General features: G+C 38.6%; 1 protein-coding gene and 1 pseudogene across 1 annotated transcript; one reads left to right on the forward strand and one right to left on the reverse strand.

The window, feature by feature from the left end:
• The first annotated feature begins 7,825 nt into the window (after nucleotides 1-7,825).
• On the forward strand, nucleotides 7,826-9,626 carry LOC110305228 (transcription and mRNA export factor ENY2-like; annotated as a pseudogene).
• Nucleotides 9,627-12,280: 2,654 nt separating this feature from the next.
• Trpa1 (transient receptor potential cation channel subfamily A member 1) lies at nucleotides 12,281-58,652 on the reverse strand. Its single transcript, XM_021167411.2, has 27 exons — nucleotides 58,542-58,652; nucleotides 52,372-52,531; nucleotides 50,789-50,964; nucleotides 45,825-45,932; nucleotides 44,342-44,450; nucleotides 44,036-44,181; nucleotides 43,049-43,185; nucleotides 41,426-41,474; nucleotides 39,649-39,748; nucleotides 38,974-39,074; nucleotides 37,991-38,160; nucleotides 37,744-37,908; nucleotides 36,254-36,368; nucleotides 32,902-33,068; nucleotides 31,036-31,129; nucleotides 30,116-30,175; nucleotides 29,102-29,200; nucleotides 27,305-27,375; nucleotides 26,590-26,755; nucleotides 25,462-25,551; nucleotides 23,958-24,127; nucleotides 21,888-22,017; nucleotides 21,373-21,555; nucleotides 19,798-19,866; nucleotides 15,437-15,547; nucleotides 13,936-14,033; nucleotides 12,281-13,307 (listed from the first exon to the last, which is right to left on the reverse strand). Exons 1-27 carry the CDS (start codon nucleotides 58,650-58,652, stop codon nucleotides 13,085-13,087), a joined length of 3,378 nt encoding a protein of 1,125 aa, XP_021023070.1. The 3' UTR covers nucleotides 12,281-13,084.
• Between the last annotated feature and the right edge of the window lie 13,437 nt (nucleotides 58,653-72,089).

The following is a 72,089-nucleotide window of genomic DNA, read 5'->3' on the forward strand; positions in this document are numbered from 1 at the left end:
TGCTTTGAGTGACAAAGCTCTTTGTTGGCAAAGCAACCACTCAAGAAATGCTCAATTTTAATTTCTGACGAATCTTCCTATTTTGACATGATGTTTAGTCATCTTTGTATTTTCAGGTGTCAGAGTGGTCAGACTTTCAGCAATACAAAGTATGGAGATAGTTTAAGAATTATCAGAGGAGAATTTGTTCTGGCCTGGAGAAATCTGCTGATGTGGTCAGCTACCACACATTCTGAGAGTGTCTTGCAATATGAGTAAGGCAGGCCTGTGCACCATGGCAGGAGATAAACAGGTCAGATTGGGTTGAAAGTCTAGTTACCAATTAACTGATGACCTTTCACAGTTTCTATTTCTGTGATCCAGTTATTACCCTTGCATGGTATCACATACTCCCATCAGTTCCAAAGGCTGTCTCTCTCTTCTCCAGTTGTGTCAACTTTGGAGCTATTGGCATCATTGCTGAGCCACAAATACAGTTGGATGTTTAGCACCAGGCTTCTTAGATGCAAGTAGAATTTCCTTAATGCCTTTGTTACAATCCACTTTTAACTCTTGACTGAGAAAGTGCTGCTTTTTCCAAGTGGATCAAGGAGCTCCACATAAAACCAGATACACTGAATCTAATAGAAGAGAAAGTGGAGAAAAGCTGTGAACACATGGGCACAGGGGAAATTTTCCTGAGCAATGGCTTATGCTCTAAGATCAAGAATCGACAGATGGAACCTCATAAAACTGCAAAACTTCTGTAAGGCAAAGGACACTGTCAATAAGAGAAAACAGCAACCAATGGATTGGGAAAAGATCTTTACCAATCCTACATCAGATAGAGTGCTAAAATCCAATATATACAAAGAACTCAAGAAATTAGACTACCAAATAACCCTATTAAAAATGGGGAACAGAGCTAAACAGAGAATCCTCAACTGAGGAAACTCAAATGGCCAGAAAGCACCTAAAGAAATGATCAACATCCTTAGTCACCAGGGAAATGCAATCAAGACGAACCTGAGATTCTACCTCACACCAGCCACAACTGCTAAGTTCAAAATTTCAGGTGACAGCAGATGCTGGCAGGGATGTGGAGAAAGAGGAACACTCCTCCACTGCTGGTGGGATTGCAAGCTGGTACAACCACTTTGGAAATCAGTGATTTCTGGTGATTCCTCAGAAAATTGGACCAGCTATACCACTCCTGGGCATATACCCAGAAGATGCTCCAGCAAGTAATAAGGACACATGTTCATAGCAGCCATATTTATAATAGCCAGAAGCTGGAAAGAACCCAAATGTCCCTTAACAGAGGAATGGATACAGAAAATGAGGTACATTGACACAATAGAGCACTACTCAACAAATACAAACAATGAATTCATGAAATTCGCAGGCAAATTGAAATTATCATCCTGAGTGAGGTAACCAAGTCACAAAAGAACACATGCTATGTACTCACTGATAAGTAAATATTAGCCCCAAATCTGGGAATACCCAAGGTATAATCCACAGACCATATAAAGCTTAAGAAGAAGGAAGACCAAAGTGTGGATGCTTCAGTGCTTCTTAGAAGGTAGGACAAAATACTCACAGGAAGAAATATGGAGACAAAGTGTGCAGCAGAGACTGAGGAAAAGGCCATTCAGAGATTGCCCCACCTGGGAATCAATCCCATAAACAGTCGCCAAACCCAGATGCTATTGCAGATGCTGAAGTGCTTGCTGACAGGAGCCTTTCTCCTGAGAGGCTCTGCCAGGGCCTGAAAAATACAGAGGCAGATGCTCACACCCAACCATTGGACTGAGCATGGGGTCCCTGATGGAGGAGTTGGAGAAGGGACTGAAGAAGCTAAGGGAGTTTGCAGCCCCGTGTGGGGAACAACAGTGTCAACTGGCCAGACTCCTCAGAACTCCAGGGGACTGGGTCACCAACCAAAGAGAACACATAGAGGAACCCATGGCTCAGGCCGCATATGTGGCAAAGGATGGCCTTGTTGGAGATCAGTGGGAGAAGCAGCCCTTGGGCCTGAGGGGGTTTGATGCCCCAGTATAAGGGATTGCCAAGGCGGGAAGGTGGGAGTGAGTGGGTAGGTAGGGGAGAACCCTCATAGAGGCAGGGGAGGGGGATGGATATAGGTGTTTCTGGATGGGAGACCTGGAAATGGGATAACATTTGAAATGTAAATAAAGAAAATGCTGCTTTCAAATAGACTTCTGAAGTCCTAAAGGGCAGAGTATAGAGCAGGCAGGTATAATCACAGGTGGAACCAAGGACATATATTCTATGGGCCACACATGGATGTTACAGAAAAGAGTCAGACACTTCCATCCTGCAAAGTTCCCTCCCAAGAAGACTTCTATCAAGTCTTGGAACAACCAACACAAACATCAGCTTGGATATAGAATGTTGAATTTAAAAACTGGTCAGCAGCAGAGATGGTCCATACTAGGAACCTCCTCTTTTCCTCCCCCTCCTTCTCCTCCTTTTCCTCCTCCTTCTCTTCCTCTAGGATCTCTAGCTCAGACTATCTATTTAACTATCCAATTCTCTTGTCTCCATCTCTTAGATAGGAGGATTACGGTGTTGGTATTTGAACTGAGGCCCTCACACATGCTAGACAACCCTATCAATTCAGCTATTCCAAGCCCTTGTGTGTTGTTTCTTTTGATTCCTGTGTGCTATATTCCATCTTGATGAAACAAATGACTGCTCACTCTTGTCTCTGGATTTTTTTAGGTACAACATTTTTACATTGCTGCTTTCAAGTCTTTCAAAAGCCATTTATACACAGAGCTATATCACAGGATGATAACCTAAGTTTGGAGAATTCTATATAGAAGATGTCATTTAGAAATGGGAGGAAATATGAATGTTTATATAGAGAAGGAGGAATGAAATAATTCTACAAGACAGTGTCTTCTTTAAAAAAGAGGACAGGAAGTAGAGGGGAGTAGGAAAAATTGGTATGTTTCAGAGGACTTGGCAGGGTGGTGGAAGGGAGAGATGATCAAAATATGGTGTACAAAATTCTATCTATCTATCTATCTATCTATCTATCTATCTATCTATGATATGAAGACCAATTTGGAGCTTCCTGAGATTTTGTGTATGAAATTGACTACAGATCTTTGTTAGTTGCTTCTCTGTTGCTTGAGATAAGAGCTTATCTTGGCTAATAGCTTCAGAGACTCCAGTCCATGACCAGCTGGCCCTGTTGCTTCACGGCTGCAACAGAAGGAACAGAGCACCTGAAGAGTGCTTGGCAGAGGAGCCCTTGCTTCCTGGTGGTCAAAACAAAGAGGAGTAAGAGAAGGGAGCCGGGGCCTAGGATCCCTATAAGAGCAACTTCCTCCCACTAGACCTTTCCTTGAGTGGGTGAGGTTATTCCTGAAGGAGCCACAGGATAGAATCCAATTTGACCGTTGGTGACACTCAGAATTTAAACTGCAAAATAGACACTTGATAGGAAAATGCTAAAAAACTGTCTTAAGTTGGGTGAAAGAAATAATATAGATATCATTATCATAGTCATATTTGAGGTTTATGAGACAGTGGATCTGAGACAGCTGTCATGACTCAGTCTAAGACATCAGCTAAATCAACACACACACACAAAAAACCCCCAGCAAAAATGAATTGGTAACATTTTTTCTGTATCTAGAATAACAATATTACATATGCATCTGTGATAAGGTTAAAAATGCCATCCAGCACTCATATCCTAATAATTATTATCAACCACTGCCATCTAGTGGCAACCAAATGAAAGGAGTTTTCTAAATTGTTTCATCTTTCAACTCATTTTCCAGACCCGCACATCTGGATTAAAATGGAACCTATGACCCACCTTTCTGGAATGTTGAGTGGTATATTGTGAAGTTTGCACTCTTGAAGTACATGATTTATACTAAATCAGGCACAATTTGTAGCTCAGGCCCTTCAGTTATTCTCCTTTTGTGTTCTCTGGCTGTTGTCACCAGGTCCAGCCTAGTTCATGACCTTCGCCTTCAGATACCACAGTCTCATAGGACTGAGCACATGAGCTGCCGATCAATAGGTTTATAATTCACAAACAAATTAAAGAAATAATTAAGAAAATACTGCTTCACTTTTTTTGTAACTGAAAATTAAACATTTGCTTAAATAAGATTCCAAACTAAGAACAATTTTTGTAATATATTAAAAATGTTGGACCTTCTTTCAGAGAGGTAAATGGCTCAGTAGGTAGAGTATTCGCTGCGAAAGTACAGGAACCTGAGTCCAGTTCTTCAGAGCCCACATGAGCCTACAACAGAATGCAATGTAATTCCAGCAGCCAGCATGCCTACAGCAAGATGGGAGGCAGAGGTGGAAATGTCCCTACAAGCTGCTGGCCAGTGAGCCTGGTACACAGTATGTACCAGACAACAAGGGATCCTGTCTCAAACAAGACTGACAACTGAGGCTTTCCTCTGGTTTCCACATGCTCCATGGTGCTATAACACACACACACACACACACACACACACACACACACACACACACAGAGAGACAGAGACAGAGACAGAGACAGAGGCAGAGACAGACACAGAGAGACACAGAGAGACACAGAGAGACACAGAGAGAGACACACACAGAGACACAGACTGAGACAGAAAGATAGAGACAGAGACTGAGACAGAGACAAACAGAAAGGGATATTTTAAAAGTATATTTGAGTTCTGAAGGAGCTTAGAAAGCTTACTTAATTCTATTTTTTATCTGCCTAAATGGTACTGAACTATTCATCTCAAATCATTAAGAAATGAGCTATGTTTCAAACTTTTCTATTACTGAATTCCTCATATTCTATTACGGTTGTATTGGTGAACATATTGGACATAAATATCAATAGAATGTTATGTTGAAAGTTTCCAGAAATGAATAAAAGAAAATAATTTTCTCATAACAATTAATATAAGTAATCTACATTGAAATCCAGTTTCTGATCTTCTGATTCTCTCTCACTCTCTCTCTCTCTATATATGTGTGTATATATATATATATATATATTATATATCTATATATATGCACACACACACATGTTGAGAACTGCATGATAACCCCACAGAAGTGAAACTAAGGTATGAGACATTCAATCATCCAATACCTTGTTGGAGAAAAGAGAGATGTACTTGTTACCATACTTCTGGATCTTTGCAGGGCTGAAGATTGAATCCTCTTCTATTTTTTGGATACAAAAGGAGAAAATCCATCACTTGGCAGAAAGACCTTTTCTATTGTTAACAGATTTATTCGATCAGGAAAATCTCTTGTTCTGTTCAATTAACCTCCTCAGACTTCCTCGATGTTTTAGCTCGTTAGAAATCAGTCTTCCTCTTCCTAAAGATAACATTTGCATTTACTTTGATATGAGTGTTTTCTCCCTCTAAAATGCATGTTGAAATTTAGTTTTCATTGTAATATCACTAAGAGGTAGAATATTAAGGAGAAGATTAAACGATGGGTGCTTCAGAGAGGGATCATTGATGCTGTAAAAAGATGTGCTTGGCACCTTCCAGGCCTCTTGCTCACAGCAGTACATAATAAAGACACCACAGATAGGATACTTCTGAGTATACAAAGCTATGTGTCTGGGGTTCTAATTACAAGTTCATTGCCAAGATGCCAAGGCTTAAGAAGGTTCTGCTTACTACATCATGGCACAGTGAGAGGGTCGAAGGTGAGCAAGAGGAACCCAATATTTTCTTCCTAGATTAGGGTTCTTCAGGAAAACATAACCAAGAGCAGTGCAGAGATCCATAGAACAAATCACAGCATAGCGTGAGGTATTGGCTCATGTGATTGCAGAGACTAAAACCTCAGATCTGCTGTTCATAGAGTCCTGACAGAACTAGGAAAGTGGTTCCCCTCCAGAACAAAGGACTGAGAACAAGGAAGAATGCTTGTAAGTATGCTGTGGTTTGAGTCTGAAGCCCCACGTACAGGGGGCCAATGTTTCAGGACAGGAAATGGATGTTCTTGCTCAAATGGAGAGCCAACTCACTCTGCACCACCCTTGTGCTCTAGCCAGGTCTTTGATAGACTAGATAATAGATGCCCAATCACCATGAGCAGGTGATCTTTATTAGTCCACTGATTGAAAGGTGGACGTGCTCAGGAAACAGCTCTATGGAGTTTTGTCTGTGGTGCTGGGACTGGAATTTACATGTGAAGCAAGTGTTCTACTTCTGAGGTATAACCATCCTTTGCCATCCCTTTTATGTTTTATGAGTCTTTGTTGAGTCAGCATGCAGTGTCTGTGAACCTTGAGGCTGTAAGGAAAAGAAACAGAAATAGAAGTAGGGGAAGGTGGGTGTGGGGAGTGTAGGGGGATGACGCAGTCTAGGGGATTCAGTGACCTCAGGTGGGAGAGCAGTGAAGGCAGTGAAAAGGAGGCAGCTTTAGTGAGACAGCTCATTTTAATAGAGGAAACAAAGGCCATTTAAACATTTCAGGGGTGAATAAAGGCATTGGTGGCAGCCAGAGTGCTGTGGATGCCTCGTAAGTGTAAGGAGGAATTCTAGGTGCTGATGGAATGACCTCATAAGGGAAGAAGAAGTTTAGCCTGGATAAACTTGACTTCTTCCAGGCTACATGTGCCCTACAGCGACAGGTAGGCCCAGGGCAGAGGGAATTGATCTATTCCTGCTGATCTAAGGATCAGGGTTTGGATATGCCCTGACTCCACTCTTGACCCAAGTCTGCTCCCCCAGTCCCATGGCTCTCCTATCCCACACCCCCCACCCCTTACCCTATCCACCCTGAACCCCCTGAACCCCCCCACAATAACAGTACTTCTTAGACTGCAGTACCCATACAGTTTTGCGTGTGGAACTTATTAAACTGCACAGTCTGCTCAAAGTGAGGTCTGAAGTTCTACATGTCAAACAAGCTACCACTGTTAGTCCCCCCACACAGTAGAAGAACATAATGAAGACAGGAAGAAATATCTGATACTGGGGAAACTTTATGATGCCATGAGCCTTTCCTCCTTCTCCTCAGGGTCAATAGGTTAAACAAGTGTGCCCTTGATCATGAAGTGAGGGAACAGGGAAAGAGTAACAAGATGACATTTAAATAGCTAAGCAGGCAAGATCTCATGCAGCTGACATCAGTCCAGGACATGACTCAGGTCACAAAGGACGCAGGGCTGGTATCACAGCCCTTCATGGCCATTTGGGCCAAGGTTATGGCTAAAAAGGTAAACTCTCATTAGCCATTCTGAATGGTTTGTAAGTGATAAAAACTGGAAGATACAAGTGTAGACAGAGATAAAGAGACGCAGCTGGGTCAGGGGAGCAGGTGACATTTACATAGGAAATACAACAATCTACTGATGGGTGCCATAAGTCCTGCTAGTCCAGAGATGAGCTTCCTGGCCAGGCCCTGGTCTAGTTTGAACACCTGTATCTGTCCAGCAGCTGACATCCTCTGCTGACTGCCTCATCTTAGCAGACACTCCTGGCTACTTGGCAACTGTGTTTTAATAACCTTTGCAGATCTCATGGTGTGTAAGCATAGAGCTGGGTTTACACTAATACACAGTGTGATAAGAGTTTTCATGTGTTTCTACATATGACTCATCTCTACCAGCACTAAGTTGTCATATTTTGATGATTTACTGAAAGCTACAGGCTGATAACACCAATTTTTGTCATCAATGCTTTCATTAGTATACATAGTAATTTTATCTGAATTCATGCTTTCCCTTGAGTTCTTTGCAACAGTTCCCTTTTGCTACTTCTGCTGTGTGTATTTCTTTGTTTAGACACCTTTCTTTAATAGAGTCTGGAAACTGTATTTCTTAATCCAAATGGAGAATATTTTGTCTTCTATTTTGTATTCTTTCCATTTATTGTCATAAATGATCGTTTAGGTTATATAGTCTTGATAATGTTTTTGAACTTTTGTGGACCCTAGTTTATTTAGGAATTTCAATTTTTTATAGTGTGTGTTTATATGTGTATTAGTAGGCGTTTATGTAAATTATAGTCTTGATTGTCTAATACTTTAAAAGTACTTCTGTATATTTATTTATGTACTTAACTTTGCTTTCAGTAGAATTGATTTTTTAATGCAAAGTGAGGTGGCTTAGTATGCTCAGTGTCCCCTGTTCAGCACCTGTAACTGTGAAGTGCAAACAGCCCGAGTCTTTGAAAAGCTGTCAGTGATCAACACAGCAGAGATAATTTTCGGGTAGGAGGGGTGCCTTGGTCTTTAGAGCTTGAGCTTCACTGTGATAGTTTGTGAATGTGTGAATCATTTTCCATGAGATCTTGAATCTTATGTTATTCTACACTCAATGATAACTGCATTTCTGGACCAACAGGCATCCACATTCATGCATACACACTCACGAACACACACAAATACAATTAAGATGTTTCAGGCTGTAGTTGCCTGATAAGACACAGTGATGTTTAGTCCATTGTGAAAGTACACAGTGAACTGAATGGTAAGCGTCATGGAGTTAGAAACACATCCTCTACCATTTGATTCTGATATTCTAGGTAGGGGCATCATTTCTGTATAAAACACTAAAATAGGATTTGATCACTGAACTTTTAAGATAGATTTGCAAAGATCTTATTTTTCTTAATCTGAAACAAAAATGAAAAAAAAAATCTTCAAATAAACGAGTAATCTTTCAGATCTTTGCAAATAAAATATCTTCCACACTGGCTAGTATTTACTGAGAGCAATGTGCCTAGTCACTTTTGAAATGCTGTACTGGTGTTAACTCATTTAATCTTTCAGGCAACTCTGAGAGACATGTGCTTTAATCTAACAGCAAGCTATAGCATAGAAGGGACTAGCAAGTCTCTGCTTAGGGAAGCCTGCACTCTGGCTTTCACTGTCTGCATGCCCTGTTTCCTAGCCTTCCAATACTCACATTTATAGTAAATGCTTCCCTGCACGAGTCCAATCAGTTACCTAAGCATGAAGCCATTGGTGAAGTAGTGTTCATTTGTTCATTTCTTAGGAGAGAATTTAGATGCACGATGAGAACACAAAATCTGGAAAGGTAGAGCTGTGCTCCTCCCATTAACATGATTTCAAGCCTGGGATTCAGCCTGGAGGTATCATGATTTTCTTTCATTAAGCAGGAGTGGTCATCATAGCTCATACATGTGGCTTTGAAAATCTGAATAGGTAAGACATAAGTTTTCTAGCAGTGTCTCATACATAGAAATCTTCACAAGCCTTTCTTTTGCTACCATTATTTAATCTGGTCATATCGAAGTGTCTCAGGTGGTTGAAAACACTCAGTGGGTTTTTCTGTGTGCTTAGGTGCCTGTGCTACTGAGGGGCTCAGTCTGGACAGCTGAAGAGTGTGGTTAGCAGTATGAACAAGATTGTGCAGATAAGAGCGACAAACAACCAAGTTAATAGAATCTAGAGAAAGAGAACACCTTGAAGAGTTGCTGAGAGCTAAATTAATTAAGTGTGGCTTGAAGGCTTAGTTGAAGGCACACTGTAAAGGTGATTAAAGAAAAAGGGCTAGAATACATTACTGTTGATGACTTGCTGGCAGAGCCCTGGTACCTGACAGTGTAAAGAAGGAACTCCTACAGAGATTAAGAGCATTCCTTGCTCAGCATGCCAGTCTTTAAGGGTGAATTAGAATGCATTAGTCTGTGGATTTATTTTTGAAAGTAAAACTTGCCACAATTAGAAATTCATTTCCCAAAATAAAGTCCTTTTTTGTTGATGCTATACAGTATTCAGTAATGATGTATACGTTGTATTGATTTTTCCCCCTAAATGTGTTATTTTCATAAATATCTCATGAATGAGTTTCAAAAACCACTTAGTGGTGATCTGTGGTGAGTAGCAAAGGTAGTGTCCAGCAGTGTTTGTTCATTTGAATCTGAGACAAAAGTAAGGCTAAAAGCACTGAAATGTCTTATTTTAATGAAGATGTCCATGAAATGTGAGATATATTATAGCCTCGATAATAGACTTTAGGAGTATCTCTGAGAGTTTCCATTTATAGCAAAATGCTAATTAATGTTCAAGGAAATTTAAAGAGTAATTAATGTCTGCTTCTATCTACTGCACAAGTTTTCTTAAATGAGACTTATTCAGCTAGGTAACCTATGCATGCATTGTCTAATCTTGCCAGTTCTCCATTGTAACATACTGTCATCATTGACAAGATGAGGCAATCATAGAGCTAATGAACTAATAGGGACTGAGTCCAAGCAAAAGCCCATGCTGTCCTATTCTGAAGTACAAACTCTCTCTGTTGTTCATTCCCACCATAGTTAAAAGTAATAAAAATAACCCCGACTGATGCAGTGAGAAGAGAAAGCATGGCTGTGTGGCTCCCGTGACACTGCCTCTCCTCGGGAAGAAGTCTGCTAAGCAGGACAGACCCAGTAGTACCAGGTCACAAATGACATTTGAGACAGTTTCCTTACCTTCTTTTTCTAGCCTGTACTTGTTATGTTCACTGATTTTGATTGACATTTGTGTTTGTTGTGTATCTATTGCGTACGAGGTGTTATCCTAGAGCCCACACAGGCTATGGGGAAGAAAAGCAAAGAAGACTCTCATGCTTTGTATCACCTAAGACTGAAGATGGAAGTGAACATGAACAACACTGTGTCGTGCTTAGGTCAGAGTCAGGTCATCATCACCGTTATAGTCGGGAGTAGAAGAGACATCTCTATGAGTCCACAAGAAACCAGGGGCATAACTCAAGAGGACTTCGATGTCAAGATACCACATAAACGAAGCTTTGAAAGACTTGGAGAGAGAATAGACTGTAGAGAAGCCAGGAGAAGGAGAGGGATGGGAATTGTGAATTTTGTGGACCAAGAGTGATTACCCACCAGAAGAAGAGGCTAAATTAGGCCTAGAATGTTGTTTTACTTCAGTAGAGGAAGAAAATCTTTATGACCTCTGTTCTTTAGTTATAAATACTGGGAAAGAACTCGGAGCTACATAGATACTAAGAAAGTATTTTTACTGTGTAGATACTGTTCCAGTGAAGTTATAAAGTCTTAGAGCTCTTCTTTAGGAAGTACATCTTAACATATCTTGATGCATGTCAATTTCAGATATAGACCTTGAGAGAATGTTGGTGTTTTTGGTTGATAACAGGAAGTCAAGATCTGGTCTGAATTCAATGTTGTGTGTGTTTAATTTGAAAAACCATAGAGATATAAGTCTGTGTTTTGGTTGAAGAGAAGACAGACTTGATTATGAAGAACAATGATGATATTGCCATTGGAAAAAGAAAGATGTGTGAGAGATCAGAGTCAAAACAAAGCTCAGAGATGGAAATGCCAGGGAGCAAGTAGAGAAGAAGATGCAGTCATGGAGATAAGTGGGCAGAAGACACAGTGTTGAAGACAATGGCAGGGAAGAATCTCAGGAGGATTCATTCCGTGGTAAGTTTTAGGAGTTTGCAACATGTTTATGAGGTAGTAACATGTCAACCTGCATACTTCAGTGTTCCCCACAATGTGAGGCATGGTGCTTCTTCCACATGGTGCTCAGAAGCCCTGAATACTTGTACTGTGCAGAGATTTGAAGGCAATGAAGGACTTCATAGTACAATCAATACGTGCTTGCTTATTGTTCCCTCACTGGGAAATTCTGGCTTTCAGACTTTATGGGAAAGCAGAGGACTTCATACCAAAGACGAAGTCACATAGAACACTGCCTCTTTTGTGTGTGTTTTGTTGGACCATGAATGTAGACATGTCTGGGTTTATAATATGACAAGTTGCTATGCAACACTGGGTGTTGAACTTGCACTGAATGTATGTGGCAGGAAGAAGGTGGAAACTGTTAAGATACCCATCTCTTAGACCAGTTAAATATAAGAGTCTACAAAATAAGATGGACTGTCAGACGCCCTACACTAGATGGGCACATGGTGCAATTTATCTTGTAAATTAAGCATAACATCCATTGGAAAAGAATAGCTAATAGAAAAAGAGACATTAAATACTCAAAACAACACTACCTACATAACATAAGGACATGCATAGTCAAAGTCATGTTCATAGGGTAGAGATACTCTGGAGCTGGTGAGGGAATGAGCATGAGAATCACTTTATGAAGCTCAGAGCTGGGCTATCTGATACATTCACACTTTGTATTATACAAGAAAAAAGTAAAGATGATGATCTAATGAAGGCACATTTCCAATTCCAAAAGGCTCAATGCAATAAAATGCATACTGCTGTCCCCAAGGAATGACTGTACAGGCTTTATTCTTTATTAAGACCATTGGTACATAGGTTACTTTCTGTTGTTATGATATAATACCATGACCAAAAGAAATTTGAGGAAGGAACAGTGAATTTCTGCTTGCAGTTTCAGACGAAGTCCATAATGGAGGAAAGAGCATGGCAGCAGGAGCAGGAGTCTGACTGATCACATTTCTCTCCACACTCAGAAAGGAGAGAGCAAGCAAGGCTGTGTGGCCTCCCTAAGCAGCAGCAACAACTGGGACTAAGGGTTTAAATGAATGAGTCTGTGGGCAACGTTTCTCATTTAAACCATCACAACTGATGAATACTAAGGGAACACATTTCTATTGTAACATTCATACTTATCACAGTCAACTAACTAGGACTTCTGTCATATGCCTCAAAATGATGTCATATGTGATGGGACGAGGAGGGTGAGACTATGATCTAATCATAGTAGGAACAGAGATTATAGTGTCCCAGCCAGGTTATAACACAGGAAGGTTTTACATGGTAGGAGATTAAATATAATACTTGGAATTATATGCATCTTGTATTATGTAGTTGTGTTCTGCCTTAATAGTTACATTAATTCTTATTCTTCATAATATGCATTCCAACAACCCTGGTTTTTATTCACTCGAAAGAAATTATCCTTCATGTTCAAATTGAACATGTCAGAAAAGATCTTCTCAATACATAGTAATTGACAGGAAATATGAGTATATGTATGGGTGAGGTTGCAGGAACTAGGATCTCCATGCAGCAACGTTAGTCAACTTTCTGTTTCTTTGCCCTTTTCCAAACTGAAATTCACTGAAATAAGTACGTAAAGCAGTCTCCCGCTCCTATAAGACACAGAACTAAAAATCTGGGTGGCTAATAGAACAATGTGTTTTAGTCTTAACTGCGTTTAAGACAAAATTCCACTTGCTATGCATCTGCTCCAGCCTCTCCTTCTTGAACCTGTCTTGGAAAGAGCAATGGTTATCTTCATCTTCTGTCTCTGAGATGATCTCCATTTTCTGGATGATGAGTTTGATGAGCTCATGCTGCTTTTCCAAGAGAGAAGTGAGGTCCTTCAGCCTGGAAGAACCACATGCATCATGAACTTACTTTCAATCATTTTTAAGCCCTTCTGACTGCAGCAAGGACTAGGGACTAGAAATGTTCTGCACCAGGTAACTGTGCTCAGCTTTAGCCTCATAGTAGCCAGCAGGTCCTGAAAGTTCAGGTGATTCCCACTAAGTTAGAATACTCGTTTGTGACTAGCTCTTGTTTACAGTTACTGATATGAAACATGCATAGAATGGTTAAGCAGTCTTCCCATGGACATAGTTAATAAACAGTTGATTGGCAATTGAAATTCAGGTAACTGTAGAGCCTTCTTGCATATCTTCTGCCCACTAGGCAGCTATTCCAAGAATTCTTCAAGTCTTTTAGGGTCCTGTTACATGAACCTAGATGGCTCATGAAGAATACAGTTTATGATAATGAACTCAGGAGTAAGGAAATTGGCACTTAGGTCTCTTTCACTTTCTCCTGGGAGAGCAAACTGGTTGCTGAATGACCACAAGTAAAGTGAGTGCGAAACAACATCTCTTGGTTTTGAGTGCATGTGCAACTAAGTAAAACCTAAGTTCATATACAACATAAAGACTTAATGTACTTGTACCCAATTTCTCACATGAAGACAGATGAAAAAAATGCATACCGATATTTCTGTTTCAATATTTCCATTTCTAAGCATGTGTCAATGTTTGGTACTTCTTGTCGTGTTTCTTGCATATTAAGAAAATAATGAAAAAACCGCTGTGGGTAAAACACAGTAGTTAGTAAGGGTGTATTAAGTTCAGGAACTATTTCATGTGCATGCATTAGAGTTTAGCCCCCAAGTCAGGCTCAATAGGATATTTTTTCTGTCTACCTGGGAAATCATCAGACCAAAGGCTACAGTGAAGTCATTGGTAAAAGAACAATTTAAAAATGCAAATAATACAGAAGGCATAAATGTGGCAGAGGGCTGTTGAGGAGGATTTTATTGTACCATTTACAAAACCTCATGAAAGAAGCCCATTCTGCATCATGTCAGACCTGTTCCAAATACAGTGTTAATTATTTAAGACTGCTCTGCCTCTTTATGCATCATGACTCAACTAATGAACAACAGTCCATACATAGATGTTTCTGAAGTCAAATTTTAATAATTTTTAGACTTAGTCTCCACCTTTTCTCTGGTACCAGGGACAGACCACAAGAGCTTGCACATGTTGGGGTGCTCTTTAACACTGAGACATACCAGAGTTTAACTGAGTGCCCTTTAAATCATAGGTGATGAGAGAAGGTCAAGGGTAGGTGTGAAATGGCCAAGCATGAGACAATTCTGGGATTCCAGGCCAACTAGCAGTCAAGAGGAACAAGTATAGAAACAACGTGAATGAGAGGGCAGAGCAAGAGGAAATGGTCTGGACCTTACAAATATAACGAGGATCGTCTGGACCTTAAAAGTAAGCTCTCAGCTAGAGACATGAGGTACAGGATATTTTTAGGCTTTGCTGGTGATTGCAACCATATACAAGGGTGAGGGATAGCACAGAGTTAAAATAAAACTTAAAGTGATATGCAGACATGATTTTGTGACTATACAGGTAAAAGTAACCTACAAAGAATTCAGGAAGAGGACTCATAAACTCATGGCAGAGTTTTAGCATCTGAAACTTCTGACTTTCAGTACATCAGTTTTCTCCTACAGAACATGGTCCTAGCCTTCCCTATGAATTTTTCACATGTCTTTAAATAGTCATTTCCCAGTATGTGTTCTTTATTTCACATTCTATATTTTCATTTAGATGCATACATCTGAACATGAACCTACACATAAGTGTACATGGCAAGTGATCAGAAAAAGCAAATGAGGTACTGAACACCTGCCCTGAAATACAGCTACTGAAATGGTAAAGCAGCCTCATCTACCTGGGCTTGCTGTGGGTGCACAGATAGATGTGCACATCTCATGTGCTGCTGTGCATGAACAGCTGTCTCCCTCCCAGCATCTGATACTTTCATATAATGTGTTGTGCACTTACAAAATTACAACCACTTCTTTCCCACAGCCAGAGTATATTGAAAGGCTTCTCGGGGACTGCTGAGAACAGCGCAATGAATGGATGTCACACAGCATTACTTATATGCTTTTCCATAAGAGTGTTACTTACTAGCATCCGGCCGTGCCTGGGTCTATTTGGATACACGATGGTGGACCTCTGATCCACTTTGCGTAAGTACCAGAGTGGCAGCTTTTTTTCTAAGTTGGTATGAAGTTCCACCTAAAATGCATGTTGTAGTTATTGATAGAATCATTAATTTCTATCTAAAACAATCAGACCTCGAACAAAGTTAAAAAATGGATTCCCGTGTCCCAATTTATAAACAGTGAGCGAGCTGACTAGGTTGTCTTCTCTTGCCACCTTTCTTAGCTCAGTGACTGAGTTGCCCCTCCCTTCCTTAATCCATTACTCATGAGACCAGAAAGCAGCCCCCAAGTGGTATGAGACAAACGGTTGAAGAATTTAATGTAAGCAAGCTGGAGTTAAGTGTTTAGGAGTGGGAGTCCACAAAGAAGAATGAGAGCCTGCACTCTCTTGGGCTATTACAATCCCAAGAGTCTAGTGCTTCTGGGAAGTCTGAGTAGCATGATGTACTCAGGACACGTGAGCAAGGATTGCTTAGCTGGGGAGACACAAAGTAAATATGCAAATGTGGTTAAGTGAACAAATCACAAGAAAAACAAACAAAAAATGGAACTAGCATGCTCCTTTTTTGGGTTTGTCCTTGTTGCTACTTCTGTTGTTATATTAGCAGGTGCAGACATTTCCATGATATATATTGACTATAACTTCTATTTGTGGATACCATATTTCATCTCTTTAAAGTGTCTGTTTTGAGCTTGTGTTGATTTTAATTGTCACATTGTTTATTATTTTGGGGACAGTCCTGGGTATCCAACTCAGGGCCTTACATATGCTCAGCCAAGAACTCACATAGTCTTCCACTGAGCCTTCCAAGGTTCATTCTGCCTGTATTCACCAAGTGTGTCTTCTACTCTCTGCTAGCTCCGGGTGGCTCTTTTGAATGGGTTAGTTGTGATAACCACATGGCATCAATCTCTTTCTAATCTAAGACTACACTGCTCTTCAATGTCTATGATTTCGATTATGACTTTGATTGATTCAATGATTCAGGGAGTTCAGATATAAAGACCTCCCTAAGTACACAGCCTCAATTTGTGGCCCCAGTAAAACAGATTCACTATCTCACTTCCTGTTTATTTTTATGGTATGCACCACCCTTTATATACAGTAAATTAGTTTCATTTATAAAAATGCTGTACTGTCTTGCACTTCGACTATAATTCTGGTTATAAACTTGTTTTGATTATTGTGATAATGTGCTGAGTCCACTTCTTCCTTAGGTCTTCTGGGTAATGTTCCCTTTTCCTAATATACTTGTCAGAGGTCACATTTTATTGTTAGTTAAAGTCAACTGAAAATTATTTAGTGAAGCCCAGTATTGGACAACAGATGACGGCCATGGCATCTTAACACTCTTCATTGTCTACAAAGGAACTGCCAAATTTCCTCCTTCAAATGTAGTCTTTGGAGCCTGGAAGGGAGAGCCAAAAGATGCTTGTGGATCTGGCCCATGAGCATACATGACTCTGCTAGGCTGTAGCAGCACCTTCTCCTTTGCTCACTGGTGGGTTTCCACAGTGAAGGGTCATGTGTGCTCTACACATCTCTTTTCCTAATTTGAGCAGAAATATAAATATCTATGGAGTGAATAAAGTCCTTAGCACAATGCAGAAAACTGGATCCATAGAGAACCTATCACACTGGCCCCCCACAGTGCTCCCATCCCCAAGTCACTGGAAGCCCTGAACAGAGCACATCTGCCAGTACATGCTTGCCCAGGGCCCTTTGTGTACAATTGGGTTTGAGGTGACTTGGAGAAAGACCTGAGTGATATTGGACAACATTCCATACTTATGCTCCTGCTTAGTTATAGATGTAGAGAACTAATTTAAAAGTAGCTTAATGAAGAAGAGAATAAATTTCTGGTTTGCTGGTCAATGCTGTTCTTCATCTAAAAGAAGGAGCAGTGTTATGCTGTCCTTAGATACTGTCTGGTTACAGGGAGCAGAGTAAACACAACATAGAATGGGGCTTTCCAACTCCATCCACTGGCAAATAGGCTAGCAGCTTTCTCAAGATATTTATCACTTTTGCTTACATTATTACCTTTTCTTATTTCTACTGCTGTTTAGAAAATACCATTTGGATGGTTATAGAGAGATATGTCTGCCAAAGGTCATTGATCATTCTTCATATCTCCCTGGACATCCGAACTCAACCTATCTTAGAGTGATAGATCATCACTCTCCTTTCTTTCCTCTAATTTTTTCCCATGGAAAAAAAGATAAGTATCATATCAGCTTAAATGCTACTCTCCTCCAGTCTGGACTGAGAAAAACTCTACAGACGAATATGACAACTTGAAGCATTTCATTTGCTGCCCATTTTTTAAAGTGCTAAGGCTTCTTCTCTTTGATTTTTGCAAGAGATCCATCCATTATCTGGGCAACAATGTCACCTGCTTGCCCTAGCAATTCTTCCAGGCCAAGGGTCCTACATCAGCACCTTAGGAATTTCATGTGCTTCCTCTAGATCCATGCTGTTGAGAAGAGTCTCACTGATGCCTCGCCACCTGTGTGCATGTGTGTGAGTGTGCATGTGTGCATGTGTGTTTTATATACCTATTGGGGCCCTTCATCTTGAAATAGTAGCCAAAGCCTTTACCATTGAGTGACATCCCCAGGCCCTTACTACCCACAGTCCACCATATTTCAACTTCCACTTACTCCATTCTTCTAGGCAATGCAATCACCCTTGCAGGACAGAAGATATTTTAAACACTCTCTTTACCCAGTCCTCTTTGGCTACCAGACTGCGCAAACATTAGAGTCAACTTCCATTCTGAGGAAAGGAAGAGGTTGAAGCCCTGGTGGCAGCCAGGAGAGCAGCATGTATGCTAGGAAGAGATTTCACTTGGTTTTAACAGCTAGAGAGACAAGTTTACAGGGCAGTGTGGAGCCAAGACAAAGATAGGCCAGTGGTGGACAGGATTGCACCTTAACCATGGGTATATTTGTGCTTCTAGCTAGCTACGATATATTTTTTTCACTCTTTCCTTTTCCTTGTTATAGTTCATTTGTTGTTGTGTGTATACTTATTCACAGAACAGTTTTCTAATACACAGCATGTGCACAATGTGACAAGGGAGAAAAAGAAATGATACCATGGCATGGGTTTCTCTTTCTCTTGAGTCTGCTTAAGGTTTTTAACTGCATCTATCCAACTGACCACCAAGTGCTCTTAAAGTGCCACCCAGTCCATCCAAAGTTTCAATATAAAGACAATGCTATCCAGAGCATAGAAAAACTACCTCAAGATACAGTAGCTAAAGACTCATCCACAATCCTTTGACTCTAGGGAACTTTATATTAAAATGCGTAACAAAATAAGACAAGAACACACAAGAACAAAGCTTCATAAGCCTAGTTAAAGCTTCAATATAAAATGTGTAGGGACCATGTGGTCACATGTCAAAATATCAGGAGAGCTTCTGAACTGAATAGTTTGGCTGAAATAAGACAAAATGCCTCATATCAGTAGCACATATCATGGTAGCACAGGCCTGGAATTCCAGCACTCCACCCACCGGCAAATATGGACTCTATGGAGTGACTAGAGTCCTTAGCACTAGGGCAGGAGAATCGTGAGTTCAAGGCCAAACTGAATGGCAATGTGAGTTCAAGGTTAGCCTGGCAGAGCAAACCTACACACGCACACACACACACACACATACAAATACACACACACACACACAGAAAGAGAGAGAGAGAGAGAGAGAGAGAGAGAGAAAGAGTGAAACAAAGAGAGAAACAGAGACAGAGACAGAAAGATAGAGAGAGATATATAGAGAAACACACACAGATATACTAATACATATATACATACACACATGAAAACATACATGCACACATACACACAAACACATATATCAACACACATACACATAAACACACAAACCTACATGGACATATATACATACACACACCACACCTACAATACACGCACATGCATACAGATACATTCACATACACCTACACATATGCATACACAATCATCTACTTGATTACACAGACATATACACACCTATACATAACTCACATACATATACCTGCACATATCTATACATACCTATACACACACACACACTCAAACCACTGTTGCTTTTGGTTAGCAGGTGGTTAGTCATCCATGAGTTAACCTGATACAAGTAGTAGACAATTTCTCAATTTTTCTGAATATATTACTCCAGGGTGGTTTTTGATTATAATGAGAATTCACAGTTGGAAATACGTAAGAACCATGTTCTTAGAAAATCATCTATCCTTATAAACACATAATTAGAGGAGTGTTGATTTTGGTATGTTTTTAATAATTATAATGCATACCTGCATAGCAATCCTCTTCAATGACGCATGCTTCTGGACCTCAGCAATGTCCCCAACCGCCAAGCCAATCTGTGGGGTTACAGAAGATCAATGATAGCATAACTATCACGCACTTAAGGCTGGTCTTACTTTCCACTCCAGCTTCAATGACTAAACACCATAAGCTAAATGGCACATAAGCAACTGCACATCATGGACCAAATGGTATCTGTGCAATGAGACTTTGTTCTTTACATTTCTGGGGCCAGCTGGTCTAACTGTAGCTTTCTATGGTGCATTTGCTTGATGTCCCTGGGATGCCTGCTCTTTTCTGAAGGAGATGGAGGAGAGGTTGAGAAGGGAGGGGAGGAAAGAGACTGGGAGAGCAGAGGGAAGGGAACAGCAGTCAGGATGTGAGATACAAAAGAAAAGTTTTTAAAAAGGAAAGAAAAAGCCGGGCGTGGTGGCGCACGCCTTTAATCCCAGCACTCGGGAGGCAGAGGCAGGCGGATTTCTGAGTTCGAGGCCAGCCTGGTCTACAGAGTGAGTGCCAGGACAGCCAGGGCTACACAGAGAAACCCTGTCTCGAAAAACCAATAAAAACAAACAAACAAAAAGGAAAGAAAAAACATCAGAGTCTGCAAATCGAAAATGATGGTAGAAGATTCGATACTGTATCTTCTGTATATTCTCAAGAAATAGCAGGCACAAAACAATAACAAGTTCCTACATACCTTCTCATAAAGGTATGAATCCTGCTCATGTGTCCTTATGGTAGAGTTACTATTTAGTATCTTGCCAATTAAACATTTAAATGGTGGCAAGATTTCTCTGCCAAAGTGGAATCATAGCATAAGGTGAGGTGACAGTGCCAGCTGCACACTGAAGTGATGTGGATGGAGCCATTTATTGGGGAATGAAATCAGCCCAGAAGAGTCAACATGTGTAATGAATTTTGAAAGATCAGAAAGAGTTGGCCCATGGTGGGAGAAGGTTCTAGGAAAAAGGAAAAGCCTGTACATGAGTTCCTGAGGCAGGAAGGGAAGGCAAAATGGTTCCATAGAAGATGGAAGCTAAGATCAAGATGGCAGTGACCAAAGATAATGATAGAGATTAAAGCCTGCAATACAGATGGTTCTGGATGTCTAAAGGCTTCTTTCTAAATAGTCATGAGAATGAATTTAACAGGTCCACTTTCAAAGCGATTAGCTTTTAATTAGCTATTATGTGGTTCATTGTAGCTAATTTGTGTTCTCAATTTGGCAGAGAAATGAGATAGCACACTCCTCCATTTACTGATGTGATAAAGATCAAGTCTTGAGATGTAGGCCAGTTAGAGGAAGAGGTGAGGGTAAGAAGGGGCGAAGGCAGGGAGGCAGTAACTAAGAAACCCTCCATAACTTGGATGCCATGCCTCTGGACAAGGAAATCGGAAGCTATTAAACCTTATCTTTGTAAGCTTGTTGCCTTCTGTCCTTTCTTTCAGTAACAGAAAGCCAACTAACACCCCACAAATAGAGAATGAAGGGGTTTAGAATCCTTATCATTACTAAATGTTCAAGTAATTAATGGAATAAGTCAAGATGCATCACTTACCAGTAAGTTCATGAGAACAATTGGGACAAACATTGTGAAGGCAATAAGCTGCCCAAAGGTCAGGATTGGGTATGCCAACTCATCTCTAAACAATGGTTCTAGGAAGGCATCTCGATAATTGATGTCTCCTAGCATCATACTGAACGTCTGGATTAAGGAAAGCAATGGGGTGCTGAAGGCATCCTGAAAAAAGAAGGAAACAACAACAGGAAATGAAAATTGCATGGCATGAAAAGGGACTTCCTGGTGGTCAAATGATGTTAAGAATTTAATTCACATATGCCGCTACTGAGGTGCAGTCATGAGAAATATTAATGAACTACTATCATCAAAAGTAAACAAGAAAAATTTCATACTTAAAATATAAACATTTGATAGAGAAATATCTAATAGATTTATAAGATAAAAGTTATTCAAATACAGTTATCAATTTACTAGGCCATTAAGATTTAAGTATAAATATGTATTTTCAATATTATTAGCAATAAAATAAATTAGAGATGCAAATATCTCACTTGGAAATTCAGGAGGACATAAAAGCTGAGGCCAAAAGCCAATAGGAGGAAGATAAACACTCCGGTCGATCTCAGCAATGTTTTAAAAATCACCTCCAACATAACAATGAAAATTCCACAGTTCTCAAACCTGCAAAAGTAAACATTTTTAAAACAGTTGCTTGGTGTATGGAGTAAGTCAGATGGGGGGGTTAGTAGATGAGATCACTGAAGCCAGTCATTCTGAAATAAGAAACAGATGCAAATTTGTGCATAACCAGGGGTTTTATTTAATCTGTTTGTTCTCCTCCTCCTCCTCCTCCTCCTCCTCCTCCTCTTCCTCCTCCTCCTCCTCCTCCTCCTCTTCTTCTTCTTCTTCTTCTTCTTCTTCTTCTTCTTCTTCTTCTTCTTCTTCTTCTTCTTCTTCTTCTTCTTCTTCTTCTTCTTCTTCTTCTTCTTCTTCTTGTGTTTTTTTCTTCTTCTTCCTCTTCCTTTCCTCCTCTTCCTTTTCTTTTTCTTCTTCCTCTCTCCTTCCTCTTCTTCCTCTCCTCCTCTTCCTCCTCATCCTCTCCTCCTCTTCTTCCCCTTCTATTTTAAGACAGGGTCTCTCTGGGTAACCCTGAATAGAGTGTTTCTTCTGTACTAATACCATCCCTCACTGTTTTATCAGTTGACCAAGGGAATATAAGTTTACTATAAGTGGTAAAGAGAAACCATCACAACCCCAACTTTTAAAACAATGATACCAGTTATTTAATAAAGAGATTAGGGACAGAAATTCTCTGATGGATCAAGTAGAGATCGAATAAAGGAGCTTACATTTGCAGAAGCCCAGAGGACAGGACACAATCTATACTCATCCCTCCTTGTGACCCACCTGTAGCATAATACACTGTGCAATGTTTGGATAGACAAGTGCTACCTCTTTCCTCTAGCTTGTACTTTGCTTTTGTATAGGGGACTTTTGGGATAGCATTTGAAATGTAAATGAAGAAAATAACTAATAAATAAAAAAAGAAGAAATCACAACATGTAAAACAATATCCACTACCTAATATACACATGAATCAAAACATTGGCTTGTAACTTGTAAATATATGTGTCAATAAAAATTATAAAATTTTGAAAATTTGAAAAAAAATTTAGCAATGTTTCCAAAGGGAACAGAAAAATAGAAAGCTCACTGCTAGAGCCTGGCATGAATCTGTATTCCTCCTGGTCACTGCTCTTCACACACTTATACCCTCTCTCTCCAAGGGTCCACATCTCCATCAGCAAGACTGTACTATTAACAGTAATGCAGATTAAAGTGGGGTAAGCATCTCCCTCCAGCCCAACCTATTTCTCAACTTCTTAGCTGAAACCATCAGTACATTCCCAGTGTTCTCAGTACTGAAGTTTCTTCTTTAATGCAAGGCAGATCATGCCATTTACTTCTTGTTATTATAAACACAGGTAAAGAGGACATTTAACTCAACACCAGCAACTGTTAGGATGTGAACTTAGCCCATTTTTCCCTCTCTTGAATTATTTACTATTTTTTAAAAAAATGCCCTGCATTTCTATGACTTTTATTCACTTAATATGAGTGTTTTAACCCAAAGTAAATGCTCATTAAACAGTGTCAGGTGAAACAAGAGTAGTTGATGCTTTTATTGCCATTCCTACACACATTTGGTCTGGGTTTGTTGATGAAGGCAGATTTGGCATGGAGGCCACCATGGCCATGGCTGGAAACTCTTTTATGGTTATACTGATGATGGTGATCTGCAGCTGGTGCCTAGTGGGTAGAAATTAAAGATGCTGCTAACTACACAACATGTTGTTGCATCTGCAAACTGTGCCCTCTGTACACTTACACACACCACAAATAATTAAAGGTTCCCCAATTGGGGAGTTAAAGCTTCAATCTACAAATTGAATTTCAGAGCCCCCTACCCTTCAGGATTAAGATATTAAAATATATTTAAAACAATTGGAAACAGAGAGAAACACGTTAGAAATTTGTTACAAATTGTCCTCACCTATAATAGTTCTTTCTTTGATATTAAAAGGCTTAAAAAATGTAAACATCATCCAAACTGGTCTTACCTTTGAAGATACAGTAGGAAGTTCATCCAGTAGAAGAATATCGCTATTGCTCCACATTGCCACTGCATATACGCTGGGATGTTGAGGAACAAGGGCAACACGAAGATGATACTGGTTGTATAGATAACCCATTCCAGAGCATTGTTGTAATCCAGGAAGTAATTCCTTTTCTGGATAGAGAAGGAAGGAGAACGACCACATGGAGAAATCTGGCATCTATGGAATGTAAAATGCTACCTGGTTTTGTTGTTGGTTTGTTTAATTGTTTGGTCAGTTGGTTGGTTGATTAGTTATATAACCAGGTTAGCTGGTTTTCCATATGCGGGGTACATTTCCTCTTTAGGAAACTTCTAAAGAGCTGTGTGCTGCTTTCATAATTTCTGAGCTCTTTCTGCCTCTAAGGACTCACATTTTTGGTATGGCATTGAGAGCAAGTCCCTAGATAAAAATGGTAGAGACCTGTGCTGAGAGTTAACTGGGGAGCTCAAGGCTGTGATTTGTAGAATGTTCTAGAAAGTAAATGTTCCATCTTTAGACCATTTAAATATAAACCAGATGAAGTGCAATCAACTCCAACAGAAGATTTATATAGTGTTATAATTTTTTTGTAATCTATAATAGTAAATGAATACCGTTTTTTATTAATACTATTAGTCTCTAATACAAATATCCATGTGCTTACATTATATAATAATGCAAAAGTTTTAAATAGTAATGCTATAAGAGATATTATTTATTAAAAATTAAAAATGTACAAAAAGAATAAATTTAAATTCTAAACTATAACACAGAAATAATGGATTTTTCTTATTTGCCAATAAAAATTTTTGGATACTTTATAAATTCTGAGATTTAATCTGCACCTAACTCACTATCTTAAAAATAAGAATAAAGTAAAAAAAAAGTCATGAAAAATTTCCAAGGCATGTGTGTGGCACATACAGATAATCCCAGCATTCCTGAGGTGATGGCAAAAAGATCATGAGTTCAAGACCAGATTTAGCCAGAGTAAGACTCCTCCCATCTCAAACAACATTTCCAAATTTTATAACAATTTGACTTTTCCTCAATAAAAAGAAAGGCCATTCATCTCATGGCAACAATTCAAAGACAGACCCATTTTAAAGGGGACTTAAATATACTCTGTAAAAATGTTTGTATTTCAAAATTGAAATTGAATTTATAGTATTACAATGAAAATTGATGATAAGCAAAATATCTTAAACATTGTAAGAGCATACACAGTGAAGGCATTCATAAGAATCACTGTGGACAGACAAACAGACAAAACTCCCTGGAAGTAGTAATGGTGGGCAACACTTTCTCACATGCTTCAACTAGGCAGGGATCTTACCAAAAATTATGTGACTTTTACATTTTGAAGTTTCTATATTAGTCAAGCTGTATGAATTTAGCATGAGAAAACCATTTCAAATAATCATTTGCTAATTAATGCTCTCATATTAAAATAGTTATAACTTAAAATACAAATGGAATTGTATACCTGTTGGAAAATTTGGATTACTTCTTTGCAATATCCAAATATGCTTGATAAAAAAACTAGAATCATACATATTTTTATTGGAAATGAGTTCTGCAACAAAATGTATGAGACAGAGGGGTTATGAGGGTTTTAAATGTAGACAACAATTATTTGCATCATAATTTCCTACTAGTAAATTTTGTTTTGCTCTCATTTCATTTCTATCCATTGTCTACAGTTATATTAAAGTGAAAGTTATTGTCATGGAAACACCCATCTCTTTTAGTAGAAATGACATTCTAATTTCTTAACACTTCAATCATTGTATGGTCAAACAACACAAAGTGGGCTATAAAGGAACACAGATCTGAACACCTACACACATTTTTTTAAAATGTGATTAATAGGTCATAAAAGTGACTGCTCTATGGTTTTCATTGCATGTACTTCTTGTGTATGTACATCATGTGTATTTGTGTATGCGTACACATGAATGTGGTATGTACTTACATATTTAGTGTGTATTTGGGTGTGTGCACACATAAATGTATGCACTCATGTCTCCTCATTAGGGTGGAATTTGAAGGACACCTTGAAGAAGCAGGTTCTCACTATTATTTGGGCTCTAGGTATTGAACTTAGGTCATCAGGTTTAGTGATGCATGTGTTTTACCCACTAATTCATCTCACAGCCTCCCACCCCCATTTGCTATTTTAAAAACTCTACATCTTAAATACCCTTTACATTATGAAGTGTATGATTCTTATCATTAAACACATTCACATCTTTACATCTCCATCAATACTATTTCCAAAATTTCCCCATTATTTCATTTTTTAAAAGCCTGAACTCATGAAATACCTCTTCCTATTTCCCTTTCTTGCATTCCTCACAATGAAAAACTGATACAATTCCAGAAAAGCTATAAAATCTCACATTAGAATATTAGCTAGATGTCATTCTTTTGCAAACTCTCTTATTGACCATTTGTTAATATTTTTTCTCATCCCAAGGCAGATTTTAGAAGAAATGTGTACATATATAAGATCTATTCATAATAATCAAAGTTCTGTTTTTATAAGCTTGTTATTTCTGAGGAGAAATAATTTTTACAATTCTTAATTTTAAAGACTGAAGTTTTAAAATACCAGAGTGTCTATTCTTTCCTCATGAGTACTACTAGTTCCATTGATTATTCCAGTAGAATTGAAGGCCATTCCAGGCTGTATTTTGACAACAAGAAGGGTCATGGGTATGAGACCAAGACAATAAGATCCTAGGTTCATCATATGGGCTCTGAATCCATAGGCACACCTACAAAGAAATGAGAAAAAATCACAACTGAACCATATCAAATAAAAATATTTAAAAGACATCTATGGAAAAGTAGCAACAATATATTTCCAGACGTCTATTCTATAATTTCCTGCATTTTACAACCAAAGTTCTTGTACTTCACTTTCTTTTTCAGAGATGGGAACTCAGTTGCTGAGCAAACAATAATGTAAGTGTCAGCAACTCATGGACAGTCTTCCATCCACGTGCCCTAGCTACAAGTTGAGGTTATCCATACTACATGCCTGTTAATTACCTCACTGCTCACTAAACTTCATGACCCAGGATGTTGTTTTGCATCTCAGACAACAATTCCTTCCTACCCCTCACACATTTCAAATCTATTCGTGTCAAAATAACCTCAATGACTTTTAATGACAAAATTTGCCTTTGATGCTTATTCTTCTTAAACTATAAAACATAATAAGAAAATCTAAAATAACAAACTACCACTGTAATAAAATTATGTAAAAGGCTTTTGGTAGAGTTTATGGTAATGTCAAATTAAAGAGAAGGGCTGGTACTCACCATTTCATGAGTAAGTACTCCCTACACACAGGGTGGTTGAGGAGTTCTATGCGGTTATGTTGGACCATGACCTGAAAATGAATAAAACACCATGAAAACAAAATGATGTCAAACAACTGAGGATGGACGTAGTCTTTTGTTTTGAATTTACAACATTATTATGATATTATGAATGCACCATTTACTTATTTTAGAAATTTTGACATGTGACTGTAGGGTGGCAACCCCATCACTTACTTGATGTCTTGTCTTCCTGCTGGAAATAGGTAGAGTCTATAAGTTCCCTTTCCTTACTTTCATCTAAGGTCCCTCGCTTTGGTCCTGGGAATCTCCTACGTCCCCAGTCTCTGATGCATTCTGGGTCCCTCAGTCACATCTCTGATCTATAATTGTTCCTATCTAAAAGAATTACAAGGATGGAAATGGAGAGGAGCCTGAGGAAAAGAAGGTCCAGTGACAGGCCCAAGGTGGGATCTAGCTCAAGGGGAGGTCCCAAGGCCTGACACTATTACTGAGGCTATGGAGCACTAACAAAAAGGGACCTATCATGACTGCCCTCCGAAAGACCCAGCAAGCAGCTGAAAGAGTCAGATGCAGATATTTGCACCCAACCAATGGAGAGAAACAGCTGACCCCTAGTTGAATTAGGGAAAAGCTGTGAGAAGCTGAGGAGAAGTGTGATCCTGTAGGAGGCCCAGTAGTCTCAATCTGGACCCCCTGAGATCTCTCAAACACTGGAACACCAAACAGACAGCATACACCAGCTGATATGAGGCCCCCAAAACACATACATTAGAGGAATTCCGGGTCTGTGTTCATTCAGAGATGATGTACCTAACCCTCAAGAGACTAGAGACCCCAGAGAGTTTAGAGGTAAGGTGGGGTGGGGGATGGGGACATCCACATGGAGACCGGGTGGGGTGGGGAAGAAATGTGGGGTGTGGAACAGATGGAGGGTGGAGGGGGCGGGGAATAGAATATGGAGTATAAAGATAAATTAAAAATAAAATTAAAAAAAAAGAAATTTTGAGACTTTTTAAATATAAAACAAGAAGTTATATTTTTACAAAAATAAAAACTAAAAAACAGCAGGGAAGGAAGGAAGGAAGCAAAGATAGAAAGAGACAGACTAAATTAAATGGTTGCATCTATACAAAAATGATTCCTTTTCTGTCTACCTCTCCATCTTTCCATCTCTGCCCCAATAATATGGCTTAATCTTGTTGATCTTATACAGGGCTATAGAACAAATAGACACTCTAGGTCAATTGGCAAAGGTTTACCTTCATTCTGCCACAGAAGAAATTCAGCCTTATCTTTCTAGAGGAATTTCTTCAGTAGGGCATATACAAGGCAGTTATAATAATGTGGACATTATAAGCTTTCTAGGTTGTTATTAATAATATTAGTATCTATTTTTAAATTACATTTTAATTATCACAGAAATATGTAATGAGAAATTACTGAGATTAAGGGGACAGAAGAGTTCCCCACATCCTCTTTCATTCACAAAAATCACGGCTACCATAATGCAGAGACCAAACTGCCTTGGTAAGCAATGGAGACCCCAGTGAGGAGGCTACTGCATAGATGAACATGTTAACCTAGAAAGACTATTCTCCAGAGAAGATGAATTCTAGAAAATCTAAAGTGAAAAATACAGGCTTGGGCAACATGGCAGATATGGAAACTGAGCTATAAAAATGTCTCCCCAGAACACTTCCATTTCCATCAAGCATTGTTATATCCAAGCAATTCAGAGCTCGACTGGAAACACATCTGTCAATGCAAACTTACATTGAGGATTGTAAGAGGCTCATATATCACATCCTGGGTAGGTGCTACTTTTTTGGTCATGGATAATGGGCATTGGAGATACTTGAAATTATACTCAATCTGTGGAAGACATAAATTTAAAGTATTAGTCTAATAAAGAATTCTTTGTAAAATTGTTCTTGAGATAGATTTATTTATTTATTTATTTATTTATTTATTTATTTATTTATTTATGATGCATGGATGTTTTGCCTGCATTTTTGTCTGCATACCAAATGTGTGCATGGTGCCCACAAATTTCAGAAGACTACACTGAATCCACTTGAACTGGAGTTACAGAAATTGTGAGCCACCATGACGGTACTGAGAATCAACTCTGTGTTTTCTGAAAGAGCAGCAGTGATTGTAAGCAATGAGCCATCTGTCTAATCCTCTGTCACTTCTTCATGATAAATCAAATGTGCAAGTTTAATTTTCTGCTGAAAGTTTACTGGCATAACTATGGGTAATTTCAAATGGAGAAAAGGGAATTAAGTTAGAACATGTAAATTACAAAAATAAAAATATTGGAAAGACATTCTTTCAATTTTTTTACAGTTCATAGCTATGAATAAAATTCAATTATTTGGTTTAGGCCCATGTCTATAAAAATCACCCTAAATCTAGTGGTCTAGTTTCATAATCCTGAGAAAAAAAATCATTGCTCATCATGCTGCCCTCTCTGATCCTGGAAGGACAGGATGTACATACAACAGGAGCTGGACAACTGAACATCATCTCCATAGGAAAGGAACTATTTTAGAGATTCATCTTTCACATAAAACACCTAAGTAAATGTAAACACTAGAAATAGCACTAAATATTGGTGTTAAAAGAAACTAAAGATTTAGGGGAAACTCTTACAAATTAATATTGCAATATGAAGCCAATACTCACTAACTACTGTAGATTGTAGAAATACAGTAGCACCATTTTCATATTTTCAAGGAATTTTTATAAAATAAACTTTAGGTTATCATAATAAAATAAGCTTACATGGTAGTCTTGACAGGACTTGTCTTCTGTGGAAGGTATCATGCAGAAATCTAAAAGAACCTTTGAGAAAGAAAACCCAGCTGAATAATGGGGTAGCAGACTGTATATGAGAAAGGGGTTTATTTCACATTTAAAATAATATACAAGCATTCCCCTGCTTTTCTTTGCTCCATGATCTTCTCCAGGAACAACAAGGAATTGGGCGTTTTCTTCTAACTGCTACCCTAGGAGAGGCCATGGTAAATTAGTACCATGAATTTTCTTCCTGTCAATAATATTGTTCATCTAGGTTGTATGTTCGTCTGGAGTGCAGGAGACTCACAATCAGGTTCTGCATTGCTCATCAAGCCATAAGCTGTTATCTTCATGTCTGAATAGACAGATATATTAAAAATATCTTCCTAGTACAAAGAAAGTAATCCCATAAGAATGGCAATATATGACAACTGCCACTTAACATTAGAGCTGAGTGTGCAAAAAGAAGAAATTGGGTGTGCCACATGGGATAGACACATAAAAGCAACTGGTATTCAACATGGTTATCCCTACTTTCTGAGGAGGCAGTCTAGGATTTTTGATTTATATAGAAATTCAAGCACCTGTATCCTTAAGGAAGGTATCTTGAGTATACATGTTAGGAAAAAATGTGAAGAGCATTCATTCAGCTATCAAATACCACTGTGTATCTGCCCTAAATTTGATTTGAAGCAGAAATTCTATTTACCAAATTTTATTATATGTATTACATGTAATAATTGTTAGGATTCTTTTGTCAAAGCAGGTCCTGATTGAACATTTGTTGGCTAATTTCCCTCATTTAGACACTATAAAGTTAGAAACTATTACTAAGAGGGTAAGTACACCAACAACACTCTATGCCAAGCACAAACCCATGGAGACTCGGGCTTTAGGGAGCTTACTTTCATGCACTCGGGGAGATATTCTACCATCTCCATGATTGGACATCGATTGCTTGGAGAATCATGAGTGAAAACTTGAAGACACTCATCCCATCTGTATAGAATATGTAAGAGAAGCACAATGATTAATCACTGCTTGGCATTGCTGGTCAAACTGGAGATTATACACATCTAGTGGAAGCCACGCTTCAATCCATCCTTAAAGCATCATGCTCTCATTATTGCAGTGGTGCCATCTGAACCAAGGTCAATTCATCCATATGACACAGGTCTACTAATGGTGATTAGGAATGTAAGTGAGCTCCGGAATGGCTGTTATATCCACTGCTCCACCTCTTTCTTTAACTGTCTTTTAAAGAAGGCAGTCCTTACACTTCTTTCTCACCTGAAATTATGATGTGGTAAGTACATTCAGAGGGGAACTGTGTTAGGTAGAAAAAGTTCTGTTCACATACAAGAGTTAGCAGCTTATGCTGCATCTATATTTAACACGTATATATGTAGTTATTGAGTTGAATTTAAAAGTAGCATGTGTTGAATACAGCAGTGAGTGCTGATCCTGCCATAACGTTTCAGTGAGTCTGTTTCTTCAACATTGGCTAAAGAGATGGAATTTGAAGGCACTCATGAGTCCAAAGAGAAATTAAATCTTTAATAAGAAGCATAAACAAAGATGAGCTCACTGATCTCTAATATAGCATCTGCAGGATAAGTCTGATGCCACTACCACCGATCCATACAATTTATGAGTAGAATTCATGTAGAATATCTGCATTATTGTCAGAAATGATGTCCAAGCACTTTGGTTCACTGGTAGTTCAAAGGAAATTAATTTCTTGAGACACTATATGCTTCAAATGTAGGCTAGAGTTACTTGAATATGAAAATTAGTCAACTTTGTGTCCCTCAGTGGGTGACACAGGGGTTGTCTAAATATGTATCTGTGGTGCTATTGAGAAGTTTTGTTTGATGGGTGGATAAACTCACTATCTAACCTCATCATCCAAACTTTTCAGTGGGGCTCAGAGCAGAGCCTGCTTTTCCAGAGGGTTTGGTTTTAATTTTCAGCACCCACGTGGTGGCTTCCTACCATCCACACCTCCAGTTTTCAGGGCTAGCAGTCTCTTTTGACCTCTTCAGGCAGCAGGCACACATGTGATACATATTCACACATGCAGAAAAAAACATTAAAATGAATAAATCTTTTTAAAAATAAGAGTAAATGCCATAGAAAATAGCTTACAAATATACGTTCATAAAAGGTCAGAGGTTGTTAAGGTGTCTTTCATTAAATGGTATTAGTAACCTTAGTTATACTTTCTATATTGTTATTATTTATATCTCTCCCATTCATTAACTTATTTATTATTTATGTGTTTGAGTGGAACAGGGTGCGCTACTCTGTGCATGTTAGATTAGAGGATAACTTGTGGGAGTCAGTCCTCTCCTTCTATTACATAAGTTCACAGGACCAACTCAGGCAGTCAGGCTTGGTACCTGATGAGCTAGCTCACTAGTCTTAGGCTATCTTCTACTATTGGAATTTGTGCTGGCAAGACCATGTCAGGCAAGTCCAGGAAAGCAGACCAGAGTTTGCTTTGGCAGGAACCTTGCCAATTCTTTCATGTACCGAGAATCCAGTATTCTCATAAAGGGCTAACCATGTAGTATTGGGCTGTCAGGTTCAAGTTTGTAAAAATGAAGACAGGGTAAAGCAATGCTTCCATGTCAGCAATACCTGAACAGCAGGCATTTGTATATGTAGATATAAAGCTGAGGCATGTCCTTTTCTTCTCACCTGCTCTCAGACTAGGGATGCACCATGTTATCACAGGACACAGGGCACAGGAAGACAGGAATACATACCTTTTACTCCTGATGGTTGTGAGAACCACTTCCTTGCGCTTATTGTGCAGGGCAATATGCAGAAAGGAAGCTTGCTTCTTGTTCAGGAGGATGTCAGCATTGTAGCTCAAAAGCATTGCAACAGCCTTGGCATGGCCTTCCCGTGCTGCAAAGTGGAGTGCTGTGTTCTTTTAAACAAAACAAAACATACAATATGGGGTGAGAGTAGTAATCATCCTTTGGCTGTTTTGTTGTCTTGTTTCATAACTGAATTTCTTAAAGAAATGATGAATGAAGCTAACTACTTAATAGCAAAGTATATCAGGCTAAACCTCATGTTAAAAATGAAGCTTTTATATAATAGGTTTATCATCCAGAGAGAGAGTGGGGAGGAAAGGAGACTGTGTGTGTGTGTGTGTGTGTGTGTGTGTATGTGTGTGTGTGTGTGTGTGTGTGTGTGTGTGTGTGTGTGTGTGTGTGTGTGTGTGTGTGTTTCAAGGACCTGTGTTGCTTTTAGGACAAGATGACCTCACATGAATAAATGAGAAGTTCTTGAAGTGAGGCTTTTATTGAGAAGGAAATGCTTCTGGGGACCTAACACCTATTAGAACTGTGGATCCCAGACTTAAGAGTTCTAAAAGCACATTACAAAGCCCGAAACTGCTATCAGGATTCTGGTTTGTCATTTCCCCATATAAAAATGTCTTTAAAAATAGAAACAGAAACCATGATGGCCTATCTCAATTATTTCTTGAGGAAATGTACATTTCAGTGCTCTCTAAACAAATAAGAAGTAATGGTAGTTTTAATTATTATCTTGACACAACCCAGAAGAACATTTCTATTGGTGAACTGTCTAGATCAGGTTCATCTGTGGGCATGTCTGTGGGAAACTGTTCTGATTATTGAGTTGTAGAAGGACTCAACCCATTGTAGGAGTGAGTAGCATCATTCCTTCATCAGGGGCTCATGAACTAGAAAAGACATGAAGCCATATGGGAGCAAGAAAGCCAGGATCCATTTATTTCCCTCTGTTCTTGGCTATATGCGGGATACAAATAACTGTTCTAAGCTTCTGCCTTGATTCCATTCAGTGACTGGCTGTGACATGGGATTGTAAACTTGAGAAACCCTTTCTGTGTGTTGTCAGAATACTTTATTACAGCAACAGAAATGAAACTAGAACAGAAATTAGTACCAGAGTAGAGTTGCTGTGATGAACCTGATTTCATGACTTTTTATGGCTTTGAATTCTTTTGTTGGAGGATTGACAAGGGAACTTTAGATTTTGTTATGGAACTTTAGATTGGAAAGCAATTGAATACTCAGAGCTTAATGGGAATTCTTGTGGCATGGGATCTTAAAAGATAAGAATGCTTAAGTGGCATCCAGATAGTGGAGGCCCATTCATGAATCAAGGGGAAACAGTTTATTGATAACAGAGATAGGGGTCATTTGAATGATATTTTGGTTAACACTCTGTGTTGATCATGCTGTGGCTGAAGAAGGAGCTGAGATTAGTAACAGGTTAGCAGTACTGAAGTGAAGCCATCTGTGCTTTCTTAGGACAATAGGAAAAGATTTACTTAGGGTAATACAATTGTGGTCCAAGGGTATGGGCTACATCTCTCAACAGAACTTGACAATGAAGACATTGTTTGTTGGGATATAGGTTTTAAAGACATGAAAAATGAAAGTGGGGGTGGGATCATGGAGTGTGATTGAGGCTTGACACTTTGTCATAGGTTGGGAGTCCCCCTTAGGAGACTTTGAACAGCCATTGGTACAGTTGAACACTCTGCCACAATGGAGACAGGCCAATACTGTGGAATATCCACCGAGGATAGTTGCAGGGGCAAAGCAAGGCTAGTCCAAGCCTAGGAAGGAAGCTGTATGTTGAGGATGGACAAGCTGGAGTGGTAAGGATGCCCTTAGAAGTGCAGAAGATTGCAAGCCTTGGATGTCAGACAGTGAGATAACAAGATTTGATTTACACTAGTGGGTTTTGGTTTCACTTATATGCCATGGTCCAGTTCTTCTTTGTCTTACTTAGGGTTATTATCGCTATGATGAAACACTATGACTAAAGCAACTTGGAAAAGACAGGGTTTCCATACTATTGTTCATCATCAAAGAGAGTCAGGGCAGGATCACAAGCAACATAGGAACCAGAAAGCAGAAATCATGGAGGAATGATGCTTTCTAGCTTGTTCATCATGGCTGTCTCAGTCTGGTTTCTTATAGAAGCCAGGACCACCATTCCAGAGATGGCACCAACTACAATGAGATTGGGCCCTCTCCATCAATCACTAATTTAGAAAATGCCCTACAGCAGGATCTGATGGGGGCATCTTCTCAATTAAGGTTCTCTTCTTTCAGATCATGGTAGCTTGTGTCAAGTTGACATAAAACTAGCCAGCACATTTCCCTTTAGAATAAGAATGCTTAACTATGTAATGTTTTTGTTTTTCTTTTTTCTTTTTTAACAGAAGCCCATGTCTAAGAAACTTTAGACTTTTAAAGAGACTTTGGATGTTTAAAGAATTGGCTTTTTAAGGACTGGGACCTTTAAAAATGGATTATATTTCATACATAATATAAACCTGAGAACTAGTAAGTGAGGACAGAATGTATATAGTTTACAAATGATGCAGCTATCTGTATGTCAAGGTGACAAAAGGAGAACTACGATGGTTTTGATTGTCAACTTCCCATGAACTAGAGTCAACCCAGGAGCAGAGCCTCCATTAAGAAGTCTGATAGATCTGATCAGGCAGTGGGTGTGCATAGGGGGCATTGTTTTGATTATTAAATGCCTCTTCCCACTATAGGCTAGAACAATCTCACTGAACAGAGAGCAAGCAGCAAGGGTTCATTCATTTCTCTTGGCTCTGATCTGTGGATGTGATAAGCCCATCAGTGATAGGCTATAACCTAGAATTGTGAGTCAGATAAAGTCCTCCCTCCCCTAAGTTACTGATAAGAGTGTTTTATCAAAACAATAGAAATAAAACTAGAATAATGCCCAATAAAGGACACTAAAGATATTCCTTTTAAATCACTATGTTTTATGTCCAGTGCTTACCTTTCAGGATTCTCAGCTGTGATTTCTTTATTTTTCTGGGTTCATAAGAAGAGATAAAAATCATAGTCTTTGGCAGCTATGAAACACTACTTTTAATGTACACAGATCCCTCACTCTCCAATTTCTATTCCCTTTTACTTATTCCTCTCATAGACTAGTTTTTAAAATTTCGACAAAAGTCTGAGAGCAGATCAAGGAATGAAAATACTGTGAAAAAGACTTCTTTACAATTCTGCATGTTTACTCTATGCCAAGATTCTCATTTGGTCAAAGAAATTCAGTACCTACCCCTTCTTCATCTAGTCGGTCTGTGCATTTCAAGTTAGTATCAAGAATGACCTTCATGGTCTGAGTGTACCCACCCATGGACGCATGATGCAAAGCAGTCCAGCCATTGTGGTCACTGTTAAAGAGGTAAGAGAAGACATGCAAATACACTTACAGGTCAAATGTGGAAGGTGGCACCACTGAGCTCAGTGTAGCTTATGCTGATGGCAAAGCATGAGCTGAAACAACCCAACCTTTAATACAGATTTATAATATAGGAGGCAGTTTCAAGCATAGTAGCTGCAGCTTACTTACTTATAATTGTGATTCACATGTGTACTTCAGTGAAGTGCAAAAGATATAAGAATATCATCAAACTCTTGAGATTGGGGGAAAGTGTGTGTTCTCTATATTATTTTTCAAAGCCTCAATGGGTTTATAAATACAGTTTTCAATCATGTTTCCCTGAGCATTGTATCAGAAAGGTTTCCATAAGATTTTCATTATCTTTACGGTCAATAGTGATTACAGTTGTAAGGTAGTTAATATTGTTTCTAAGCATTTAGGTCTACACCCTGTTGTGTTATCAAAGTTGCTTATTTTTATTCACAGAAATTAAAGATACAAATATAGTGAAAGCTTGTCATATTGGTGATACTTGACCAAATACAATATAGAAAATATATCACACAATTAATTTTGGTACTCATAAGGTTACTTCAGTAGTGCTGTAATTAAGGAACAGCTATGGAGCTGGGTCTTCATGTGTCCCTTTTACAGGCCCGATGTTCTGTGCCCCTTAGAAGCAGGAATAAAATGGGCAAAGCCTTCAGTTCAAGGCTGTCACTCATGCACTGCTATTAGTGCTTGGATGAAGACACTGGCTGGTGATATTAATCCCGAAGTTTCACTAACTCACCAACACTTTGGGAAGCTGGAAGATATTGAACCTAAGTGTCTTAGGCTTTCTTTCCCTTTTATAAGGATGATATTCAGTTACTGCACAGATTTCATTATGCGTCATATTTCAACTTGGTTTTGTTAGCCATGTTAACTTTCCTTAAGTACTAGAGTTCAGTTGCACTAAGTCCAAGAGTACTTACTTTCCATGCTGCTTCTTTGTATCCCGCATCAATTAGAGTAAAGGGAAAACTCTTTGTGTTTTGTGGTTTCGTGTTTGTATGTGTGCAAATGTATACATACATGAACTCACACATACAAATATACCTCTGTATTTCCACAAGAAGATGAATGAAAGTCATAGAATACAAAGAAATATTTCAAAGGTTCTTAAAAACACGCTGGCCACAGCCACTTACTCTGCAGCAACAAGGTCAGTGATCTTACGCTTAACTTTGAGAATTATACTTCATTCCATGTTAGAGGTTGAGAAATTATGTATGTTTTGAAAATAAAATGAGATAGATTTTATACCATCATTTAAAATATTACAGAATAGTTTAAAATGCCCAAATTTAAGATATACACAATTCCATGAATTCATGCCTCACCTGAGAAATAAGGCCCCTTTCTTCAGGAGAAGTTGAACGACTTTATCATGTCCATTCTTTGCTGCCAGGTGGAGAGGGGTCATCCCATGGAGATCCCCTTCATTCAAAAGCCTCGTATCACTTATGTCTTGCAGAAGTCTCTGACATGTATTGATGCGCCCATAACTTGAAAAGGTCAGGTTCATATGTGTGAGATAAATACAAAACAGAAACAAACACACTCAAATATTGGAAGTCTGATCCTCACCTGGCTGCAAAATGCAGGGGTGACTTCTTATCTTTACTTTTGCTATGAATAGATACATTGAAGCCAAGGAGGTTATTTACAGAGACAGGGACCCCCTGCCTACAGGCATAATGGAGAGGTGTGCATCCATCATTGTCTTCATCCATCACCAGCTCTTTGATGTGTTGCATCTGTGAGAAAAGGAGTCTTTCAATACAACTGCATCAGTGTGGTAGGGTATATTTCATACTGTTCTGTAGCGTAGCATTTTCCAATCTATTGCAGACAAATATGAAAACAATCTAAAAACAGATAGAGGAAAACCCATAGGGATGAGTTCTCATGTTTCGTCCCCTATGCTTTAGGGTAAGCCAAACAAAACAGATGGGAGTCTTAAAAGTGGATTTACTTAATTTTTAAAAGAGATTAAATAAGAATATGAAAGGCAAACCAGGAGGTCAATCCATGTTATAAAACATTTACTTTTGTTTAAAAAAACATAAGCCCATGTGCATTTTGATTCTGTATTAAACACAATAACAGGATGAAAATCTACTTATTATAAGAAATAAGGCCCTCACATTTCAGATGTACTTAATAGCTAGGCAATAAATATTAGTTGGCTCATTAGCCATGATGCTGTTGTCAGTCAGTCAACATGTTGGGCAGTTTTCCTAACTCATGGTGAAACACTAGTAATTCACCTTGAGACTTGTCTTCTCCATTTACAAAGAATTCTCCGAGTGAAACAGTGAAGGGAAATGACTGATTATCAATGAGCCCTAGTTATAGATGAGAGAAGAAAATGCCTGTAACTTTAAAAACTCAGTCTGAATTATCATCAACTAATTATCATCATCCCCACCTTTAGGTGCAAATAAAGTATATTTCTGCTAAAGCAGTCTATTAAAATTCTAAAATGAGCTCTCATAATATAAGTGACAACAAAATCAGCTTATTCTTATTGAATATGACTTAGTTTACAATGCGTGGGCATAGAATACCTGCATAAACTCAGGCCGCAAATTTCTTAGTCCATAAGGCTGCTGCACAGTCAAATGCAAAAAGTTACGTCCAAGATGATCTTTTATGTCTACTTTGGCACCTTAAAAAAAGCACAATAGAAAAATAAAATCTGCTCATCAGTTTATAACATGGTCTTTGGTGATCCTTCCCAAATCTTTACCTTACAGTCAACTATAGTTAGGTGGAAAAAAATGAACATTTTTAAAATGAGTTTACTTTACTGTGTGTGTGACAGAGAGAGAGTGAGAGAGAGAGAGAGAGAGAGAGAGAGAGAGAGAGAGAGAGAGAGAGACTGTAATGCTTTATATTTCTAAGTGAATCCTCAAATTTTAAACATAAAATGAACAAAGAGCATCCCCTTTTGTCCCCATGGCACCAGGCTAGCCTGAAATGGAGACAGTGACACAGCTACACACATGTCTACTATGATAGAAAGCTCATAACATCTTCAGCCAGCTCCTGGTGTTTACCAGCTGCCTTATACATGTGATATGTTATTGCTATGAATTATCTTTCAATATTTTTTTACTGGACTGACATTATTTAAAAATCCTTTAGTAACCTTTGTGTGCACAGAGTATGTCCCAGTGCCTGACATGAGACAGCGGGTTAACATGATTATCTGAGCAGATGGGTCTGCTTCTGAGTGGTACCTTTACAGAGGAGCAAATTCACAATGTTCCAGGATGCAGAAGCTGTTGCTAAAATAAGTGGAGAGCGTCCTTCAGAATCAGTGCTGTTGATGTCTGCTCCCTAAAACAAAGCAAGTCACTTGGCGAGTAGAACGGGACTACAGAAAGCAGCAGCTGACTTTGCAATGCCTAACTAGAATACAATGTCCATTATTCCAGCACTCAATCTCAACTAATCATGGAATTACATGACATTTCTATAAAATTCAAATACCATTACATATCAAGATACTCTCTCATAAATTCAACAATAAAATTATTTCCCCATGTTAACTTCTTGATTAACATCTGTCAATAGATCAATTACTAACCAAGTCCTTAGAACAAAACCTTTTGATCTAAACACTATTTTAGTTCTCACCATAAGAAATATATTAATGCCTCTAATTTTGATTTTTTCCACATTTAGTGCTGTGTAATTTTTAAAGCATTAATAAGAAATCATCTACTTAAAATGCCTACAGTATTTGAAATATATAAAATGAGACAACTGAATTGAAATTATGGAGATGAAGGTTTAACTGAACATCATGTGAAAATTCACATTAAAAATGCTTTTTATTTGTATGTGTGTATTTTAAGGGACTATATTCCACAAGATAAGAAATAAAGAACCTTTAAAATTTCCAAGGATTAAATTCTCTATTTTAGGTAGATTAGTAGAAATTGCATAAACTTTGAGTCAGACATCTCCCTTTGCTCTTGTAGAGCATGACTTCGAGTAGCAGCAACAGCTTCATGGGAAGATGATGGCAATGGGTGAGGGTCAGCCATGACACCCCCAACAGCCCATCCTCAAGAAAGCACACATGGCACAAACACATGGCATCTGGTGAAGCTCTTCCATATACTTTTGTGTAAATGTCACACTTTCAGTAGCTCCAACACAGGAATTGCTAAATACTCTGAATGGAGCTTTGTGGGTTGTTCATGTGCGAACTAACAAACCCGCCAGCACACAATCATTCTTGTACAGGCTTGGGAAAATGCCAGTCAAAAGCTAGTCAATTCTGCTTCTTTAATGAAGAAGATCTCGGGCTTTTATTGGAGGCAAATCATAAACATATCTTTTGACCTCACTGTTTTTCATGGTTTGGAAGAGATGCTGTGGTAGTAGGGATAAAAACTTATTTTGGAAGATGAAAGAAACATAGGTGGCCTGTACATTTACCAGTGTCGATAAAGCATCAGTAGATTTGTCTATACCCACAGTCCTAAGAGGATCCTGCCATAGGCCCCCAAAGGAGCTTTCTTTTCAATAGACCCATAAGTTCTAAGCACAAAGCACATTGATAAGGATATAAAAATATATACTCCAGTTCTTCTAATGTCATAGGCTGGCTACTGTGCATCCACAGGAAAGACACTCTCTTGCAAATGTGATAATCAGCTTTCTGGAAGCTTTGGCTGCCAAACAACTGCCTGGAATTTCTTTGTACTACCTCATTAACAAGCCCTTAACTCTCACCTCACGTTCTTTTTTATATAAATTGTAATTAATAAGCAAAATTTTATGGCTATGATTTAGAATAACATTTCAAAATTGAATCGTATTTACTTGAGTCTGAGATAAAGATTAAAATAATTTTAATTTCCACAAATATTTTTATTAAATTTTAAATAGACAGATATGTTAACTGAGAACTTGTGGTTTACTTAAAATAAAACATCCATACTATAATATATAATGTTTCCAAGTGTAGTGTAAGTACTAGTTTAAGAAAACTAGAATAATTACCACTGATATTAGGTATTCTGCCAGGTCATGGTGATCAAATAACGAGGCTCTGAGAGAGAGAGAAAGGGAGAGAGAGAGAGAGAGAGAATATGAATTAAGATTTTATTCAAATAAGTATGAAAACCAAAGATGCTGTATTCAGAAACTGGACACAGAATAGTAAAATGTTATATCAAAGAATTCAGGCTCTGAGTAGGATATTTTAAAATATAATAAAAAATCAGGAAAAATAAAATACAACACAAAGTCACTTTGTCATGTTTTAATGAGCCCACTCTTTCCTATAAAATCATCATTCTGAAGTGAGTAGCAACATCTGCCTTTAATGGAGAACTGGTGGGCATCATTGTGACGGTAGGGATCAGGCAAGATGGGCCTAACTACATCTGTCACCTTTGGAAAGTCTCTGTCAGGAGGTTTGTGTGGGACTGTTCTTCAGCAAAACACTGAGGAAGCATCAGCTTTCCTGAGCTCTTGTGAAGACTGAACTTATTGTGCCTAGAACTAACAGAATTTTGGGGCTATCTTTGGCCAATCACAAGAAATATTAATAAATAAAATAACAGAAAGCTGCAGATACTCATTTAAACACCAATGTAATGCTGATGCCATTGATTTACGACTTGATGTTTTCTATTGAGTCCTACACTGTTCCTGTTTAAGGCCCTCAACTACTCTTGACTTTTGTATATACATAAATTTCAAAACATCCTTTTGAGTGTCAGAGAAAGTTCACTAAAAACAACACGGAGGCCTGATTTTCCTAACATAATTGCTTCTTAGCCATATTAAAATTCTAAAAGTATGTTAGGAGAAGCCACTGGATGTCAAAATTAACTGAATCAAAGAATTCTAAAGAATGCCCTACCCCACCCATTGATTCTAATAGGATGTGGACTGGTAACCCGCTTGGGTGTTCCCAAGCTCCTGAATGGCTGGCTCAATGGATCATTGACTTCTGTAAAGTTCCATTTACAATCTTATTTTGATTCCTCGGGTCTTTACAGATTCTAGATGAGACATAACATCGTGATTAATTCTCTTTTGACCTTTGTCCCTTTTGTGTTTGGCTTCAAGCCTGACTTATCTGAAAGTCCTATCACTGTGGCAGCTTGCTTTGATTTTAATTACATGATACATTTTTCCAATCTTGCCACTTTTGTTTCTATGTATCTTCACTAGTGGAGTGTGATATTTCTGTTGCTGAATCTTGTTTTATGATTCATCCTGTTGATGTCATTTGGCTGGTGGCTTTGATCTATAAATCAAGATTTTTCCCTGTTAGGTATGGTTTTCCACCTGACATTTTGTTAACTATCCAACAGTTTGTATGTTTTTAGAAAATTTCCAGCTTTCATTTATTAACTTTTGGAGGTCTTATTGGCTTTCTGTTCTGTGTGATTCTTTATCTTTCATGTACAGGTTTTATATAGAAATATCTTTTTCATGATAATAGCTATAATTTAAGCACTGCAAAAATATTTCCTATAGGAAATATATATATATTGAAGAATTCTTTCACTTTCTGATCATTTGAGAAGTATGATTCAACCATACAGCCTTTACTATCATAATGTCTGACTTCTTTTCTAGAAAAATATACTTAACATGTAAGCTACTTACCTGTGAAGCAGAGTCTCCTGATTGCCATCAACTGCATTCACAATATCACTGCTTCCATTATAGGATGAGATCATGAGCTTAACGATGTCAGTGGCTCCCTGGGTTGCAGCAAAATGGAGGGCCATGCATTTGGCATTCTATAAAGAGTGTTGATGTCAGCATTAGTGCTTAAATCCCAACTTACGGATTTAACACATATAAATTAATCAGTGAGTTTATTCTTCCCAGATCTAGGGATGTCAAAGCTGGTGATGAACTGTATTGTTTGATTTGCTAAAAACCATGAGGATGAAGACCTGTCTAGCAGGGGAACTCCCTAGCAACCTGAGTGCCCTTAGCATACACTTCTATTATTATCATTTGAATTCTATTCTTTGCTCAAGGAGGATGAATCTCTTTCATTGCTGAATCAGCTGAATGAAATGACTTTATATGAGCAAGGTCATTTCTATTTCAAACAATATGGAATCAATAGGAAAAAGCTTTATGGGATTAATAACCAATAAGCAACTTGTGCTTTGTTTTGAAAGAAGAAAGTGGCTGACCTAGACCACTATGGGGAAAAGTTCCACAAGTCTTTGCTTCTCATTAGGTCAGGACCCAGGTTCAGTCAAAACTCTTATATACATATCACTAGAAGTAAATTAGGTGAGCCTTAGTTAAAACATACAAGTCTTAGGCTAAAACTACCACCCAAGACATTCATGATTGGGCTTTAGTGTCTTGTCTGGGAATATGAATGCTGTTGTCTTTGTGGTTAGGCCTTACTATAGCTCATGGCAGCTGAGTGGGATATACTCACTATCCACCTACTTTGCCACTTGCTCTTGAATATTGAAATTTATACAGTTAGAGAATATTTTCTTCCACGAGGACAAGGGAGCAACATTCATTTGTGCTATGTGCATTTCCAGTCTGACCACAGGACATTTGAGAAATAATGTGTGGAAGTTCTCACATCAGAGACCACATGGATGAAACACTTGCCTCCATCATGTCAATGTGTGCACCGTTGTCCAGGCACATCTTAATCATGTCCAAGTCTCCGCTTTGAACTGCTAGGTGGAGAGGGCTGGCTTTCTTGTGATTCACAAAATTAATGTGAGATTCCCTGCTGTAGCCGTTCTTTTCACCTTTAGAAGAATGCACCATTTAAGGTTAAAATAAGTGGATTTGTAAAGGGAAAGGACATGGAGAATTACGTGAAGGCCCATGTATAAATTCTACTATTTTTCAAATGAAGGTTATTTAAAGTTTTCTTAACCACAAACAATGTAGAAAGCATCAACTCACCATATACTAAGATTAATTCCATGCATTTTTTGGCACCTGAAAATGCTGCCTGGTGCACAGGGTAGTCTCCCCACTTATTTGATTTACACAGCTTAGCTCCTTTTTCTAACTGGAGAAAAAGTAGAGAAAATCAGTAAAATAAATTAAGTGATTGATGTGGACCAGAATATTGTGTCTTTAGCAGGCCGTCCCAACTTCGAGAGCATATGGGGAGACATGCAGAAGGCTCTCTGGGACATGCAGTCTAGGCAAGAAGTAACTTCAGAATTGGGCGAAGACAATGGGGACATTACATCTTATAAAGATGAAGATATTCCATGATACAAAAGATATCTACCTCAATCCCCAACCAAAATCAACATAACTTCTTCAATTTCATATGAAATACTTAATTTTAAAACTAGGCTATTTAATATTTTCAATTTTACAATAGCTGCTTACAGCTAGCACAAGTACCAAGTGTAATAAATGAGCACAATTTAGAAACCAACACTTCTAGTAAAGTCTTAAGGGCTATGAAGCACCATATTAAAATTTCAGAGACTGGAATCCTCTGACAGCCCTTCACTTCCTACAGTGTTTTATTGTCCTAAGTTGTTAATGCCCAATATTCATATAAAGCAAAACATTAATACATATTTACTTATATAACCATCAGGAAAGTTTTGCATATGTTTTTATTTCTGAAGAGCAGGCAAGCAGTGCAGAAACATTTGAAAAAGAGCTATTTGATGAAATTACAGAAGTGCCCTACCAAGAACAGAAGCCATCCCTGAGACAAGTACCTCCTTGGTGCATCACACCTGGGTGACTTTCCAGAGAGATGGCTGCTTTCTGACCTGTGACTTAACACAGCTAGGCAATTCAGGACTCTCCCTTGGAGAAAACCATAACAATATCAATCTTGGAAATGGAAGGGAAGTGTTTCTGTCCATGTTTAGTTTTTATCTTTGGCCACTTGAAAGCTCAGAATCAAAAGGCTTAATTATATTTTTTGAAATTTGATGTGTATGGGTGCTTTATCTGCATGCATGTCTGTGAGCCATGTGTGTGCCTGGTATGCACAGAGACCAGAAGAGGGCATTAGATTTCCTGGGATTACAGATGAGTGTAATCTATTATGTCAGTGGGAGTGGGAGGCAAACCTGGGTCCTCTGGAAGAACAGTGAGTACTCTTAGCCACTGAGCTGCCTCTTCAGCTCCAGGATCAAATGGTTTTGGTGTCATACAGGTTGTTATGTTTTGGTTTTATACTCTAGCCTGAATGCTGGACTAATCTTAATCCCTGACTATATTTTTTTTCTTGTGTCTTCTTTCATGCTCATTTTTACTCTTCTGTGTACAATCTAGGGTCCACATTGGATCCTAGAAGGATATCCTTGTAAGTTCTTTCGACCTATTTTCTGTATTCCATGTTTTGTTTAAATGACAATTTGTGTCCAATTCACAGAAAGAAAGCAACAGAATGTGATGATTCACAAACCAAAATCTGCAAAGCTTCACTGTTGTCTTTGGCACACGTGGACATCAAAGCCGTGTTCCCATTCTCTCCTTCTAAATTGATGTTAGTGGCCTTGTGCTCAGTCAACACCTGCACAAAATGAAGAAATCATTTTATAAAAACTAATCTACTGATTTTCAAATAGCGACATGTCTCTCAGGAGACTTGGTTGCCAAACATCATTTCTGACTCATCTTTTCCAATTCCTTTTCCATAAAAGATGTTATAAAATTTTATACACAGTAGCTATCAAATAAATTAACGATTTTCATGCTCACAATTAGTACAACTTTGAATTGTATATTAGGATATAGAATCACAATGGTAGATAATCATTTCCCTGAAAGGGCAGTCAGTGCTCTCAAGGATTTACATTAGCTGAGGTCTTCAGAAATAAATGTATGGAGACATTTGTGATATGTGGATTCAGGGAAGGGATCGAGATAGGAAAGATGTGAGCAAAGGAAGAGAGAAAGAGAGGAAGGGGAAATGACTTCTTTATCTCTAGTTAGGCAGGATGCCAGGGAGAACCCTATTCTCTTTAGCAGAGAAGCTGGGTTTATGTAGGCTTGCCTTCAGTATAAATTAACTTAAACTTGGTTTACAATTGAAGAAATTAGTATTCTGATTAAATGTCAATTAATCATTCTCATGAAGTTTAAGTAAAAGTCTGGTACCAGTTACTACCAGCTCATTATTGGCTAAGTCTACTGTCTGTCAACTAGGGTTAAGTCTCACATAAAAGGGCTGGTGAGATGGCTCAGTGGGTAAGAGCACCCGACTGCTCTTCCGAAGGTCCAGAGTTCAAATTCCAGCAACCACATGGTGGCTCACAACCATCTGACTCCCTCTTCTGGTGTATCTGAAGACAGCTACAGTGTACTTACATATAATAAATAAATAAATTTATTAAAAAAAAAAAAAGTCTCACATAAAAGTCAACTTTTGTGAGTACTGAGATTAGGCCACCCTTTCACATGCCCCAAGCTACTCCACATTAGGTGAAACAGTGATCTCTCACACAATTGCTTCCTTTGAGGGTCTCATCTTTACAAGTAGTATTTTCTCCCTTTTGAGAGAAAAGGATGACCATAGCCTTGATCAGACCTGTCGACTACTCTTTCTGTTTGGTACCACCCACCCATCACAGACTGATAGATTACTTATTCCTGGGAATAGAAAGGCAGCTGATCTTATCAAGGTGAATTGAGACTATAGGGGTACACAGGGGTATTAACTATATTAGGGAAGGACTTATCAGATGCCCAGACCAAGAGGAGAATCTAGCTCCCTTCCATGGACCTCACACGATGATGGGCACTTAACGCTGGACTGACATGGCCACACAACAATGTAGCACCTGATACCTGTGTGTGTATCAAGGACTGAGAAGCAGAGGATTCCTAACATCTCTAAAGCTTCAGCATGGCTTGGCCCTAGTTGATGCTGCCTGCCTGAGTTTATGGATGTCCACCCTTTCACCCATCTGGATCTAATCTGAACTTGCCATGTGCTGGACTAAGATTCTGCCTTTCACCTAGCAGTTTCACAAACTCTAGCTCAGCAACAGCTTCCTCCTAATACTGGCCTGGTTCATTGTCTTATTAATACAGATTCTCTCTGTGTCTGCCTCTGTCTTCCTATCCCTCTCTTTATAGATACATATAACACACATTTTAGAAACATTTTGAGGTTTGCTGCCACCTCTTTAACTTGTATTCATTGCATAATATGTAATAATAATAACATGAACATATAAACATAGTTATTACATACTGTATAATAGAGTTAAAATTTTAATTAAGATTGGAATAAAAGAACTGACTTTCTTCAAGCCAGTAGGTAAAGTCATGTGGTAAACTGCTTTCTTCTTGTGATAATACTATGATAAACATCAATATGAGTCTTTCTTTCTCAGCACTGGTAAATGAACCTAGTATCTCATGCTTGCAGGACATGTACAGCCACCAAGTCATTTCTTCTTCATTATTTGTTGATTTATTGTCACTGTTGATTCAGGGTCTCATTGCCCAGAACTGCCTTTATTTTGTAACAGTGCAGGAAAAACTTGAATTCACGATCCTTCTTCTTTAGCCTCTGTGCAGCTGGATTACAAACCTTCACCACTGCCCTAGCAGTTGAATTGGATGTGTTATTGCTGTTTGTTTGTGTGTTTATTCAGCTGGCTGTTTCCTGAAATTCTCCAGTTATTCAAAATAATCAACAGCTTCCTAGGAGAACTCTTTCCCAAGAGAGTGTTCCTACCTGACACCCTATCAATGAATTAGGTTACTAGTGAGTTCTGTTCATAGGAGAAACTTGAGCTGAAGTTTAGTGCATAAGGACAAACAGGAAAGTCTTTATAGGTGAAGGGAAATTAGGAGAAAACCCCTAAACACTTCAGGCACCTTCAGGCTCTATTCTTCAAATCTGGATTTGTATGCAAAGGAACCCACCAAGTCTATTACAAGCATTCTCCCCAATCTCATAGAACTGCCTGCAGATCACAGATCTGCAGCATGTGAGTGTTTGTACTATCATAAGCATGATCTTTCAAAGAGCTGAGTTAAATTCTCGATGGCAGTAGTCACAGAGAAAGCAACCGAACTATGCAACTAGTTCAAATCAGTCATGACCAGACATGTTCAGAAGCCCCCCAGGACTCTCCAGGATCCTTTGGTAAGAATCCAGGATCTCTAAGGAAAGGCTCAGTCAGCTGAGCTAGCCGAAGTTCTATGGACAAAGATCATCAAGAAATAAGGTCTTGCCCTAGCCCCTAGGGGAATAGTCCCAGAGAATATTGCGTATATAAGATTTTGAAGTGATTCAGAGGTGACTGGGTGTTTTTGTTTTTTTGTTTTTGTTTTTAACTTTATAACCACAAACAATGGTGGGTATTCTAGAGAAAAACTGGTAAATCAAACAGTGAAAATGCCTTTTGCACTGGGAAAGGTTGAGTAGGTAGAGGCTAGACCATGAGCATGTCTAGAGAAGTAAGCTGGGACAGAATTGCTGTCCATAAGCAAACTTCCTCCTGCTGTCATGAGCCATGGTATTTAAGAACACTGAAAACATGGCTATTGTTGGTAAAACAAAGACCATAAGGTACACACAATCGATCATGCCCTAGCTTTCTTTTTAGCTTTGTATCACTTAGGACAACTAGCTTTTTGTTGTCATTTTTGCTTCTATCATACATTGATTGTGCAAATTAGTTATGGGCTTTATTTCTGAACTTCTATGATTGGTCTGAAGAGTTTTCCAATTAACTGTAGCTCTTTCAACTACTACCTGCCTGCAAATTCCCAAATCATGATTTTAAAGCCAAAATAAATTAAGTTAATGAGCATTTATGGATGAAAAGGGCCTTCAGAGAAAGCACTAAGGCTCCTTGGGGAAATGCATGACACCAGTGAGCAGTGACTGTGAGCACTAATGACCCAGCAGTATAGATGAAAGAAACCCTGGCCTGGTGCATAATAATGATGGTGCACAAAGGTATTAGGAAGAAGGCAAGCAGCCTGTTTCCATGGACACTTTCCAAGACCTTCTCATTCATTATTCCATTTCATTCAAATAACCACCATTTACCAGGACAGCATTAAAACTATAATTTTGTTCAGATAAAAATATATTACATTGTCTTATCTCAAAAGGAGGGCACATCAACACTTAACAACAGTGTCATGCCATAAAAATTAAGGTGTATTTCAAACCCAAAGCACAGAGGTAAGATGAAAGGGGCTCCATTTATCTCTACTTGCTAGAATCCAGACATTTCCAACAGCTGAGAGTAAATTTTTTTGTGACAAAGGGAACTTGGAACTCTGTTTTGTGATTATTGACAATTGGCTTGGGGGTGGGTTAACACATTAGCTAAAGCTCATCACTTCCAGTAGAGTTTCCACAGGAAAACCGATTATTAAGTTCTAAATAGCCTAACTTGAAAATGACTTTCTAGAATAATGGTTTTCAACCTTACCAATTTTGTGACCCTTTTAATACAGTTCCTCATGTTGTGGTGACCCTGAACCATACAATTATTTTGTTACTATCTCATAATTGTAATTTTGCTACTGTTGTGATATATAATGCAATTATCTGGAATGCATGATATCTGATACGCGACTTGTGAATAAAACATTCAACCTCAAGGGGATTGGAACCACTGTTCTAGAACATAATCCATTTGTAATCGGCATTCCTCTTTGAGGAAGCAGATAGACTTTCCAGTGTGCCTATGAATCTATGAGTTATAGTTGAAAAGCTGTGGGATAAGACCTACCCTTTAAATATTTACCAGGGACTCCTCTAGTTGAGGAAGTTCAAGCCTTGAAAAACAAACAAAAAGTAAAATAAAATTCCCCCATATGACCTGTATCTGATGTTTATCTGTCTTTTGAGAGGCTGTCCATCTAACAAAACTGACCAATCACAACTACAGATTCTGCCTTCACTAAAAGTCTAATCATCTTTTGCATTTCAGTCACAAAATCTAGGAGCTCTAAGCGGCAAGGGGTAGAGCTGTAAAGAGTTGCTCCGTGTCAGGCAAGTTATTCAACTATCTCTGTGCTTCTTCCTCAGCTAGGAAGTAGAGATGCTAAGATGTAAGTCTCAACTTACACTTTTTAAATGGTAACTTAATAAAGTCCCACAGCTCTTTTTAAAAATACCTGATAAAGTAAAACTCATGAAAAGCTAACTCTGGTTACTATGACAGTGGTTATCACCATCTTCCTCATCAGTGCTACCCATCATCATCTTCCCCATTGCCGTCATATCGTCACTACCACCACCATCATTTGGCGAGAAATAAACATAATAGTTATGTTTCATTTGCCATGACATGGCACTTGAAGTCAGTCACTCTGAAACAGTAAGTGAGTCAGATGTGGATTCTGGCCCAGCTCCACGGTCAGCCTCACTGTGATGGCCAGCAGGCTCACCTTGATCACTTCGTTGTACATGCCATGCACAGCTATGTGAAGGGGTGACATCATGTTTCTATTTCGGAGGTTTGGATTTGCTCCTTGGCTGAGAAGAAACTTTACACTTTCAACTTGATTTTTTTCTGCAGCACAGTGCAGTGGGGTATTTCCATAACCATCCATTATATTCAGCACTAAAGAAATAACAAAATATGTATTAAATGTTGTTTGGGATTTACTTAATACATTCTGAAGAACTACCCACTCCAAACCTCAGAGTCAAGTGCTTATAAAACCAGGTACACTTTCTTGAACTATAGAAATAGGATGTAGTTTTAGCTTCAGAATTACCCAATGGACACCATTTGAGACCAGGTGAAAGTACCTATAGATCCAAAAACTGGGTTAATTTTTTACATAGTATTTATAGAAACAGATCCTTTTGTTACTATACTTTTAATCTGCATATTAATTTCATAGTTGTTCTATAATGCTGAGATTACATTATAGCAGATCATAATTAGGTTCCATGTGAGTTATATTTACTTAAGCTTGCAATTGCCTAAAAGATAACCCCCAAGACATGTGGTGCTATTTGCCTTGTGATTGTTGCATAAAAATAGGATGCCCTTTGTCCTGCATTGCTCTGCAGCTGTGATAAGGTAGAATTGGCAATATATTACTAAGTCCAAAGAAAAAGAAAAATACTCACACATGAATCATACCTGGGAGCCATCGACAGTAGTGGGAACCATAAGTCAGCCAACATTCCTGTTCTCTCTCTTTTAAAAATTGCTTTCACTACTCTTTTCATTCATCCAAGTTCTTATTTCTCAGCCTAACACCCACACCCCCCCCACACACATGCATCTTAGCCCTCCCCCATTCTGTTTAAGCAAGATAGTAATTCTATTCAGCATCAAACAATTAGGCAACTTCATTCAGTAGCATACTACTTGAAAAAGACTTTCATCTTGAGCACTTTTCATAACTGCTCTCCCTGTAAACACAGGGGCTTTCTAATGCAAGACTTTCCTGTGACCTCATTTCTGTTTGATGCCTTTGTACCAACAGATCACCTTACTTATCATCACAGTGACTGCTCTACTGGCTGTGTCCCAGTTCTCTCTTACCCTCTCCACACTTAATCTTAGCCAAAAGGCCAAGAAGTGATTCTCTTGCCCACTCTACTTCTGCCATCTGTCTCTTGCAGTCAGCCCCCTTAGCTACTTTTTACTAGAAATCTCTGGTCTCTTAAACTATGTCCATTTATTCCCTCAGGCTCATCCACTGATTAGGCAAGGACTAGAGGGCGGGTCCTTCCTCTCAGGTCTGATTGTGCATGCAGCCAAGATATGCAAACTCAGAGTAACCGAATCTCACACCCTCACACTGACACTGTTCCTCTTTGATATGGCTGGTCATGCTGTTCACCTAATCTCCTAAAGTAGAACTAACAAATCTAGCTCAGCTCGCCAGAAATGCTCTTCATATTCAGTCTACCCATAAGCACCATTGGCACCACATATACAAATTTGCTGGTGGTTCACAAATCTAAGAGGATGATGCCATTATGAATCCTCACGGCAACACTCGGTTACCTTCACACGAAGAACCATTGATGATCAGTTCCATCAGTTCAACTTGACCTTCTGCTGCTGCGTGATGCAAAGGACAGAGATTTTCATCCTCATATTTGCTTAGTTTTCTTCGGTTCTTGATGAAGTCTTCTAATCTACACATATCTCCTTCAATGTCCACCTAGAGGAACATGTAAAGGGTGTTACCTAAAACGAGTATGTGTAAAACTTAAAAATATAAAGTTAGTCATCTAATAGACTTATATTTTACAATTGTTCATTACAGTCACACTTACAGCAAATACCTCCCTTAAAGAGCACGATACATAACGACATAAAGTAGGCAAATGTCTATGCATTGATAAATAAATTAAATATATGGTTTGTTTTCCTGACCATTATCTTACATCTGTCTTGGAAATAAAGGCTTCAAGAAAAGTTTTGAAGGACTTTTACAAAATGTGCTCTAAGAAATAATATAATAAAAAACAGGGACCTTAGCTAGGCAGTGGCATGCCTTTAATCCCAGCACTTGGGAGGTAGAGACAGGTAGACTTCTGAGTTCAAGGCCAGCCTGGTCTACAGAGTGAGTTCCAGAACAGCCAGGGCTATACAGAGAATACTTATCTCAAAACAAAACAAAACAAAACAAACAACAACAACAAAAAAGCAAAAACAAACAAAACAAGGGCCTCTGCTTTGCTGGGTGAAATGCATTTATTTCCGGTAGAACAGGGGAGTGTCAATTAAGAGAAGGGCAGAAAATGACCAAAGCATGCATGTGTGGAAATGGTATTTGAAAGCTCTTGCCTTGTACAGTTAATAGACACTTGAGGAAACTAGTAAGAAGGGAAGGTTCTTTGAATGTGAGGGTTACTAAATCTAAAAATCTAAAATAGTTTTTGCCCTTCCTGCCAGCAGTCAGTCTTCACCTAACTGCCCCTTATACACTGAAGCCAGGATCATCCTGACAGAGTGTCCCCTTGTTCAAGCATCTAAGACAGCTGCCTACTCTTGAAAGTGAGCACTTCCTGAGAAAACTAATTAAATAATTTTCAATTAATATCCATAATGCAATAAGCAATTTCCGTGTTCAGCTATTTAAAAGTTGCAAACAATTGCCTTACACACAGGAAATGAAGAAGTCTCAAAATCAATAATTACAGAAGTATTTAATTACTTTCCAATTGCTTGATGAGATTTCTGATCACAGTTGCATCTAGAATTACTAATGGATTTAGAAGTAAATGGCTAGGTATTACCATCCAGCCTTCTGTAGTACTCCAAATGCTTCTTCCTGGAAGCTATGCTTCAATAGGACCAAATCCTCCTCTACTGCAACTTCTCACTCTCTAGCATCCACCATGCAGAGCGGACCCAGGATGTTCGGTAGCTGACACTGTGACTGCAGATGGACGCTGTGAGAGTTTTTAGGCTCTTACTTACTTGATTGCTTTTGTGTTTTTAAGTCAGGGTGTCAGATAGCCCAGGCTTGCCTCAGTCTTGCCGTTATGGCTCAGGATGGCACTACACCCCTGGTCTCCCTAGAATTGAGACTGTAAGTATAAGCCACCACCCTGGGAATGATTTTAGGTTTTATCCACTTCACTTTCTAATCCAACACACAGTTGCTGTAGCTCACAAAGCAGGTCCTTTCCATACAGTATTCAAGCTCAAATGGATTCTAAAACAAAACATTGAGAAATGCTCTGGGTCTCTCCTCCTCTTTCATTCTATGCGGGATGACATTAGCTGTGCTCAACATCTGCTACACATATTCATGCTTCACTTTCCAGGATATAGTCCTATATGTAATATTTTTCTAGGGAGGAATGAAAGATAGAAGCTTTCACACAGAACATAGAGGAACATAGAGATTTTTGTTTTCCTAAAAGACAGACTCTCAGGTGTCTGCAGGGTTGGATTCAAACTTGCTATATGTCTAAGGTTGACCTTGAACTTCTGATTGCCCCATTTCTACTTCTTCAGTGCTAGAATTTCAGGTGTGCACAACCACTCAAGTTCATTCCATGTTGGGATTCAAACCCATGTCTATATCCATGCTAGGCAAGTACTCTGTTAGCTGAGCAGCCCTTCTTTTGTACATACTAGGCTATTTGGCCTTTTAGTTTCCTAGAAGCTTAAATACACAAAACAGTAAGAATTCACAGAACTCCACTGCAGTTCTTGGGTAGCCTCAAGATTCAAATTATTTAGCATTTTACCTTCCAGATTTACAAACACACAACCAACTAAAGTATTTTCAATCCTACTTAGAAGCAGGAACAAAATAATCACAGGAATTAGAGGGAGGGACCTGGGAGAAAGAAAGGAGAGGGAAGAAAAAATGGGGCAGGATCAGGTGTGGGAGGAGACTGGGGGAGGGAGGGAGATGTACAGAGGGTCAGGAAATTGAACAGAGGTGTGTAGTAGTGGGGCATGTGTAACTGGGGGTAGCCACCAGAAAGTCCCAGACACCAGGAAAGCAAGAGGCTCTCAGGACCCAAAAGGATGGCTAATAGCCAATAAAGGGGAGAGAGAACCTGTAGAGACCAGATCCAGAGGTTAAGCACAGCCACCAGTTGAGTTGTAGAACCATCCACCCATCTTAAGAATATTAATCCAGAATTGCTCCTGTCTAAAGGAAATGCAGGAACAAAGAGTCAAGGAGATTGAAGGAAAGGCCATCGGAGACTGCCCCACATAGGGATCCATCCCATCTGCAGACACCAAACCCCAACACTATTGCTGATTCCAAGAAGTGCTTGCTGACAAGAGCCTAATATAGTTGTCCCATGAGAGGCTCTGTCAGAGCCTGACCAATACAGGTGTGGATGCTGGCAGCCAACCATTGGATTGAGCACCAGGGACTCCAAAGGACGAATTAGGGGAAGGACTGAAGGATCTGAAGGGGTTTGCAACCCCATAGGAAGAACAATATCAACCATCCAGACACACACCCCCTCCAGAGATCCCAGGGACTAAACCACCAACTAAAGAGTATAAGTGGAGAGATCCATGGCTCCAGCTGCATATGTAGCACAGGATTTCCTTATCTGGCTTCAATGAGAGGGGAGGCTCTTGGTCCTGTGGAGGCTTGATGCCCCAGCATAGTGAGAGCTGGTAAGGTGGGAGTGAGTGGGTTGGGTAATACCCTCATAGAAGCAGGGGGTGGGGAATTGGATAGGGGGGTTGCAGAGCAGAAACTGTGAAGAGGGATAACATTTGAAATGTAAGTAAATAAAATAACCAATTAAAAAAAAAACAAATTTTTTCTCAATAGCTACGTCACTGCAAAGACCCAAACCAAAATGCTTTACAAGGCAGTAGCTTTGCATAGAACCAAGGCAGCATAATACACTTTTATTTTTCCCCAAACCACAGAAATAGCCCCCCAAAGATCAAGAAAATTGTTTGAATTCCCCTATGACTATGACTGGTCACCTTTGTCATGGAAGATAGCTTTCAAAATCTGAATTGTTATTTTAAAGGAAACTACAACCCTTCTCACTATTGTGAAGAAAGCTATTTGATATAGCAGAGATAAATTTAGAATATTACTATTAACTCATTAAAAATGAGGACAGAATAAATTAAAATCACTAAATTTCCAACTTTGATTTTTATTTCTCTTGTCTCAGAATAGAACTTAAAATAAAACTTCCCTTATGTTGGCAGGGACAAAAATGTGTCACTTTCTAAGCAAAAACAATTCCAACTTCCCCTAGTGGCTATGGGATAGGACTGAGGCATCCAGTCACTCTCAGAGTTACACATATTCAATAATGAAACTGAAATTCTTCAAGAATTAGGACCTCACCTTTAATGCCCTGCCTTAGCAAAGAAAGTGCTCACCTAAATCAATTTGAAAGCATTTTAGCACTTGTACTTGATATTCTCTAGATAGTAACTACCCATCACCAGTCCCCAAAAGAGCAGTTTACAAGTCTGTTCAAGGGGAGGTAGTTGACATAAACCCTCCACACTCTCTAGAGGAAGGACTAGGTTTAGAAGTGCAGAAGATACTATTGACTTCATGGTGATAAAACAGGCTGCAAACATGTCACATGGGCTCATAAAAGGTGTTGCACTGTCTCTGTTCAGAACCTGACATGCCACCAGGCATTAAGAAAATGTCTTAAGACAGGCCTGATATGTCCATAGGTAAATTATTGCCTTGTGGTATACTTTTTTATTTTGGGGTTTGTGATGGTATGTATGTATGTATATATTTATTTTTATATATGCAGATTTTCAAATCTGGAAAGCACACTAAAAATTCATCTTAATATCAGTGCTATTCCAGAACTGCCATGTGGTTTCATTATTTCTTTCTGTTTTACATATTTAACCCTCTGGTGGATTAACACATAAATTTAGTCAGTTTAGTAGCTTCTGATCTGAATAATCCCTAAGCTCTTGAATTCTGAGTTCTGTGACTATATTCAAGACAACAGGCTCTAGATCATTTTTAGAGAAGTTAGTTCTAAATTAAGCCCTTCAAATTAGAGATTTCAGACCCATCTGCTTTAGTTTGCTTGAATAAAATTTGTCTAATCAGAATAAGATCCAAAAGGAAAGAGAACCAAGATAAAAGTATAGTTAAATCCCAAAATACCATTAAAAAGTATTAACTTGGGTTAATTTCTTGACTTAATCAATAAAACTAAAGATACTAAAGTTTCTTCCACAAATTTGTATAAAACAACTTACATGAGGGATTTTTTTTTTCAAATTAAGATTTGAAAAAAAAAATCGAAGAAATTTCTTTCTGTCCCACATTAAATTATAACGATTTCATCCTAGTATTGAAATTCACTCATCATGTGGTTCTTCCTACTATAGCAAATGCCGTGGTTAATATGCTAAGCTGATGTGGGACGGACACCTGTGTTAAATCTGGGGGTGTCCAGGTTTGTGTGAGGTAGGATGCATTTGACTCACATTCGCAGTGTTATCTACATAGAAAGCAGTTGGATAATGTCTGCCAGACCTAAAGCTATGCATACCTCTCACCTCTGTTAGGACCAAGCTACCAATAGACACCCAAACTGAGAGCACATTTACAGTCATAGATTAAAAACATCGAAGCTAAATAAAATAGAAAACACACCCAACAAACAAAAATGACCTAAGTGTGTATCAGTACATAGGTAGCTAAATAAATCATGATGTAGTCCACATAATGAAATGCTGTGAAGTGGTTATTTTAAAAAAGAGGTAAATTTCCAAGTACTGAATTGAAATGTATTCTAATAATTTACTTCCTGTGTGAATCAAAGCAAGAGCTCTGTAAGCTCATATTTTTGTAAGTTAAAGAAAGCTCTATGAAAGTTTGTGCTTGCACAAGCATTTCGTTTTCCTCAAAAAAAAAATAAAAAAAATAAGGTTAACATGGTTCTGTGGTGCAGAAGAATCGTCAGAGGGGATTGAGAAGCCATGGTTAATAGTACCTTGCCATTTCATGAAAGCCCTTCCCTTCTTACTATCTCAAGGCTAATGATTTTCTAGGCGTCCAATAGCCTGCCTCTACCCTTCAGAGCGGCCGCAGCATCAGCATCAAATAGATAGTGAGTGCGACTTTCTTATAGGTCAGAACATTCATAGAACTGAGAGCTAGAAGCCCCCATTACAGCGGACCTCCCTTTCTCACTAGGTATCTCCTTGTGGAGTCCCCAATAAGGCTTGCTGCAGGGCTTTGACTCCTTGTCTCCAATAGACATCGTTTTGAAGTGCTGAGTTCTCTTTTTCACTTTTAGATAAAAATGCTTCTCCATTCCAACACACTTGTTGGATCGCTGAGTACCAGATTCTCAGCTGCAGCAGTTCCACTTCAGTTCAAACGAAAAATCTACTTAAACGTTGAAAAGGAACTTCACACACTCCAAATTTATCCTGGCTTTTTTTGGATTTCAATTCTGTAAAACTTCAAAAGTACTTCAGGGCAACATCTTCTTTGGCACCAATCCATCCCCTGGCAAGATGGAGTTATGCAAACAAGAAAGCAAAATAGAGGACCACAGGTAGCAGTTACAGGTGCTGTGTACCCTGATACTGTCTCCTGCCATTTCCCTGTTCAATGCTTCATAAACTTGAGTGTGAAAGCAGCAGAATACTGAACGAAAGGAAATTTCTAGCCTCCCACCTTTCACAATGCCCCAGCATGCTCCAGACCACCGATTCCCCAGTACCTTAAAGGATTCCTTGGAGCAGTCCATGTCTTCCCCGACGCCGCGATAGACAACGCCCTGGACCTCCTTCCTTTCCTCCGGGCGCAGAATCCTCCTCAAGCCGCGCTTCATTGACTCCACCTGGACGCCGGCTGGCGCAGCAGCTCTCCACAAGGCGGCACCTAGGGACAGGGCACCGGAAGCTGGAGCCGGACTTGGGACCTACAACTAAACTCTGCTGGAGAGATCCCTGCAGCTAAAGCCCCATTCTGCCTGCAGGGTAGGAGGGAACTTTTGCAAAGAGTTTTCCGAGCCTGGGCTACTTGTAGAGGAAGTAGCAGGCGGGGCTCTGGAGACAAAATCGAACCTAGTGGGCATCTGCCCCAGACTCTCTCCCCTTTGGGGAAATCACAGAGGAATTGCAAATTGAAGCAGATTCAGCAAATTTGTTAAAATAAAAACAACCCCTCTTAGTGGCCAGGGAGGCAGGAGTGGACAAGAGAGAAAGGTCTAGGTAGGACGAGAGAATATAATCTGGAATTTTTAGTAAAATCTTCCCCCATTTGGACGTCCAGAAGTTCGACTGAGAATATAGCTCAGACTGTGAAGTGCTTACCCAACCTTCAGGAAGTCCTGCGCACCATCTCCATTACATAAAACCAGGCATAATAATGTGATCCCACTAGCAATCCAAGAGGCTGTAAGCCTGTACTTGGGACGTGGGGCTAGAAAGATCTGAAATCCAAGGTCATCCTGGACTGCGTGGCAAGTTTGAGTTCAGCCTGGACTACATGAGATTGGCTCAATAAGACAAAATCCCTAGGGCTGTTCTGCCCCTGCCCACCTCCCGGGAGGTTAGGGTGAGGGTGCTCTTGAATTATCAGAAAGTATGATTTTCAGCAAATTTTCTCTTCCCAGTTGTCAGGATGAAGTGAATACCTCTTGGAATTGGGACTAGACAGAGTCGCTTTGTATCTCAGACCGCATTTCCTGTAGATAAAAGTATTCATCTGCCTTATGCCTTGACGTTTAAGATAGTTAATAAAACGGTTATTTTTCATTATAGCAGGTTAAATAGAAGCTACAGTTTATCTGTGGAGGGTTTGCTGGCAGCATTGTTTGAGGGCTTTATCTTTCTGAGTCTCCCCTGAATTCACATCTCCACAGCATAGGTGTATACTATGGACAAAGACGGGTATTCTGCTCCATCCAATAGTCCTGCAGCTAGCCATGAGGCTAGACACAGCACAGGGAGTCTGTGCAACTGCGGCTGCTGTTTGCCCTTGGTGAGATCGCAAATGGGTTGAGTTTGCAAAGAACAAAATTTTGGTTTACCAAACTGAGCCATTTTAAGGTTCTAGAGTATTCGATTCACACGTAACACAGATCACCACCACCAAACCCTAAAACCCACAAAAAACAGGGACACAACACTGGGCTGCATCCAGGAAAGTGTGGAGAATTGACCTAGGAATTACATCGGGCTGAATTTAGGAATGAGTCTAATGTGCTGATTGACATCGAGGAATCATGAAAAGGCCTGCTGTGCAAATCTTCTCATTGATACAGTAAGCTGTGATCAATGGAACCCCCGCAGTGGGGATGATGTTGAGTGTAACACCAGTACCTGAGAGGAGATAGCTGGAAAATTTGAGTGGAGAATGCAGATATTGAAGTTTTCCACTCTCAACTTTCTTCACACTAACAGGTAGCACGGGAGAGACGGGCTCCGTGTAAGGGAGGTGATTGAAGTAATTCCTATGAGAAATCTACCTGAAGAAAGGAAAGGTTACGCGTAGCCGTCCCACTCACTGGACGGCCGAGAATGTCTGCGTGTGAAAGACTGTGATCAGTTGCTTTCTCCCAAAGAGAACTAAGGGATGTATCACAGTGGTTTCCTTTGTTTTAACTTAACGGAGGTTGGGGCAATAGAGGGCTTTTAATTAAGAATGTGGAGCCAGGGAACAGTCACTACAGAGTGGGGCTGGGAAAATGTTTACCAGCAGCAGGTTACTCCAAAGTGTGGGTCCTTACCAGCGTGTCCTTTCCTGGTTTAGTACTGAAAAATAGATGGTTAACTTTGTAGGACTGGCCATATCTTTCTATCTGCTATGAAAGCACAGAAATCGAAATGCACATTAATTTTCCCTCTATCTTCTGCAGCACTTCATCAATTTGTGCCTTTTTCAGTTGGGAATTTCTATAGCTATTTCTTCCTAATTGTTACATTATTTCCTGCCTCGCCAACAAAAGAAGTCTTTTTCATAAATGGTTTGGTTTTTTTTTTCCTACAAAATACTGAACTTTTTAAGATGTATAATGCAGTCAGAATAAGACATTAGCTGACCACTTACAATTAGAATCTTATTTCCTTTGAAATTTAATTATTGATAGTATAAATAAGTAAAATAATTTCACCAGGGATAATCTCAAAATAATTCTAGTTATTAGAGGGAAAAATCTTTGTAGATGTTTCTAGAAGGTGTACTTTTTTATCAAATTATGTTTTGACATGAAGTAATCATGTATTTGAGAAAGAAAAACAAATGATTTTACTTAAAATCTCAAGGAAACTATGGATATTGCAAGTGATAAAAAATTAAAACCAAAAACAAAATTATACAAAGTTCTTTATTTTGTTCCAACAAAGATGCCAATCAATTATAAAACTTGATTTATATTTTTAGTCATTATTTCAAGTATAGTGTTGTTAGTACCCATAATTGAAGGTAAAACTGACCATTTTAGTTTAAACAAAATAAACATTGTTGAATATATATGTATAGTTTGATTAATTTTAATAAATATGTATGATTATGTAACACTCTGTACTCCAGTTTTAGAAAATTTCCATTAATTTAAAAAATCCATATGTCCAAAAGCAGAAAAACCAACCTGGACCTATTTATATCCTATAGTTTCTATCTTTTAAAATTGTGCCTTTTCTAGAAATTTCAGATACATGGGGACACACTACAGGAGGCTTTCTCCGTCGCTTCTGCTTAGGTTTCACAAGCGTAGCTGTGTATCTGCAGTCTCTTCATTTGCATTTTTAGTTGTATCTTATTGTGTGGCTATATCTTACTCTTTGTTATTGCCTTAGTCAGGGTTTCTATACCTGCACAAACATCATGACCAAGAAGCAAGCTGGTGAGGAAAGGGTTTATTCAGCTTACACTTCCATACTGCTGTTCATCACCAAGGAAGTCAGGACTGGAACTCAAGCAGGTCAGGAAGCAGGAGCTGATGCAGAGACCATGGATGGATGTTCTTTACTGGCTTGCTTCCCCTGGCTTGCTCAGCCTGCTCTCTTATAAAACCAAGACTACCAGCCCAGAGATGGCACCACCCACAAAAGGACCTCCCCCCTTGATCACTAACTGAGAAAATGCCTTACAGCTGGATCTCATGGAAGCATTTCCTCAACTGAAGCTCCTTTCTCTGTGATAACTCCAGCTGTGTCAAGTTGACACAAAACTAGTTACAGTTACAGTACAGTTATCTATTGAGCAGTTAATGCTCACTTGATTATTTTCTGTTTTGATTTGTCATAAATAGTGACTCTTCAAATATCACTGTGCAGACCCTCTTATAGATGACATTTTCACTGACTCGGTTAGATGTATAGTAATGAAATTATCTGTTTGTATGGCTTATCTTCAGTCTCGTATGAAGTTGCTGAGCCACTTTATGTACCTTCTAGCACTGAGGAAATAGTCCAGTCACTCCCTGTCCTCAAAACTTAGCACTGCCAACCTTTAGTATAGTTATTTCAGTAGCATAGACTATGGTGGCATCTCATTGGCTTTAATTATCATTTTACAAGTGGGTTTTAATACTGCCCATGCTATAACATATTTATTTGCCATTCATTTGTCTGTTTGATAAAATGCTTAGTAAACATGTTCCTGTTTTAAAAATGTTGCCTTATTATTGAGTAATAGAAGTTTTATTCTATATATGACTTATACCAGATAAATGTTTTAATTTGTTTTCAGAATATGTGGCCTTTTATTTTCTGTGATATTTTCTGAATATCAAAATTTTAAATTGTGATAAAATTATAATTAGTGAGGTTTCAGTGCATCTTGCTTTGTCGTATATAAAAATGTTTGCCTATGCTAAGATTCCAAGTTTTCTGTAATAATTTCTTCTGGAAGTAGATATAGTTTTAGTCCTGTCATAGATCCATTTTGAGATCATTTTTAATTTGGTGTATGACCAAGGCCTACTTTTTAAAAAAAAGCACAATTGTTACAATTTGCTAAAAAGCAAGCAAACAAACAAAAAGAAAAATCAAAAAGCAAACCAGACCAAATTTACACTTACTTAAAATTTCCTAGAAAATATTGTTGAAATTAGTTGATCATAATTTTATGGTTTATTTCTATCCTATTGAGTTGTAAGCAACAATAGGTCTGTATCTAAGCCAGTAGCACATTGTAGCTTCATAATAATAAAATGTGAAACTAGATGACCTGAATCATCCAAATGTGTTCTTCATTTTCCATTCAGTTTGAGGTATTCTAAGTCTTTCATGTTTTCATACAAAATTTAAGATCAATTTCTAATTGCTATTTAAAAAGCATGCTAGATTTTTTACAGTGATTATATTTGAATTCATATGTTTGGATATTTAGTATTCTGTGCAGGAAATGTCCCCATATGCCCAGTTATAACTCAAACTCACACCCACAGGTTTTAGTTTTGTATGGGTTGGTCACAAACATTTCTGTTAATATGTTTCTAAATTTTTTTTTAGTTTTGAATAATTTGGAGTGGAATTGTTATTTCACTTTACATTGAGATGGTCTAAACTCATTTTAGAGAAATGAAATTGAATTTTCACATAGTCTTCATTACACATCACAAATCTTGTAAATTGATCTTGTAGTTTCTCTTTTAAAATCACATAGAAATGTTTCCATATAAATGGCATCAAAGAGCCAGTGAGGGTAAAGGTGATCACCTTAAGAGTCTTAATGATCTGAATTAGCCATGCACAGATCCCATTACAGAAGCATCCACATGTGTACACGCGCACCCGATGATGATTGAGACGCATTTGCCTGAGCTATGGATGATGCCTCACACCTGTGATTAATTAGATCCTCAGGACACTGAGGCAACAGGTTTGGTATGATGAGGCCAGGTTTGGATGCATAGGGAGTTCAAGGCCAGTCTGAATTTCATAGTGAGATCCTGCTTATAAAAATAAAACAAACAAACGATAACAAGCCATCATGTCTTATGAGGATATTATACTTTCAAACTCCCTGATTGACCTCCACACTTGAATAGAAGAAGTATGGAGAATGGACATGATAGTTTGTTTTTCAATCTTAGAGGGAAAGTTTTTACCTTTAAATATAATAGTAGAATTTACATATATGTTTTTTAAGACAATAGAAAATTTCAGAAACAATTCATAAGTGTGTACTATTCTATATGGTGTAGTGAAATATTACATCTCCCGGCTCCTTCCCACCCTGTATGTGAAACAGCTTCTTCTTAGTGTATCCAAAATATAAAGTCACTGTGCTATTCAGTTACTGCATTACAAGGTCACCTTATTCTAAATAACCTGTATTTTATACATTGAGGCTTCTCCAAAGCATAAGGATACTGATGATAGCAATTCAGATATCCAAAATAACATATGTAGCAAGTTTCCTTTAAATAAAAGGAAGGAAGGAAGGAAGGCAGAAATGAATGGAGAAAGGAAGGAAAGAAGGGAGGTAGGCAAAGAGGGTGGGATGGAAGGAGAAGAGAGGTAAGAAGGAAAAATGATAAGGAAGGGAGAGAGAGGGAGAGAAAGTTTTTGACTTAGTGAAACAAAAAATACAACCAAATACTTGTATGCCAAGAACTGTGCTATGAATAATTTTTCTATCTATGAAATTCTTAAGAATAAAAAGAAAAATTATGGTTGTCTCTTTGAACCTAAACTAAACTCCAAAGCTTGTTTGGGTAGTGTACAAGTGCTTAGTTGAGATGAAAGGGCTCTAATTCTTTTAGCCATCTGTTCAGGCAGCCATTGAAGATCTTTGAATATCTACTACACAAGTAAGGGGGAACCACTCTACTGCTGTCTAAACTGTGTGGAAGAATTCAGCACGACAGCTCTGTGTTTTATTTCAGGGGAGATATTTCATTATCACTGTTGTGACTTGAACCTTCTCCAGTGGGGTCCAGTTTTGAACAGTTGGTTCATGTCTGTGGTGCTGATTTCAAAGGTTGTTCCCCTTCAGTACTATATTGTGGGAGAGACCCTTGCTGGAGGAAGTGAGTCACTCAGTGTGGTGTGTGGGCCTTGAGGTTTTATGAGACTCACAGAATGTGCCTAGAGGACACCCCTCTTGAGGGCTCATAACCCAGCTGCCCTTCCTGTCTGTTCCTGCTTCCTGACTGCAGATACAATGTGACCATCCCCAGACCAAGCTTCTGTTGCTGCACTTTCCCAATGACACCATGTCCACTCAAAATAAACATGTCCTCCTTTGCCTTTTGTCCGGTATTTGGCCACAGTAGTAAGAGAAGTAATTTTTACAATCACAACTTCAATTTCCTTAACTTTTATAGAGTTAGTTTGATTTATGTTGGTGTAAATTTTGCTAATATATGTTGTTTGACAATTTCGTCTATTTGTTGACATCAACCTCTACCCAGAAATCCCAAGAATCTACGTTCTGTAATAATGTCTCTAGTTATATTTCTTTTAAAACTAATTTGTATCCTCTCTTTTCTAGATAACAGCCATCTAGCTTTATTCATCTTTTCAAGGAGCAGACTCCTGAGTTTCCTTTCCTCTATACTATTTTCTTACTTTGAGTTTTTTTTTTTCTCTCTGATTTTCTTCCCAGATAACAATATAATCATATAATGTAGTCTGGGTACAGCTCACCATCAAACTACTTGCCTGACATTCATAGGATCCTGAAAGGAGAAAAACTACTTACCAAACAGTGGCTAAGCTCTGCATAGATTTTGCAGCCATAAATCTTGTTTGGTCTGCTTTTGTTTGCAGTCTCTTCACTGATTCATAAGTTATCAACTAAAGTGTGTTGTTTAATTTCCATGAATGTAAGATTTCCCCAAATTTCTGGTGTTAATTTCCAATTTAATCTCATATTTGTCAAGGAATATACATAATATAATTTAAATTGACATAAACTTAAACATTGACTTTAAATATTTTGTGTTAGGGCTAGCTTGTGGTCTGTCCTGGGGATTAGTTAATTTGTGTTTAAAAAGAACATGTGTTCTGCTGTTGTTTGGATAAGACTCCAAACACATTAGTCAGGTACAGTTGACTGTGTGCAGGTTTCTGTGGTCTTAGTCACTTTCGACGGTTGAGCAGTTATTGAAATCCTCACAATGGCAGTGAAAATATCTCTCTTCCGGTACTTTTGTGTGGATTCACATCACTAAGGCCCTTTCTGTTCTCAGCTGCATTCTCTCCAGATTCTTCATGTGTACGGTTTGCATGCTAGATTGGTTTTCATTCTCTCACTCTGTTTTTAAGGAAGGAATTTTATTATTTATTTATGTGTATCTGTATGAGTGTGTGCATGGGAGTACAGGTGCCTGCAGAGTCCGTAACTGAATCTATTCTTTACATATCACGGTTTTATAATTCTTCAACAGTTTAATACAATAGTGATCATACTTGCCCCTCACACATCCCCTTAAGTCCTCTAAAATCCACTCCATCTCATCCCACTACCCAACTTCATGTCTTCTTTTTGTAGATCTATGTATTTTCATTTAATGTTAATGAGTGTTTTCCTGCATGAATGTACTTGAGGCATGCCTGGTGTCCATGAACATCAGAAGGTTAGACACAATAACACTGAAGTTAAAGATGCTTGTGAGCTATCATATTGGTGCTGAGAATGGACCTCGGGTTGATGTGTGGTTGTCTGAGGGAGCATAGTCTACCTACCATGATCACACCCTTGACCAAAACTGCTTCTCTAGAAGCCATCAGCAGTCAATCACTCCTCATTTAGGTGTGAGGACTCCTGAGCACCCATTCTTTTCCTGATACAATGTGAAGGGGATTTCTCTTCTGCAGGCAGTCACAGAGGCTGTGGGTTTATGCATGCAGCCATCAGCCATGCCTGGAAGACACTGTTTTGCTCCAGTCCTCCATGACCTCTGTCTCTTCCTGTCTTTTCACTCTCAGAGTTGCTGGAACTCTAGCAAAGGGGATGGAGTGGATGTCTATTTGTGACTAGCCCTTCACTGACATGCAGTCTTACACATTCTCTGAACTGTGACAAGTCATGAGTTTCTGTGTTAACCACCACTTTTGTAATTTTTCATGTGCCTCATGTCCTTTTGGTCATTCTGTCCTCTATTGCCTTCTTTCATATATGACCATTCTTTTCTTACAGCATATTAAATACAATTAAATATTATTTCCACAATGTAGTGATTACACTAACAACCTTCATCATCAAAAGGGTAATTAATTTTAATAAACGATAGTAAACTTGTTTGTTCTATCTACATTTCTTTGCTTTTATGAGTGTTGTCATGTAGCATGTAACATACTCACCTGTATTTTGCATATTAATGCTAAATACTCCAAAGCACTGTTTCATCACCCCTGACCATGACACATCTTTAAGAAAAGCAACAACACACGGAGACAGATCCAGACTTACATGGCTTTTTATGTTTGCCTTCATATTGACCAAAGACCTTTCTCCAGAATTGTTAAAAGTAGGTCAGCTTGAAAACAAACACTGAAGAGGGCTTTTCACTTGATATCAAGATTTTCTTTGACATGTTGGGTGGGTTTGTGCTCTGTGATTTGTTTCCTTTGTTTTTCTTTCTTTCCCCTTCTAGGTGCAATTTCATCATGCTACTTTTTAGCCATTACTGTTTCTAAAGCAATGCTAAAATGCTCTATTCTCTTCTATTATAAATATGATTTCCCCTTGTATTTAAAATGTGTCTTTCTTGTTCATTAGCTCAGAGCGACACATAGACATGTAAGTGTTGATCTGCTTTTCCTGTGCAGTGTTCATGAGGTCTTGAGTTTGAAGAATAGTGCTGCTAATCAAATCTGAATTTTTTTAGCCATTGTTCCTTCCATTTGATTTTCTTTCCCCTTCTTCCCTTCCTTTTTAGCACCTCTGTGGTGTGTATTAGCAAGCTTAATGTTGTCACATGACAATCAACTCTTGCCATCTCTCCTTTGTTTTAGAGAGTTCTCACTGAGCTGTCCGAGATCACAGATTCTCCTTCTATCTCACAGTCTATTCAGTCGACTTCTGAAAACATTACTCAGAATATTGTTCTTTCAAATCTAAGATGCCATTTTGAATTTTTTGTTTTACTCTCCTTTTCTCTATTAAATTCATGTTTCATCACTGTTACCATATTTTCATTTACTGTTTAGATACATTTTCTTTAATTTTCTAAAATTTTCATATTGGTTAACTGAAATATTTAACTGCCTAATCTAACACCTGTGCCCTGATAGAATTATTATTATTATTATTATCATTATTATTATTCAGTTTCTGCTTGGAGAATTTAATTTGCATCTTCTTATATTTCTATCCGAAAACTTTTGATTTAAACCTGGGCATTTTACTTCAGAACTATATAGTGCAGCATATTTATATGCCAGTGCACTTTACAGCTGTGTGTTTAACTTTTCTGGAATTAAGTTGCTTCCCAAAGCATTAATCACTGCTGCTGCTGTTTATTTTCAGATTTTTTTTAATTTTAAGTTTTATCGTTGATTTCTAAAATTTCTTAGTCCATTTTCCTTGCGTGGAAAGGTTCCTCTCATGTGGTTCTTAAATGTCTATGTCCTTCGGTACTATACTATTGGCAGATGCTTTAATTTGATCATCTAGCTAACAGTTTCATTGTCTAGTAAATCTTCATCTAAAGAATATCTATATCTTTTAATTTCATGAAGCAATTTTGTTTTATAGACTCTTGTCCAGTGTCTGAAAATGAAATACGTTCTAACATTTAAAATTTTTTATTTGTTAGTGTATGTATGTGTGAGACCCTGTATGTTTGTTTGTGTGTGTATCTGTGTGTATATCTGTGTGTCTCTGTCTCTGTCTCTGTCTCTCTCTCTCTCTCTGTGTGTGTGTGTGTGTGTGTGTGTTAGGGACAACTTTCTTGGCCTTACTGGGTCAGGTCCCTCATACTGTTTCTAACAGCACTGTGGCAGGGGAGCTTCTGCCTCCTTTCTCCCCACTGTGGCTGCCCTGCATTGGGATAAGTGTTACCACGCTGTATGTGATCAGACTTACAAGGATAAGCTGGGTCTTGAGTACACTTATCCACAGATCACTTTCTCTCCATGCTCTAGTTTCCTCCACATAATAAACAATCCATCTGCTTATTTGGGTATCTTTCTAGATCTGTTCTCATGCCCTGTCTATGACTGTGGTGAGTTTCTGGCATGTGCAGGAGGGAGAGCTATGTGATGCTGAGGGCTGTTTGGTGTGCAGAAGCCTGCTATCTAGGTATCATCCTGTGTTTATCAGCCCAGGAGCACCGATGTGCTGCTGGTTCCAGTCACCTGCACTATCCCTCAGCCCATGGCAAACAGCTTCTCCACCACTGTTTCCTGCACACAGTTGAGATGCTGATCCTTTGGCTCTTACTAATTGTCTCCAAGGGGAAATTTTTAACAAACACTTTGAGCCATTGACTTTGTGTCTTCTCACGACACTTAGCTTTGATCTGTGTTTGACTTGGGTTTTCCTGCATTTACTAACTTTATGAATATTATCTTATCTGCCTTCTATAGTTCTGTAATTCTTAAACATTCCCTGATTGCTGATGGCTGGAAAAATCACAGTCTTTTTTCCTCCTCTGGTTTGGATGTACACACCCATAAAAAAGTTGTGTTTTACAAGATCATTATAAACTTTCAGATGAGAACAGTATGTATCTGTGAGTTCAGACAATTATCTTTTCCCAGCCATTTTCTCATGCCTTCTATGTAATTAAAAATCTACCCTGCTTTTGATAAATGGTAGGACTGAAGAAACATTTTATATGGCTGCCTCTGTGATATTTGAGTGGCGTTAAAAATGAAGCAGAGAATGAGGTTCATTGAGAGTCTGTTAGTTTCAAGCCATGTCTTCAGTTTGGTAAAAACTGAGTTCAAAAAGGAAAATTCTGCTCACTGTGGGGGAAAATTCTGCATGCATACACACACACACACACACACACACACACACACACATATCACTGTAACACCAACGGTTTTGTTTTTCTACCAAGGAACCAGAGAAAGTTTGAGTACCTATCAGAGAAAAACAGAAGAAAACCTCAATCTTTTTATTTCACAGAAGGCTACGTGATACAAATTATCCAAGTCAGGTTTCTTGGTAACTATCGTTTGAGCAATTACTATAACAGTCAATAACAATGCAAATCTGACTAGCTCATTTAAAATGTGGGGCATAAAAAAATTAATTAAATTGGCCTCCAGACAAGGAAAGACTGATAACATATCAAGTTTTAGAATGAAGTAAGGCATATAAATCTAGTTTATTAAGATTAAATATTTATAAATGTACACATTTCATTACTTAACCGGACTTTGGCATTCATCTCTATGTTAGAAACATGTTGACCTAATATTCTTCAGCAAATGTGAGATGGCTGATTTGTACTAAGTCCAGTGGATTTGGAAAGGATTTGGAAGCACAGCTGGAGCCACCCATTGATTGCAAATGTCCTCTATGGGCCAATGTTACTAGTTATGCACATAATTCATAGTCACAGGATTTCAGATGGAATGCTCTGATTGGCAAGACTGCTCTTAGTTCTTTGCATTTACCCCAGTGCTGTTCGCCAACAGGAACACTCAAAGCATGGAGCTAGTTGCACATCACATGAACATGTCTTATTGGGTTTGTCTTTAGTTGCTAATCTGGATAATTTAGTTGCTAATCAAAGTCTGTCCTCAGGTCAAAAAGACATTTTGGATTTTATCCAAGACATGGGTCTTCCCAGTTGATATAAAAAAAATTAAAATATCTTAACTCATAGTAGCTCAAACATTCAAATAGAATAGAATTTGTAACATTTTTATCCTTTCTAAATTATAATGGAACCTAAATCACACTGAAACCAAATAACATTAAAGATAAGATGGGAAACCCTGTTTTTTAGAGTTAAAACTTAAAGTTGTATTTTGCTATGTATGTTAGAACAACATGCCCTTCTGAAATAGGAGAGATGCCAGTGGAAAGCATGCTTACCTTTCTCCATGGATGGCAACATCCTGCTCCTGCTGTTACTGAGGTACGACTATCCAGAAGAGATCTCTTCCCACTCAACAGGCTGTGCGACTTTTATAGTCCTGCTTCCTTGTATGAGGTGTGGCTCATTCTAACGATCAATATTACAACTTGTTATTAAACTGCCTTATATAAATCACTTTATACACATACATGATTTAGCCTTTTCAATTGGAATGATGCTTACTTACAACCAACCACTTAGTTTATTTAATTTTAATTATTTTATGTGTATGAATGTTTTGTCTGCAAGGAATGCTGGTGGAGACCAGAAGTGGGGGTCAGATTAGGGAGTAACAGAGAGTTGTGAGCTGCCATAAGGGTTCAGGGAATCAAACCCAGGTCCTATAGATGAGCAGCCAGTGATCTTAACCGCTGAGTCCTGGCTCCAGCTCCATAATTTCATTATTTGGTCACACATGTTTCACTATGTAATGGCACCATTCAAATCAGTCAACAGCCGTAGCTTCAAGAGTATTTCAGCCTTTCCCAAAACCTGATTGCCATTCTCCTCCTGAGTAAAAGGAGGAGTGTCCCCGTTTAATTTCTGCTGCTATGATGAAATATCTTCACACAAAGAGACTTGGAGTAGAAGTGTTCATTTTCTTTTTTTTTTTAATTTATTTTTTTATTAGGTATTTTCCTCATTTACATTTTCAATGCTATCCCAAAAGTCCCCCATACCCACTCCCCCAATCCCCTACCCACCCACTCCCCCTTTTTGGCCCTGGTATTCCCCTGTACTGGGGCATATAAAGTTTGCAAGTCCAATGGGCCTCTTTTTCCAGTGATGGCCGACTAGGCTATGTTTTGATACATATGCAGCTGGAGTCAAGAGCTCCAGGGTACTGGTTAGTTCATAACCTTGTTCCACCTACAGGGTTGCAGATCCCTTTAGCTCCTTGGGTATTTTCTCTAGCTCCTCCATTGGAGGCCCTGTGATACATCCAATAGCTGACTGTGAGCATCCACTTATGTGTTTGCTAGGCCCCGGCATAGTCTCACTAGAGACTGCTATATCAGGGTCCTATCAGCACAATCTTGCTAGTGTATGCAATGGTGTCAGCATTTGGAGGCTGATTATGGGATGGATCCCTGGATATGGCAGTCTCTAGATGGTCCATCCTTTTGTCTCAGCTCCAAACTTTGTCTCTGTAACTCCTTTCATGGGTGTTTTGTTCCCAGTTCTATGAAGGGGCAAAGTGTCCACACTTTGGTCTTCTTTCTTCTTGAGTTTGATGTAGAAACACAATTTCTTTAGATAAACTTATAA

Source organism: Mus caroli, unplaced genomic scaffold (assembly GCF_978045245.1).
Source record: "Mus caroli unplaced genomic scaffold, Mus_caroli_1 scaffold_1, whole genome shotgun sequence".
Lineage (NCBI taxonomy): Eukaryota > Metazoa > Chordata > Mammalia > Rodentia > Muridae > Mus > Mus caroli.

Coding starts and splice junctions, on each gene's coding strand:
- Trpa1 (XM_021167411.2), bottom strand. CDS start 58,652: ATGAAGCGCGGCTTGAGGAGGATTCTGCGCCCGGAGGAAAGGAAGGAG. Junction 30,176..31,035: donor ATCTCCCCGAGTGCATGAAA/GTAAGCTCCCTA, acceptor TCTTTCTCAAAG/GTTCTTTTAGATTTCTGCAT. Junction 24,128..25,461: donor TAATCCAAATTTTCCAACAG/GTATACAATTCC, acceptor TTCTCTATCCAG/AAAAGGAATTACTTCCTGGA.